The sequence below is a fragment of the Coregonus lavaretus genome (assembly GCF_964263955.1).
Source record: "Coregonus lavaretus genome assembly, chromosome: 3".
Classification (NCBI taxonomy): domain Eukaryota; kingdom Metazoa; phylum Chordata; class Actinopteri; order Salmoniformes; family Salmonidae; genus Coregonus; species Coregonus lavaretus.
The window spans coordinates 72,921,361-72,993,449 of record NC_139990.1 but is presented as its reverse complement, the minus strand read 5'-3'; the positions used below and the strand labels follow the sequence as shown (position 1 = coordinate 72,993,449).

The 72,089-nt window shown below is 42.7% G+C and overlaps 2 protein-coding genes and 1 pseudogene across 5 annotated transcripts; 2 read left to right on the top strand and 1 right to left on the bottom strand.

Annotated features, from left to right (window-relative positions):
- Positions 1 to 21,008: 21,008 nt before the first annotated feature.
- Positions 21,009 to 22,231, top strand: LOC311114567 (POU domain, class 3, transcription factor 2; the record flags this gene model as incomplete). The annotated part of the gene is made up of 1 exon (XM_084157208.1): positions 21,009 to 22,231. Exon 1 carries the CDS (start codon positions 21,101 to 21,103, stop codon positions 22,229 to 22,231), a length of 1,131 nt encoding a protein of 376 aa, XP_084013334.1. The 5' UTR covers positions 21,009 to 21,100.
- Positions 22,232 to 40,083: 17,852 nt separating this feature from the next.
- On the top strand, positions 40,084 to 42,073 carry LOC311108619 (serpin B6-like; annotated as a pseudogene). Its single transcript has 2 exons — positions 40,084 to 41,307; positions 41,438 to 42,073. The product of its transcript is annotated as a serpin B6-like (transcript).
- A 2,632-nt stretch (positions 42,074 to 44,705) lies between these two features.
- On the bottom strand, positions 44,706 to 63,249 carry LOC311109824 (F-box/LRR-repeat protein 4-like). 3 transcript variants are annotated; one of them, XM_084152822.1, is made up of 9 exons: positions 63,100 to 63,249; positions 58,898 to 59,161; positions 56,379 to 56,721; positions 54,644 to 54,980; positions 53,332 to 53,576; positions 52,705 to 52,918; positions 47,401 to 47,472; positions 46,901 to 47,213; positions 44,706 to 46,658 (listed from the first exon to the last, which is right to left on the bottom strand). In XM_084152822.1, the coding sequence occupies exons 2-9, from the start codon at positions 59,049 to 59,051 to the stop codon at positions 46,495 to 46,497; spliced, it is 1,842 nt and encodes a 613-aa protein (XP_084008948.1). In that variant the 5' UTR covers positions 59,052 to 59,161; positions 63,100 to 63,249; the 3' UTR covers positions 44,706 to 46,494. The 3 variants fall into 3 exon arrangements, with proteins under 3 accessions (XP_084008948.1, XP_084008947.1, XP_084008949.1); XM_084152821.1 differs by having other exon boundaries at positions 54,644 to 55,010; positions 63,100 to 63,226; XM_084152823.1 differs by lacking the exon at positions 63,100 to 63,249 and having other exon boundaries at positions 54,644 to 55,008; positions 58,898 to 58,986.
- Positions 63,250 to 72,089: the final 8,840 nt, after the last annotated feature.

Genomic DNA, 72,089 nt, shown 5'->3' with positions numbered 1-72,089 from the left:
GCCCCCAGGTGACAGACACCAAGGGGACAGTGGGCCACTGTGTGAGGGTTAGCTCAGTGGAGGCAGCGGGAACCCTCCTCAGTGTCACACTGCTCCTCTACGGCACCTACAACCCACAAAGGAGACTGCACGGTACGAGGCATCTGTGTGTGTTTGTATCTGTGTCATTCTGTCTGTCTTTCTGTCTTTCTGTTCGTTCTTCCATCCATCCGTCTGTCTGTCCACTCTCTATATCGCCCATCAGGAAAGTCTCCCTCTCCTCGTACCCACTGTGAGTCCACTACCGTTTCACCACTGCTGCACAGTAACTGTAGTGAAGTCAGTTCTACAGTATGTTTCTCTCTCTCTTATCCGTCTCTCCAACTTCTCTCCCCTCCTCTCCTCTCCTCCCCTCTGTGATAACTGCAGTCATTTCTCTTGGCCGCGGTGGCAGGTGGTGACCAGGGGAAGTCTGATGTGTAATTATGGAGTGACCCCGGCAGACCCCTGGCGCCCCCCTCCTCAGTGTATGTCAGCTCCCCGGTGCCCTCACACACGCACACACACACACACACATACTCACACACACTCACACACGTACAGACACACACATACACACACATGCACACACACACACACACACACACACTCACACACACACACACACACACTCACTCCCGCGCCAGGCCGGGGCAGGCCAGGGGCCGTGTTTAAGAGGTAGGAGATGGTGCTGTGACAGAGACACGCAAGCCGTTTCATAGCCCACCTCCTCTTTCGTTCCCCCTCTCTCTCTTCCTCTCCCTCCTCACTCTCTCTATCCATCTCTTCATCCCTGGATCTAGCTGTAGTCCATCTGCTGTCCGTGTGAAGACACACTTTGAACTGGGAACGCAAACACAGCAAGCTCTCGCAGTTTCACTGCAGAATTAGACATTTATCCACGTTTCTCAAAACGTCAAATTTCGAAGTTGCTCCAAACGTCTAATTTAGAAGGTTAAGGGTTAAGGTTTTCGATAGGGTTAAAACATTAAGTTTAGGCAGTAATTCCGAATGGTTAAGGTAGGGGTTAAGGTTTGGGACAAGGTTAAAACAAAACAATTAAAAATGAGTGTCCACCACTGGGATCAAACACGCCACCTTCCAATCCAGTCACACGCCCATCCGCTACCCTCGTTCACAATACCCAAGAAAAACCAAAGCCTACTTGATGATAATAGCGCTCACTGTTGCCCCTAGTGGGTGATTTTGAAGGCTTTTCCTGATGTCCCCAGGACGTGAATAGACCTCCAATTTCGAAGTCGCTCTTGAGCAATCTGCCTGCGCAAACCCGTGCAGATTGAACAGACACTTTTATGAACACACACACACACAAACACACACGTACAAAAACACATACACACACACACAAACACACAAAGGCACAGATACTCACAAAACAACACACACACACACACACACACATCTCTATCCAATCTCCGATGAACAAGTGTGTTAGAAGGGTGTTAAACAGATACTGTGAGATAGAGATAAAGTGTCAGATAACATGGAGACACCAAAAGAACATGAAGTGGTCAATTCCATCACAAAGGATCTCATAGCAATTTGTGGGGTTTCCAAGTGTGACTGCAACCCTGTGCCTGTCTGTCCAACACCTAAGCCAAAACCTGATGAGGTTGCTGGTGTTAAGACGCTACAGTAAGCCATCATTACAGCCATAATTATGTATAGTTAACTATTAGTCAGTGCCACTCAATATAGCCGTACTGTGTGTGTGTGTGTGTGTGTGTGTGTGTGTGTGTGTGTGTGCGTGCGTGCATGTTTTTTCCCTCTGTACAGTATGCTGCTGCATTAAGGCAACAGGTATGTTGCTGCATACTTCCATGTGTAGGATGAAAGCTAGATATTGTCTTTGTGAGTGTGCTGTCTGGGTGATTCTGCGTGTGTTTCTCTCTCTCTCGCTGCTTGTTGGTGGCTGTGTGTGTGTTGTAAGTGAAAGTAAATTGCTGTGATTATGTGGCAGTAATTGAACAGGGACGGTGTGTTTAATTGAGATGTTTGTTCCTGATGTTCCTCTAGAGTAGCAGCTCTGCGCTGGTGACAAGTGTGCTGTGTGTGTGTGTGTGTGTGTGTGTGTGTGTAGGAAATGCTTTACTGTGTGTTGTTCTTTACCTGTTTGTATAATAGGCTACTCTATGTGTTTATTTGTATCTGTAAGGCTTTAGGCCATTATGTTTTTCTTGGTTGGGTGTGTGAGTGTTTGTGTACGTGTGTGCGTGCGAGTGTTTGTATAGGCACTGGCTCTCTATCTGATATGCCTCCTGGGCTCTCTCACCCAAATCAAATGGTAGGAAACATCAATTTCACCACTCTCTTCTTATCTACTCCTTCCCTGTCTCTCAAGCCTCGTCTATCCTTCTCCCCCTCCTCCTCTTCCAGTCTGCCTTCCTCTTCTCCTCCCCTTCTGTCTCCGTCTCTTCTCCTCCTCCCCCTCTCCTCTCCCTGCTCGCTCTGTCTCTGTGGAGGTGTGATTACCCTCCTCCCCTGAACAGTGGTGATCTGAGCATCTGTGTGTGTGTCTGTGTGTGTGCACTGCGTCAGGTGTGTCTGTCTGTCTGCCTGCGTGCATGCTTGTGTGTGCGCGTTTGTGTGAATGTGTGTATGTGTGTGTGTGAGAGCAATGGTGATCTGAGCATCCTGGCGCTGGGCATTGTGCAGAGCGATTCATGGGCCACGTCTCCAAATGAATGCCTCCATTCACAATTACACCCCTCCATTAGACGCAGCCTCCACTGTGTCGGAACGCCTTGTTGTCTTCTTTTTCCCCATAAAAAAAGCAATTAAATCTGGACAAAACAAGCCAGGATGGAACGGTGTACCTGAGAAGAGCAAGGGCCAAATCTTTAACTGAGTTCACACAATCTCTACCGTCTGTCGCATTCAAATGCATACAGACAGTCAGTCTCATACCGTGTACCCTTCAGTCATATACATGTATGCATAATATACATTATTTTACATATGTACAGTATGTTTGTGTGTCTATTTTATAGGCATGCACACAAACATACTCTCTCTCTCTCACTCGCTCACGCACAAAGCACGCATGCATGCACTCACGCACACAAATATAAACACACATACAATATTATAATGATGTTCTGTGTCTCCCCCCTCTCTTTTCCCTCTCTTAGAAGAGCCCCTGCATAGTTTTTGGTCCATGGGTGCGTACCACCCTGTCCCTCAGGCGGGGCTGTATGTTCGGGACAGTCACCCACCTCAGGACCTGATCCAGTGGGCCTTTGAGCTAGAGAGAGACAGGAAGGTGGGCACTGATGACATCCCCGTCCCGCGCCAACGCAAGGTATACTGCACCACGGGCACACACACACACACAAGTTTGCACACTGTTCTAGAAGTGTGTTAACTACACACACACATACACATCACACACAGTGATTTACTATTACAATAAATCACTGGCGCCGCCTAATTTCCTATGGATTTCAATTTCCCCCTGGACAAATCTACATTGATCAACTTCAGGTGTAAGGAAGTGCCAGACGTTGACAGAGTGAAGAATGGCTTTCAGACAAGCGTGTGTGCGTGTGTGTGTGTGTGTGTGTGCGGAGTAGTGTTACCTCACTGGGAATGTTGTTTTGTATGTTGGTGGTTCATGATTACCATCATTTACAAAATATACATTATAGTATGAGGCCACTGATTGCACTGTTTATTATTCAATGAAAATTAAAAGGCAACTGAATGCATTCAACCCAACGCCTCTGAATCAGAGAGGTGCAGGGGGCTGCTTTAATTGACGTCATCAGCGCCCAGGGAGCAGTTGTTGGGGGTTAACTGCCTTGCTCAAGGGCAGAATGGTAGATTTTTTTCCACCTTGCCCGCTCGGGGATTCAAACCAGAGACTTTTCAGTTACTTGCCCAACGCTTTACCGGGTGTCTTTCATGCCTCTCTATAGGTAACCAGTCACAGAGGGAGACAACCTAAGGTTTCCGTTAGTGAAGTACAGTGCATTCGGACAGTATTCAGACCCCTTGACTTTTTCCACATTTTGTTACGTTACAGCCTTATTCTAAAAAGGATAAAATGAATGTTTTTCATCTTCAATCTACACACAATACCCCATAATGACAAAGCGAAATTAGGTTTTTAGAAATTTTAGCAGATAAAATAAACACAGAAATACCTTATTTACATAAGTATTAAGACCCTTTGCTATGAGACTCGAAATTGAGCTCCGGTGCATCCTGTTTCCTTGATCATCCTTGAGATGTTTCTACAACTTGATTGGAGTCTACCTGTGTTAAATTCAATTGATTGGACATGATTTGGAAAGGCACACACCTGTCTATATACAGTAAGGTCCCACAGTTGACAGTGCATGTCAGAGCAAAACTCAAGATCGAAGGAATTGTCCGTAGAACTCAGAGACAGGATTGTGTCGAGGCACAGGTCTGGGGAAGGGTACCAATACATTTCTGCAGAATTGAAGGTCTCCAAGAACACAGTGGTTTGGAACCACCAAGACTCTTCCTAGAGCTGGCCAATCGGGGGAGAAGGGCCTTGGTCAGGGAGGTGACCAAGAACTCTATATTCACTCTGACAGAGCTCCAGAGTTCCTCTGTTGAGATGGGAGAACCTTCCAGAAGGATACCATCTCTGCAGCACTCCACCAATCAGGCCTTTATGGTAGAGTGGCCAGACAGAAGCCACTCCTAAGTAAAAGGCACATGAAAGCCAGCTTGGAGTTTGCCAAAAGGCACCTAAAGGACTCTCAGACCATGAGAAACAAGATTCTCTGGTCTGATGAAACCACGATTGAACTCTTTGGCCTGAATGCAAAGCATCACGTCTTGAGGAAACCAGGCACTGCTCATCACCTGGCCAATACCATCCCTACGGTGAAGCATGGTGTTGGCAGCATCATGCTGTGGGGATGTTTTTCAACGGCAGGGACTGGGAACACACAGCCAAGACAACGCAGGTGTGGCTTCTGAATGTCCTTGAGTGGCCCAGCCAGAGCCCGGACTTGAACCAGATCGAACATCTCTAGAAAGACCTTAAAATAGCTGTGCAGCGATGCTCCCCATCCAACCTGACAGAGTTTGAGAGGATCTGCAGAGAAGGATGGGAGAAACTCCCCAAATACAGGTGTGCCAAGTTTATAGCGTCATGCCCAAGAAGAATCAAGGCCGTAATCGCTGCCAAAATGTGCTTCAACAAATAACTGAGTAAAGGGTCTGAATACTTATATAAATGTGATATTTCCATTTTTCTAAAAACCTGTTTTTGCTTTGTCATTATGGGGTATTGGGTGTAGATTGAAAAAAATTTGATTGACAATTTAATCAATTTTAGAATAAGGCTGTAACGTAACAAAATTTGGAAAAAGTGAAGGGGTCTGAAGACTTTCCCAATACACTGTATGTTTCAGTCTAAGCTGATATACAGTACCAGTCAAAGGTTTGGACACACCTACTCATTCAAGGGTTTTTCTTTATTTTTACTATTTTAATGACTGTCGTTTCTCTTTGCTTATTTGAGCTGTTCTTGCCATAATATTGACTTGGTCTTTTACCAAATAGGGCTATCTTCTGTATACCCTCCTACATTGTCACAACACAACTGATTGGCTCAAACACATTAAGAAGGAAAGAAATTCCACAAATTAACTTTTAAGAAGGCACACCTGTTATTTGAAATGCATTCCAGATGACTACCTCATGAAGCTGGTTGAGAGAATGCCAAGAGTGTGCAAAGCAGTCATCAAGCCAAAGGGTGACTATTTGAAGAATCTCAAATATAAAATATATATTGATTTGTTTAACACTTTTTTTGGTTACTACATGATTCCATATGTGTTATTTCATAGTTTTGATGTCTTCACTATTATTCTACAATGTAAAAAATGAATGAGTGAGTAGGTGTGTCCAAACTTTTGACTGGTAGTGTATGTTTTATGTATGTCATAGATAGTCAGTCAGTGTAGATGGCCCGTGTTGTCTATCTGTGTTCTTGATGAGTTGTGTCAGTGTTAGGCTATGTTGTGGGCCTGTTCACTTGGGAAGACAATGTCTTTCCCGGGGCTGTTCCCCCCAGAGGCAGAACTGAATGGATCGCAGAGGCGTGGAGGGGAAATAAATTGGAGAAAAGGATAAATCGATGCTTGACGGAGAGGCAAACAGACCTTCTAACCCCCGGCCCAGACGCTAGCGCAGAGGTTTTCTCCTTGGGCTGTATTGGATTGGTATGCGGAGCTGAGGAGAGGGGGCTCAGAAAAAGACTTGGCCTACAAATGATGTCCTTTGTTTGATCCATTAGGGAGGGGACCTCTTCTGTCCCAGGGTGACAGTGGGGGAAGGACGGTTCTAAGAAACAAACATCTCTGTCAGCTTCCTCTAAGGGCTCTTCTTCTTTGGACAGAGAGAGAGAGAGAGAGAGAGAGAGAGAGAGAGAGAGAGAGAGAGAGAGAGAGAGAGAGAGAGAGAGAGAGAGAGATAGAGAGAGAGAGAGAGAGAGAGAGAGAGAGAGAGAGAGAGAGAGAGAGAGAGAGAGAGAGAGAGAGAGAGAGAGAGAGAGAGAGAGATAGAGAGAGAGAGAGAGAGAGAGAGACAGAGAGACAGAGAGAGAGAGAGAGACAGAGAGAGAGACAGAGAGAGAGAGAGAGAGAGAGAGAGAGAGAGAGAGAGAGAGAGAGAGAGAGAGAGAGAGATAGAGAGAGAGAGAGAGAGAGAGAGAGAGAGAGAGAGAGAGAGAGAGAGAGAGAGAGAGAGAGAGACAGAGAGAGAGAGAGAGACAGAGAGAGAGACAGAGACAGAGAGAGAGAGAGAGAGAGAGAGAGAGAGAGAGAGAGAGAGAGAGAGAGAGAGAGAGATACCAAGCTAACACTGCTGTAGGTTTCATCCACTGGGGAAATTAGTGTGAAGAGGGTATATAGCATTAGCGAATGTGGTGATATGTTGCTGGTGTGTGTGTGTGTGGGGGGGGGGGATTTGAAGGGAGAGTGAAAGAGAGTTTGTAGAGAGAGAGGTTGTTTTGGCATTACTGGCATCTTGAAACTATTCTTGGAAACCCAGTCAAAAGAAAATCTGCTTCCAAGTCTTTTTTTTTCTTACCCAACTTTTCAGTCAAAGTGATACCTGAATTTAAGTGAGCATTAACTTTTGGTTGGCCCAAACTTAGCTCCAACATGTAAACACGTAGGCAAAAATTCAGTAAACATAAAACTATGTGTTTGCTCAATTTGTCTCATATTTTCATTCAACTAGATGTTTTTTTTTGTCATTTTACCAAATAAATGCCTGTGGAAATAAACTGAACAAAAATATAAACGCAACATGCAACAATTTCAAAGATTTTACTGACTTACAGTTCATATAAGGAAATCAGTCAATTGAAATTGTCACAACGATTTGCCTCCCCTCCTTGTTTGGGCAGGCTTCGGCATTCGTCGTCACCGGCTTACTAACCACTGCCACCCCAATTATCATCATCACATTTGTCTTGTCTTGTCAATCACACACACCTGGTTCTAATCCCCTCATTAGTCCGTGTATAAGTGTTCCCTCTGCCCCCTTGTCCTTGTGAGTGATTGTTTAATTGTGAGAGTAGTGGAGCTCGGTGGAGCTACTCGTACCATTTTGTTGCCAGGGTAGATATTTCCCCTGTGCCTATGTATTGTATGGAGATACCATTACAGTGTATTGCCAGGGTAGATAGTTTCCCCTGTGCCTGTTTCGTTTGTCGCTATTCCAGCGTATTTTGTGTAATGAAGGAATAAACTCTGTATTCGGTGATTACCCTCCTGCGCCTGCCTCCTTCCATCACATTCATCACAGAAATGAATTAATTAGGCCCTAATCTATGGATTTCACATGACTGGGAATACAGATATGCATCTGTTGGTCACAGATACCTTTAAAAAAAAAAAAGTAGGGGCGTGGATCAGAAAACCAGTCGGTATCTGGTGTGACCACCATTTACCTAATGTAGTGCAACACATATCCTTCGCATAAAGTTGATCAGGCTGTTGATTGTGGCCTGTGGAATGTTGTCACACTCCTCTTCAATGGCTGTGCAAAGTTGCTGGATATTTTTATTTTACCTTTATTTAACTAGGCATGTCAGTTAAGAACAAATTCTTACTTACAATGACGGCCTACACCGGCCAAACCCGGACGACACTGGGCCAATTGTGCACCGCTCTATGGGACTCCCAATCACGGCCAGTTGTGATACAGCCTGGAATTGAACCAGGGGGTCTGTAGTGACGCCTCAAGCACTGAGATGCAGTGCCTTAGACCGCTGCGCCACTCGGGAGCCTAATATTGGTGGGAACTGGAACACGCTGTCATACACGTCGATCCAGAACATTCCAAACATTCTCAATGGGGGACATGTCTGGTGAGTATGCAGTCCATGGAAGAACTGGGACATTTTCAGCTTCCAGGAATTGTGTACAGATCCTTGTGACATGGGGCCGTGCATTATCATGCTGAAACATGACGTGATGGCAGCGGATGAATGGCACGACAATGGGCCTCAGGATCTCGTCACGGTATCTCTGTGCAATCAAATTGCCATCGATAAAATGCAATTGTGTTCGTTGTCCGTAGCTTATGCCAGCCCATACCATAACCCCACCGCCACCATGGGGCACTCTGTTCACAACGTTAACATCAGCAAACTACTCACCGACACGACTCCATACACGCTCGCTGTCTGCCATCTGCCCAGACAGTTGAAACTGGGATTAATCTGTGAAGACCAGCGTGCCAGTGGCCATTGAAGGTGAGCATTTCCCCACTGAAATCGGTTACGACGCCGAACTGCAGTCAGGTCAAGACCCTGGTGAGGACGACAAGTTTGTGCAGAAATTCGTTGGTTGTGCAAACCCACAGTTTCATCAGCTATCCGGGTGGCTGGTCTCAGACTATCCTGCAGGTGAAGAAGCCGGATGTGGAAGTCCTGGGCTGGAGTGGTTGCACGTGGTCTGCGGTTGTGAGGCCGGCTGGACGTACTGCCAAATTCTCTAAAACGATGTTGGAGGCGGCTTATGGTAGAGAAATGAACATTCAATTATCTGGCAACAGCGCTGGTGGACATTCCTGTAGTCAGCATGCCAATTTCACGCTCCCTCAAAACTTGAGTCATCTGTGGCATTGTGTTTGTGTGACAAAACTGCACATTTTAGAATGGCCTTTTATTGTCCCCAGCACAAGGTGCACCTGTGTAATGATCATGCTGTTTAATCAGCTTCTTGATATGCCACACCTGTCAGGTGGATGGATTATCTTGGCAAAGGAGAAATGCTCCCTAACAGGGATGTAAACAAATTTGTGCACAACATTTTAGAGAAATAAGCTTTTTGTGCATATGGAACATTTTAGTTCAGCTCATGAAACATGGGACCAACACTTTACATGTTGCGTTTATATTTTTGTTCAGTATAGTTAGTTACACACACAGTGCTTTTAACATACAATGTTTTCAACTTACATACACAATTACATTGTGCATGTTCATTTATACAGTAATTAGTGGGGGAACTCACAACCTCTTGGTCACAGCATTCCAATCAACCTGCTCCACCATGTCTGTGTCGATAACTGATTTAACCTGTGTTGCTACACTTTGCACTTCAAAGTAAATCTCAGCTCTGATAAAAGTACACTCAAGAAAAACAATTGTATTTATCATAGTGATTAAGGAGTAACATTAAAACAGAGTAATATGCCCCACCAATATTAGACAACTATACAGAAATACCTAAAATTGCTTAAATAAGTAAATCAAATCAATGATGATTGACACAGACATGGTGGCGTAGCAGGAAGATCAGAATGCCATGAACCAAGAGGTTGTGAGTTCAAATCCCTTGTGAAGACATGTTGAATAATAATTACTGTATAAATGAACATGCACAATGTAATCATGTACAGTATGTCAATGTGTTTAAAATATGTACATTGAGGGAAAAAAGTATTTGATCCCCTGCTGATTTTGTACGTTTGCCCACTGACAAAGAAATTATCAGTCTATAATTTTAATGGTAGGTTTATTTGAACAGTGAGAGACAGAATAACAACAAAAAAATACAGAGAAACGCATGTCAAAAATGTTATAAATTGATTTGCATTTTAATAATAATAAATAATATGCCATTTAGCAGACGCTTTTATCCAAAGCGACTTACAGTCATGTGTGCATACATTTTTACGTATGGGTGGTCCCGGGGATCGAACCCACTACCCTGGCGTTACAAGCGCCATGCTCTACCAATTGAGCTACAGAGTGAGGGAAATAAGTATTTGACCCCTCTGCAAAACATGACTTAGCACTTGGTGGCAAAACCCTTGTTGGCAATCACAGAGGTCAGACGTTTCTTGTAGTTGGCCACCAGGTTTGCACACATCTCAGGAGGGATTTTGTCCCACTCCTCTTTGCAGATCTTCTCCAAGTCATTAAGGTTTCGAGCCTGACGTTTGGCAACTCAAACCTTCAGCTCCCTCCATTAAGGTCTGGGATTAAGGTCTGGCCCTTAACGTGCTTCTTCTTGAGCCACTCCTTTGTTGCCTTGGCCGTGTGTTTTGGGTCATTGTCATGCTGGAATACCCATCCACGACCCATTTTCAATGCCCTGGCTGAGGGAAGGAGGTACTCACCCAAGATTTGACGGTACATGGCCCCGTCCATCGTCCCTTTGATGCGGTGAAGTTGTCCTGTCCCCTTAGCAGAAAAACACCCCCAAAGCATAATGTTTCCACCTCCATGTTTGACAGTGGGGATGGTGTTCTTGGGGTCATAGGCAGCATTCCTCCTCCTCCAAACACGGCGAGTTGAGTTGATGCCAAAGAGCTCAATTTTGGTCTCATCTGACCACAACACTTTCACCCAGTTCTCCTCTGAATCATTCAGATGTTCATTGGCAAACTTCAGACGGGCATGTATATGTGCTTTCTTGAGCAGGGGGACCTTGCGGGCACTGCAGGATTTCAGTCCTTCACGGCGTAGTGTGTTACCAATTGTTTTCTTGGTGACTATGGTCCCAGCTGCCTTGAGATCATTGACAAGATCATCCCGTGTAGTTCTGGGCTGATTCCTCACCGTTCTCATGATCATTGCAACTCCACGAGGTGAGATCTTGCATGGAGCCCCAGGCCGAGGGAGATTGACAGTCCTTTTGTGTTTCTTCCATTTGCGAATAATCGCACCAACTGTTGTCACCTTCTCACCAAGCTGCTTGGCGATGGTCTTTGTAGCCCATTCCAGCCTTGTGTAGGTCTACAATCTTGTCCCTGACATCTTTGGAGAGCTCTTTGGTCTTGGCCATGGTGGAGAGTTTGGAATCTGATTGATTGATTGCTTCTGTGGACAGGTGTCTTTTATACAGGTAACAAGCTGAGATCAGGAGCACTCCCTTTAAGAGTGTGCTCCTAATCTCAGCTCGTTACCTGTATAAAAGACACCTGGGAGCCAGAAATCTATCTGATTGAGAGGGGGTCAAATACTTATTCCCCTCATTAAAATGCAAATCAATTTATAACATTTTTGAAATGTGTTTTTCTGGATTTTTTTGTTGTTATTCTGTCTCTCACTGTTCAAATAAACCTACCATTAAAATTATAGACTGATCATTTCTTTGTCAGTGGGCAAACGTACAAAATCAGCAGGGGATCAAATACTTTTTTCCCTCACTGTATGTTGAAAACATATGTTTAAAGCACTGTGTGTAACTAGCTCCACAGTGGGGTTTTTAGGTAAGATGCCAAAAATAACAATTTCTAGTTGAATTAACATATGTGGCTGAATGTGAACTAGTGGAATCAGCAGATTCAGCCCCTCCCCACTACAGACCCACTATGAACTTTCCGGTTCAAATCCTCCACCTCACCAACATATTTGTTTTACCCAAATATCACATTCATCAACCATTGCCGACAGATTTTCATTTTTAAATCACGAGATTATCTTCAAGCTAATATTTCAGGTGGGAGTGATGCTCTTGACTTTAAAGTTCAAACATTCCTACGATTTTATGTTCAGTTTTATTTCCCCCCTGTGCTCACTCAAAGTCTATTTAGACTATTTTGGACTCACAGATTTTCTACTGTGTTCCAAAAACAAGGTATGATGGCATTTACTGTAGGTCTCTAGGTTTTCTTTTTATAGTTGTGCAGTTGTTCATATCCCCTGCTGGGGTTTTATTTTCACTAATTCTGTTAGAAGGAACTGTAATGCTTCTGTGCACTTGTAGTTTATGGGAGCGTGTGAAGAACCATTATCTCTGTTATAATGAATTAATAAAGATCCATTCTATTCTATTCTAATCACTTTTATTATATTCGATTCGATTCTATTCTACTGAAACATACCAGTAAGATCGCCCTGAATTCTGAATTTCTTTCATTTATTTACCACCATGTCTCATGTTTGAGATGTTTCTATTTTTTCTCTTTTAGAATTCCAAACTGGTTTACCATCCGGTGCAGTCCTTCAATTCTCTGGATCTGGATGATACTGACGGAGCAGACCTCCACTCCCACCAGAAGCTCATGTGGAACACTCTCAGGGATAAAGTGGAGACCAACTGGTTTCTCTATAAGTCCATTACAGTGAATCAGTCTCCACAGGTGACTGACTACTGACTACCAGAGATAATACAGTATTTATTGTGTGTGTGCTGTCTTCAGTCTATTTGTAGTTGTCTGCGTGTGCTGGGTTAACTATCTACAATATACAGTATTCAAAATACTAATTGTGTGTGTTATTTCTGCCATCATGTTTGAGTTTGCTGTTTGCTTGTCTCTTCCAGTTACGATGGGCAGACATTGCCCTGCGGAACTTCCTGGGGGCGGGACCAGTGGTGGGGGTGGAGCCTCCTGGGTTGATGCGTAAACTCCGTGGCAGTGTGGGCGGAGTCACCAGGTCCTCACCACCTCAGAAAAGGACACAGCTATTGCATGATGTCGCTGTGGATGTCCGACAGATGCAACACTTTAAGGATCTCCTCCGAACCAGCAGAGCACCGGCACCTAGGGCAGACGATGGGCAGGGGCAGGGGCAGAGGAGGGGCACCGGGCAGTGAGGGCAGGGGCACAGTTGAAACAGCATCTCTCAGCCCTGGTCCAACAGAGACTGTAAAGAGAACTATGGGATATGTGTGTTTACATTTACCTCAGAGTGAGAGCGAGAGAGAGACATTTTCTCAATAGCCTTAAAGGGAGGGATGAGAGGATGAGGTTGGTGCTTAAAATACATTCTTACACACAAACGTTTTTGTAAATAAATAAAAAAGCTAAATTCTCAATAACCACCACCTATTTTGACTCTTGCTGCCAAAGTTGTAAAGGTTTTTATGAAAGTTACATTTGTGTTTTTGTTTTTACTTCATCAAAGTGTGAATTCAGGAAATGAATTACATTCTCATTAACTGACTGTGTCATTCCTCATTGGGTTGGACAAACAACAAATTACATTTCAGCTGCCTAATTTCTCTCTGTCCTCGACTGATCTCAAATAACCACATGATAATCCAGATAATAGCAATTTGAGCGCTCTCAACCTTTTAATCAATTAATAAAAAATGCACCCTGACAGAGAAACAAATAATTGGTTGGCTCATTTCCTCAATGTCTTCCGGACCCCAATTTACGCTTGTAATGGAGGGACACTTTTTTTAGGTACTCATATAAGACAATATAATCACACATTGGGCATAGAGGAGTGAGATACATTGTTTTATTAAGATGAGGTCTAAGACAACCAACTTCACACCTTTGACAACAGTATCAAAACATAAAACTACTATCAAAACTTTTCTTTCCCAAGATGTGGTGTGTGATCATAAGATATTTCTCCCAGTTTAACATGGCACTGCTGTGAAGTACCTCTACCGTATTGACACGGCAATATTGATGTTTCAATTAGAATAGCGTTACATAGCACAGCAGCATGGTAACGCAGCGGCATGGTAACACAGCATCGCCAACCATCTGCTCTGACTCCACGTCTGACGAACGAGGCACGTGGGGCTAATCGAGCCGCACATGAGCGATGGGACTGCGAGATCTCACACACACACAAAAGATGCACACTAACTCTCTCACACATACAGACACACACACATAGACACATATACACACTCTGTCTGTCTCACACACACGTTTCTATGCAGAGAAAGAAGGGAGGGAACAGAAGGGAGGCTCCTCAACCTCTAGTTTAGACACCCTATTAACTATAGGGACAACCTCTGATTCCATCTCTCCCTTTCGTTTTGATAGGATCACCTAACAGGGTAATAATGCATTGACAGGGAAGAGAGAACCATACCAGATGTGTGGAGAATTCTTCAAAAGCGCACCCGACAAAAGATTTGAAAAGGAAATGCTTTGTGCCAGGTTGGCGTGCTGGGAGGGTATGAAATAATACAGGGCATTATGCTTGGCATTACTGTCTGCCAACCCTAGAATCAAAGACATGGTTGTGTGGATTACCTCCCTAATCTGTTGATGCTTTTGAAGAGCGATGCAGGTGTTTATGTGCCAGCTTTTTTTTTGTCTTTTCGGAAGGGAGTTGTGTTAGGTTGGTAATCTGCATTAAATGCTTTCTGGGGAATAAGACATGATGAAATGGGTCCAAGAGATCTCACTGGAAGCATGGCACGCTTTATTTTAAAACAGCATGCTGTCGAGATAGTTGTAATACCCATGCCGATGTGGAGGAGGTAGGCCTAGACATCACTTGTTGACTTATTTGATTGTTGTGGTAGGAGGAAACTACTACTTCTGAACTACTAGGGTACCGACTAACAAATACCTACTAACAATTTTTTTACAACCAATGCTAAAAATACCTCAGTTTCAAAAGTTCAATGAACAAAATCGCCAATGGCACTAACCAAAAACTACATCCACAGCTCTAGGACCAACCCATCTTATTATCAGGGGTAGTTAGTCTAAAGATCAGCTCATCAGTGGACTTCCAGAGCAGTATACATTGGGTAATCCTCCCTTTTTCTCCTCACTGGGGTGGTCTCATCCAGGTTCAAAGAGGGACAGAATACACCTCCCACCACAATAGAGTAGAACCACTGGGGCTCTGCTTGCTGAGGGGTGCAGCTTTAAGCAGGCCTTTGAGGGCCCTAATTGCATTGGAATACAGGAGCCTGAGAGCTTGGCTCTGATCACACCGACATGTGGAGGGTTCGCTCCCCAGCACCTCGAGAGCCATACTTTGCCAAGCCCTTTACAATACACACAATTAATACTCTCCATGCTCTCGCTCTCCCTACTCTACCTCCCTTTCTCTTTCCGTCACTCCTTTCTTTCTGTCTTTCTTTCGTTCTCTCTTGCTCTCTCTCTCACTTGCATGCACACGCACACACTATTAATTATCACACAACCTGTCAATCCTGCTTCCTTTGATACATACACCAATTACAGCAGGGACTATAAGTAAGAACAATAGGAAAACATGGGTAAAACTTAATAGACACCAATCATTACACAAGTAGCCTATACTACCAGTTGAATAATGTACTGGTATGTAATTACCTTGCAAAAGCTAGTAAGTATATGCAGTTAATTAATCTCTATATGGTGACATAACCTGACCACTGAAAGGTAGCAACGGTTCAATGCAGTGTGATATTGGTCTGGATTTAGCTAAGGTTTTCAAGGACATGTTTCAGTGGTTTTACATATCAGACTACCTGTAGGCCTACATGTTAAATTATGACTGTCTAGTCTAAATCCTTTCTATTAATTTCTAACCTATTGCATGAGAATTATAAGCATCATATTTCCTCCAGTTCAGTACAATTGGAGGAGGGGACAGGAAGTGGTCACAGGCATGTCATGAATGTTAATATGGTAACATCACATCAACATAATGCAAAGTGAGGGATTCTTCTATGAGGCCTACAGGTCTGTCTTCATCCTACTTACTATAAATTAGGTTGTTCCAAAGTGACAAGAAAAAAAAGACTGCCTACCTACACGTTTTTTATTTCCCGATGACCATTTGTAAGATTGCTTACTGAAATAGTGAGATGGTAGGCTAGATCAAGTGAGGTTACGGGTCTTCCTGGTTTAAAGAGTGGTTGTGTACATTAAGAAGCCTACTATCTGAACGTGAATCAATGGAGTGTGTATGGAACAATTGAAGATTTTAAAAACATCTTTAACTAACTCATCATTAGATTTTTCATTACATGAACCATTTATGAAATGTAATTATTTTCCCCACAGCATTTGAACACAAACGAGTTCTTGTGAAAAAATCGCAGAGGGATACGAGTTGATGTATGGGGAGACAGTTACCTAATTAGACCGTTAAAAATTGAAACTTTACAGCATGCGGGTCATATAATTACTGTTAATTTAACGCTCAGATTCTCCGTCGTTAATTTTTATTCCCTTAAATGTTTGGCAGCAGCTCTTAGAGCACAGGAATATATTCTACTGTATGGGAAAGCACACTACACGCTCCGAATGAATTACCACGGACCCCGCAGTCCAAATAACAAGACTCGCATCATTTATGCGTTGTTAAGCCATGTAATTGAACGACCCATAGTTTGCATATTACACCATTAAAATAAATGTGCTTTGCATTTCTCCCAACACGACTATTTAAGCCTGTGTGGTGATGTGGTAATTCCTTGAATTACAGCCCTAATTACCACAAATGTTCTTTTGATTTGGGTGATTTCAGTGTTACGCCACAATGATGATATTACAAAAATGAATTAGTGAACCATGCCTTGAAACTTTTCTGCTTGTACTTTAATCCTTTCATATTTGCACTGTGTCATATGCACAGTCTATTGGATTATGTTCATATTATATTATATATATATATATATATATATATATATATATATTAATCAGGATTATTTGCTGTGACATGTCAAGAGAATACTCAGGTCAAACTATTGGTATAATGGATGGATGCACACATCTGTGCATAATGCCATACAGTCACTCTCAATTTAAACCCCGATTGTTAATCTACACTCTTAGAAAAAAAGGTTCTGGATAAAACCGAAAAGGGTTCTATGCTTGCTTCATATATGGCACCCCTTAAGGTTCTATATAGAACCGAAATTGTTTCCATATAGAACCCTATTTGGAGTCCAAGGGTTCTATATGGAACCAATTTTGGTTAAGTGAAGAAGAACCCCTGGGGTTCTGATCAAAGAACCCTACAAAGGGGTTCTATATAGAACCTTTAGGGGTGCCATACATGAAGCAAGCAATATAAATAACGCTTTTTGGTTATATCCAGAACCTTTGTGTATTGAACTAATCAGGCAATTGGTTAACAATAAACTGTTCCACGCTAAATGAAATATTGTTTATGTTATCCAATAATGGTACCTATATTAATAGACCTATATGCCTTTATTATGTAAATTGAAGGTTTGTTGAGCTTTTATAGGCTACATTTTGATCGTTAGCTGTTTTAATATTCGATTAAATTGAATTCATTTCGATTTCATAATATTTTAGTTTTCCCCAAAAAAATATTCATACGGTTTTTCCATACTTATGGTTGCATACGTTGTAGGCCTGTTTGTTCTGGTGGTCAATTCCAAGCTCCAAAATATTCATATATTTATTGGGGATATTTCAGAGGGCTATTGTATTTGGCCTGCACCCTAGGCTGATAGTAGCCTAGCCGATTAAAGAGGATTCAAGCGAGTAGTTTGGCCTTATTTGTGACTGAAAATTTGCTTCGATAATGCACAAAAGTTTGAGAATGGAGAAGTGGGGCCAGTTTTAATCCCTTATGTCGTTTGTAGGCCTATCATAACTACTCTCTCAGGCACACACAGAAACTCTCTCACTCCTCTCTCCCCATCTCCCTCCCTCCCTCTCGTCCCTTCTCCTTCAACGTTCCCTATAACATCCACTCCCTCCTTTTCTCCCTCCAGCCTTTGTCCCACCAGAGGGCCCCTTTAAATAGGCCTTTAGATATTCAAGAAGAGGGGGCGAAAGTAGCTGTGACGTGAGCTCTGTTGTTTCATTTACTCTTCTCTATGGCAACCAGCAGTGTTGCGACAAGAATGTCTCTCTTTGGACAATGTCCTATCCTATCCCTGAGCGGCACAGAGAGGAGGAGAGAGAGAACGGCAGCTGTGGCGGGTTTGACACCTGCGCACCACGCCACGGACCGAGGCGTGATCTCACTAAGCCGCTTGTATGCACTTCTGTCCTTGATGCTTCACTGACTAAACATCAGCCAGTCGACTCCCACTCTAAGAAACATTTTAGGCTTATATTATATTGGCCTAAGTGAGAGAAAAAAAGACTTATTTTTTTATGATTGTAGACAAGGGCTCTCCAACCCTGTTCCTGGAGAGCTACCGTCCTGTAGGTTTTCGCTCCAAACCTAACCTAGCACACCTGATTCTAGTAATTAGCTGGTTGATAAACTGAATCAGGTTATTTACAACTGGAGTTGGATTGAAAACCTAAAGGATGGTAGCTCTCCAGGAACAGGTTTGGAGAGCCCTGTTGTAGACTATTAGGCCTACTACGCCATATTGTAGGCCTATAGGCCTACAATCTCAAATCATAAATGTAGGCTATGACTAGGCCTACAACATGGCGTAGTAGAAAGTGACCTACCCAGCTGTTGGGTAGGTTACTTTCTAAATGTAATCCGTTACAGTTACCTGTCCAAAATTGTAATCAGTAACAATTTTTGGATTACCCAAACTCAGTAAGAATCTGATTACTTTCAGTTACTTTCCCTTTAAGAGGCATAAGAAGAAGACAAAAATGATCCATCAAACGCATTTGGTGTGTCATAGTGGTCTCTGACTTGAGGTCAGACTCGTGCAGGTGGAGCAAACTTAAACTTGCGCCATTTTCTAAGATGAATTGAATGTCATTGAGAAAACAGAAAGGTGTCATAATGTATTTTTTCCCAAACATCCCTTCTACATTTAAAAGTAGCACAATAAGTAATCATTTCATTTTTTTAAAGTATCTGTAATCTGATTTCAGTATTTTTGCTGGTAACATAACCGATTACAATTCGTTTTTTGTATTCAGATTACATGATTAGGCTACATGTAATCAGATACTCCCCAACCCTGTATAGACACAATATGTGTATAGGCTTACTTCAGACATAAAATATTGATTTCATTGTACTATTATTTAATGTTTGTATTACTTATTTTCCCTATATTTGAATCGATTAAGTACCATATTGAAAGCTAATTGTCCAAAGATCATACTTTTCAAATGGGTTTCGATTTGAAAAGTATACTTAGGCAACACAACACTAGTCTTGCCTATATAACCGAATTCAGCACTGTCCTTAATGCATTACGCATGAGGTTCACTTCTTAGCCACTGTGGAACGTGTGTTGAGTAGGCCCAATTTAATCATCGTATGCAAACTTTGGCGAGAGTTAGTTAGTTAGTTAGGCCTACAGCTGAAAACACCTAAGCAGATGCAATGCTTATTCAAATATTTGAAATATTGGCGCAAAAAATGTTTCTGTCTCTGTTCCATAGGCCTTTTATGCATCTGCTTTGTGACGCACAACTTTTATAATCTCTTACCGTCATTGTTTGACATTGTTATGGTGGTCCAACTTTTTGTTTTATCGTAGACGTTTTATATTAGTGTAGTTCTCCATAATCCAAACATGTTCAACTTGGTATTTCCAAATTACATCAACGAATTTTTCTACTAAACCAAATAAAATAGTGCCCAAACGAATATAAAAACTCCTACCATTTCAGACCTGATTTTCATAGGTCTGAGGTGGAAGCGTTTCACACGCACACACACACAAAACAACAATGACATCATAGCCAATGAACCGCGTGCCCATAGTTGACGGACATTATGCAAACCTGATTTGAATGCATACTACTAAACAGTCTATTATCACAAATTGTGTTTTTAATACAAGACTGCTATGTCTAGCTTCTGATGTAAACAATTTGAGTCATAAGTAGCCTATTATTGAAAGTTATTATTTGAAGGTTTCCACCTTCATATGTTCATGGCGCCAAGACTAGTTTGATTCAGTTAAATCTTTATTGTACTTAGCCTTATATATTTGTATTGTCATACAATACATCCCAGTATTGTAGAGCATATGCAATGCAGAGGGAAATGGCGTTACATCACCGACATTCTATACAAACAGATCACGTAACACATACACAAGCAAAGTACTGTCAGTGGTACAAAGCATGTATCTATAGAGGTTCACAGTAAAACATGTTTTCATTCCATGCATTTTTGGCCAGAAAAAAGGATTAAGCCCTGCAATAATTTAAACAATGCAACCAGCACTAATCCTCGCAATAAGTCTCAGTTACTCTCATTAGGCTATTCAATATCAAGGAATCCATATCATATCTCATAGTATATGCCTAATAACATAATGAATACACAACAAATGTAACTGCAACTATAGGCCTACTACCTCAAACAAAACTTTATCCTTGAAGAAAAAAAGTTTTCGCCACAAACTGAACACCCAAAATATGAGAACGCCCACACAATTATTGTAAATCTGAATAACATTCAATGTCTGAAAAAGCAATGGAAATACATTAAATACAAAAACAATTTACTCCAAATAAATAGACGAAGATATATAACCGTATTCAACTGGATATTTCACAAAAGCATTTGAATCATGCATCACTCGTATGATCTGCAGTCATGATATTCATATATTGGTTTAAAACATTATCGTATTAATTTGAGAAAATCTATATATGCCTTACAGTTCCATTGAAAATCTCGGCCAGTGCCTATTCCCTCTCCGTTTTCCATGCTGCACTCGGGCTCTCACGTTTCAGAGGTGCAGCAGCAGAACTCGCAGTTCTCTAGAAAGAGGTAGTGTTTGTTGAGCCTCTCCAACGTCCAATGAAAGGGCTGTTGCCAGTAGCAACCACGTCCATCAGCCGTTTCTGTCCAATGAACGGCAGGACGAGGCGGAGTGCAGGTGCGCGCCGCTGTGTCCACTTGGCAGAGTGCCTGGGAGACGCCTGTGGCAAAACAGTAACTGTCAAATGCAAGGTTCCTTTAATAAGAGCGATCAGTCCGGCTCCGAGAGTCATGGCGACCACAGCGTCTAATCATTATAATATCCTCACCTCCAGCGCATCCATTGTGCACTCGGAGCCCGGGAGCATGCAGCAAGCATCGGCGTACAGGGACGCGCAGACCCTGTTGCAGAGTGACTACTCATTGCAGAGCAACAGTCACCCGCTCAGCCACGCGCACCAGTGGATAACGGCACTGTCGCACGGAGAGGGAGCTCCGTGGTCAACCAGTCCTCTCGGCGAGCAGGATATCAAACCTGCGGTGCAGGGCACCAGAGACGAGATGCACAGCTCCAATAACCTGCAGCACCAGCACCAGCCGCGACCGCCCCACCTGGTGCACCAGTCGCATGGGAACCACCACGACGCCCGAGCGTGGAGAACTACCGCAGCCCACATACCCAGCATGGCAACATCCAATGGCCAGAGCCTTATTTATTCACAGCCCGGATTCAGCGTCAACGGCCTGATTCCAGGCAGCGGGCAGGGAATGCACCACCACAACCTAAGAGACGCACACGAAGACCACCACAGCCCGCATCTCAGCGACCACGGCCACCAGGCGTCCCAGCACCAGCAACAGAGTCACCACGACCATTCGGACGAGGATACACCGACCTCGGACGACTTGGAGCAGTTCGCCAAGCAGTTTAAGCAGCGGAGGATCAAGCTGGGCTTCACTCAGGCTGACGTCGGACTCGCCTTGGGAACGCTGTATGGAAATGTGTTTTCCCAAACCACTATTTGCAGGTTCGAGGCCCTGCAGCTCAGCTTCAAAAACATGTGTAAGCTCAAGCCTTTGTTGAACAAGTGGTTGGAAGAAGCGGATTCCACCTCGGGCAGCCCAACCAGCTTGGACAAAATCGCTGCACAAGGGAGGAAAAGGAAAAAACGGACCTCTATCGAGGTAAGCGTAAAAGGGGCTTTGGAGACCCATTTCTTGAAGTGTCCTAAACCCGCAGCTGCGGAAATTACTTCCCTGGCGGACGGTCTACAGCTGGAGAAAGAGGTGGTGAGGGTTTGGTTTTGTAACAGGAGACAAAAAGAGAAACGGATGACTCCTCCCGGTGGACCGCTTCCTGGAACCGAGGATGTGTACGGGGACACACCGCCACATCATGGAGTCCAAACACCGGTTCAATGAACAATAACGGACCACTCTTTCGCTATTTGACTTTTCCTGATTTTATTTATCCTGAAAAGTATATATAATTCACTGGACTATGAGCGATAGTGGGTGTTTTATGTATAATAGCCTGGCCTATGGCAGTGAGTAGGCTACTTACACAATATCTACATTGAATACCATTGAAAACCCGAATATCATTAGCGATGGAGTGGAAAATGTTTTCTTCAAGAGCTAAGAGAACATATGTTCGAGGATATGCCTAGCACTGTGACTCGACGCAGTTTCAAGGTGTAGGCCTATTGTGAAAAATACTTGGCGTAAAGGGAATTATCGTTTAAAACTAGCCTCGAGATTCTTAGCTAAAATGGTTTACATTCTCGACTTTTCTAGTCTATTCAACACATGGCGCTGCGTATACATCATTGTTTTGTACTGGACGTGTGCGTCCGACAAGAAAAGTCATGAGAGCTGCATTCTATAAATATAGCCTAAACGCCATTTCTCTGTCCCAGACAAGCAGCTGGGGTTGAGCATCGCCTGAGCAATGTGTGAGGGTTGATCATCTGTCAGTCATCTTTTTCTAGTTAGTTTTGACGTTCAACATTGCTTTGAGGCGTTTAGGCAAATTATTATGGGCGAAAGCTTTATTATTTTGCCTGTTACCTGTTATATCCCTATTATTATTATCATTATTATTATTATTATTATTATTATTATTATTATTATTGTCCAGTGCAGTTCGAATAATTGAATAATTGATACCACATATGTCGTATGGTTTTGATATTTCGTTTGGACGCACACAAGAACACATCATCCTCCTTGTTCTCTCAATGATATCAGCACGTGCGGTTCTAAACACAAAAGGCTGCCAACACTGAGCTCCGCTCCACGCCACGCGGCCAGCAGCTAGCAGTCAGGTCACGGAAGGGCTACGTGGCGATGGAAACCTGGCACTTTTCTAGAGCAAGATATATCACCAAGTTTCACAGAACATTGTGATCAATTTTGTAAATATTGTATAACTTAACAGTCATGGCTTAGTTCCTTCTCACTGGGGCACTTTTTTTCTTTCGGTGTTTTCAAAACAAAAACAGGTTTTAGCTGTTTATTTTTTTATTCGAAAATGGTTTTGACACAATTTTAGGTTTCAATAGCCTACCTTGTATTTTTATTTAAAGTTATTTGTAGCTGAAATTATGCTTGTTGTTTGCAGTGTAATGTGTTTGAGACGCATTTTATGTTAAAATCAGAGGCATTTCATTGATGTGAATTCAATTGGATTGACAGAATTGACTTCACATGTCCTGTCATTGGCTTTCAGTAATGTCCACCTGACATTATATTTTTTAGTCAAATATATGCTTTAAGTAATTATGTTCTAATTGATTGGCAACTAAATAATGAATCAGCCCACAGATTGACAAAGGAAGGCGATATGCTCGCTGAAATATATTTTATTTAAAAGATGTATAATTCCTTTACAAAAGGAAATAGATATTTAAGTAGCCTACATTTTATATCAACTTTAAAAACAACGTAGGCGTTTTGTCAAAAACAAGTCACCTGGCATCACATAATAATAATAATAATAATAATAATAATACATATTTTATTATTTATCATAGGTGAGGATTTTATTTGATCCTTGCCGTCTTTCAGACATGTTGATTTTCTTTTGTTTTGGTATCATTGCGATTTGGGAAGAATTATCAAATATTTTAATTTTATTATTTTGTTATTGAGATTGTAATTTATTCTATAATGACTTTTATAGATGACACAAAGTACAATAGATATATAAATGGCATCGAAAAGGCTTATGGAATATAGGCTAGTCATAAGGGGGGAGAGATAGTATTTTTTATTTCAGCGGGATTGCCATAGCCTGTACATGTTTTCTGATAACCATATGGCTTGTTCTCCGTAGCTTTGTTTTATTTTATGCAAATTATATCCAGGGACTTGTGTTCTTCTCATTTGGAAGCAGCTTGCCTAATCTTACTTTATCGCTAAAAGAAAAAGGGTCATGGCATTGATCATATTTCTTCTGTAGCTTGAATTAATCGACCAATCTTACAATTCTCTGAAAATCAAACTGTGGGATGTACAAATTCGATTTTTGGTTTTTGTTTTGTTCGTTTTTTTGTTTTTCCACGTTTGTCACATTCACTTTTAATTGATCTGGATAAACCTGGGGGTTAAACACGCAGAGGTGGTGATATACATATGTTTAGGTCATATTTCATCACTTGATATGACATGAACAAAGACTTGCACATTTTTAAATAATGGGGTTGATATTAAAAAGCTTTTTTCAATGTCGAGATCTAATGTATATTTATTCAAAGCTGCATGGAACACGGTCTTTCTGGCTATTTCCCACCATCTTTTTTAAAATTGTATTCTCATCAATGGTCTTTTTGTGGTCATCAGGTCATGATGGCGAATTTGGTTAATTTTGGGTTTTGCAAGAAGAGAGGCATTGAGTTGGTTTGTTTATTATTGTATTATGCCAACCAAATGCTAAGACCTAATTAATGCAAGTTACAGTTTCACGAGAGCTATGACATTTCTGTGCATTCGTTCATATTTACTGACAAGACAAAAATATGTAATATGAGCAAATGGATGGTGAGCCTCGGCTATAGGGAAAATATAGGCTATAGGCCTATTTCGTTTCCTAGGTTTCTGCACCCTCAACAGCATGCAGTCTTTTGTAGGCTAAATGTAGGTCTATGTCCTGTGTCCATTCCACAGGTAAAATGGACCACAACACCATTGAGCTCTGTGTACATATAGATTAGGATCAATGAATCCATTCGGACATGGTTTCAAAATAATACAACTATCGATCACAACCATAGACCGATATACATGGCATCATTGTATCGGTCCTATTATGGCGTCTGTTAGCGCATGGGCAGCGCTATTGGCAGCCCATTGAGGACGCTTCCATTTTGAAGTAGTCCATTTTCTTCTTCTACTACTTTTATGACTTGGCAAACAAACTGAAAGGGTGCATACTGCCACCTGTAGTGTGTTGTTTGAACAGGTATGAAGCCAAGGTTGGCGATTTACTGCCAATGTTTGCTCATGACTATAATTAATTGGTTTATCCCTCCTGATGACCCGGATGGAATCATGTTGACTACTTCAAAATGGTGAAAGTCCCGCTCATGCTAAAACAAGCTTTTATTCCACAATACTGATGATGGATCAGCTCCTAGAGGGATATTACCACCTAAATGGCATATTATGGCTGCAAATATTGAGAGGGCTTATTTGAAATGCTTAGGCCTACCCTATAATAATGCACTAAATCAAGATTTGGCAAATCATTCCGCACATGTTGTTAGATGTCATGAAATATATTGAGGCAAAAAGTACAGACAGTAGCCTAGAATTAACTAAATATAATCAAGATTTGAGAGTCCTCTTTCTAACTCCATGGTCAAAACCCAGACCAGGGCCTCGCTTCTCAGAGCCTTCGTAGCGTTAAGATCATCTTTAGAATCATCTTATGATGTATGGTAGCCGAGCTGTTTCCCAAAACCATCATTACTAAAGTTGCACAAAATAACGCTCGTTATTTACCGACGGCCTCAAACCACTCGTAGAACATCTAAGTGCGTCGTTAGATGCTTTTTTGCCGTTCCGCGTCACTTTATACACAGAAGATCTCCGCTAAACACATAATCAAGAGGTTCATCTGTCGCTCTGTGACTGCGAATAAGTTCAGAACGCAGTCGACTACAAATAGGCTAGCCTATGTTGCTCATGTCTTGCATTTGTTACAAACAAGTGAATAATAAAAACGATGCATGCTTCAAATGAAAACCGAGATGACTGCAAAAGATAGGCTACATTATAGGCTACGTAGGCCTATATATTTAAATCACATTGAAATCAATTTGATGTTCATTCAATTGAATTATATTTGGCTAATTCTAGGCTATTGTCTTCTAGGCTATTGTTTTGCCTAAAAAAAATTCATGTGTAACAACATGTGCGGAATGATGTGCCAAATCTTTGATTTAGTGCATTATTATAGGGTAAGTCGCTTCAATATTTGCAGCCAAAGGTGGTAATATCTCTAGGAGCTGATCCATCGTCAGTATTGTAGAATAATTACAATATTAAATTAATTAAAAGTCTATTCCACCTTGGTTCAACGTAATTTCATTGAAATGATATGGAAACAACGTTTATTCAACCATTATGCCCAGTGGGGCGCTGCTTCTCTTTCGACACAAATGGTCTAACGACGCACTTCGCGAACGTTCTATCTACGTGCTTGTTTGAGAAAAAGTAAAAAGTTGGCTCATAAATAACGATGCATCTGGTACGATCATCGTAATGCTTACGTTAAATCGCAACTGGGAAACGAGACCCTGGCCTCGCCGCTCAGTGGCCAAATTACTCATGATGCTTCTTTTCGATGTAGGCTCTACATTTCTCGTACCATCAATTCTCACCTTTTGTCTTCACCTTATTCATAACGATACAGACGTAGACTAATCGATTGAAACCTTAGGCATACTCACCATAACTTTGTCATCAAGTTTACATTTTTGGTTCCACGCTATTTGCTGTTTAGGCTACTGATTTTCATGTAGGCCACCATGTCCTCCACGGTGATTAGTTATGTAGACTAACTAATAGGCCTAATATTTTCATAATGTTTTTCTTGACCGATGAAACATTTTGGGGGATAATTTAATCCAATAATTCTAAGCAAAATGCCATATCATATTGCATAATTTAGAAACCTTGAAAACACGTGGATGTCCCTTATTTTTTCCATTTTGTTTACATGCGATCATATGATGATAATCTGAGCCAATCATACTTATCAATCTTTCTATAGACACATAGCAACACTCGATGCTTCACAAGTTCAATACCGTTTTGATGTGAAAGGGTGGTTTGAAAGTGTTAATGTAACCTGATCTAATGGAACTTCAATAGTCTTGATATTGATAGGTAGGCCTAGGCTACGAACTGTCATCAAATGGTAGAGCAAATATCTGCGTTCAACAGCAAAGAGGATTGGCCTTCGTTACGAAATGCTCTGTCAGTCTCCATGTACGGCGATGCTGTATAGCCTAATACCATATGGTTAGATGACTCCTTAGTGCCAATCCACCATTAACACTTGATTGTTACATTTGGATGGATTTGGCTGCAGGCTGCCTCAAAGACTCCCTACGAATGAAGAAATGCATGCCTTTCTTTTAGGAACTTGTGGAAATGGTTTATCCTAGCCTACTTGACAGATTTGTAGGCCTATGTACATTTATTATTATTGCAAGTGTCATTTTTATTATTATTATTATTATTATTTGTTTACATAGCCTTTGTTTGTTTAATGAGCATCTTTGCATATACCAGTAACATGTTTTATTCGAATAAGACCAAATATTCCAAAGGAAAGTGTGCAGGAGACCACAATGCCATTTCAATGTTTTGCATGAAATCCACCGGCCTCTGATCTATCTCGACCCTTACAGAAGAAACGCCTAATTATACAAAATAAATAAACGATGGTCTTGTGCACTTCATTCGTTCAGTTGCAATTAATACTGCGACATGTTAATTACACCTTCCTCTTTATTTAGGTTGCTTGAAATTTCCCATTAAGCTCGCGCACTGCACGGTTCTGCTTGGCGCTTATCCGCCGCACGCAGCTCAAGTCGCGCAACGTCAATCCTCTGGTGCCATCTAGCGAGTCCTTGGCTGAATAATAGCCTAAAAGGCGGGGCAGTTTAGTATAGCCTAGTTCTACACATGGAACACATTCTTTCTTAGAACCTCTTAAATGGATAGGGACATGGGTTTACATCTTGCCTATTGCTCATTTCATTTTTAAGACATGCTTTCATAATTTCCAATCATTGGTCAATTAACAAACTAAACAATTTAAGGCACCTTCTCATCAGGCAACATAGCTGGTCTTTCATGGTGGGATCCTGTTCAGTATGCCACTTAACATTGATTATGTAGCCTAGGCCTATTTATAATGTATTACAGGCCTCATAATAATAATAATCAAATTAAGCAATCTTAGGGCTCTATTCAATCATATCTGCTTTAGCTGACATCTGCATAGAGGTTGTTTTGGTGGTGTTTGAGGTGGAACTGTGTTAGAGCTGTCAAATCCACAAGCGGCTCCTGGCATTATACCTAAAGCAGACATTGCCATTGGCTGCACTGAGTCACTTTAAGGGAAATCCCAAATCCCATGCAGCCTTGTTTACAAGTTCAAACACTGGAATGAGAGATGTAATATACACTACCAGTGAAAAGTTTGGACACACCTACTCATTCAAGGTTTTTTCTTTATTTTTACTATTTTTTACATTGTAGAATAATAGTGAAGACATCAAAACTATGAAATAACACATATGGAATCATGTAGTGACCAAAAAAGTGTTAAACAAATCAAAATACTTTTTATATTTGAGATTCTTCAAATAGCCACCCTTCACCTTAATGACAGCTTTGCATTTGAGAGAAATAAGCTTTTTGTGCATATGGAAAATGTATTTTATTTCAACTCATGAAACATGGGACCAACACTTTTCATGTTGTGTTTATATTTTTGGTCAGTATACAGTGTATATACGTAATATATATATATATATATATATATATATATATATATATATATAATAAATGAATTAGGTAAAGATTTGAATACATTATTATGTATAAGTATTAGGCCTATAGCCTAGTATTTACAAGGAGGCCTAAGTTAAGTACAAGTCAAAATATTAGGCCAATTGGGACGTGCATAAAAGCCTAACTAACTTTTACCGATATTTCACCCTCCCAAGAAAGCTGCATGGTTATGTTTTGTGAGATCTTGGCAATGTACTTGGAAGATGTCCTTGAAAAATCCACTGTTGAAACTGAAGGTTAATCAGGGGAAAATAAAGAGAAGCATCAGTCAGCCTGTGTTGGGGGCACAGCGCCAGCAACAAGGAGCCTTGTGTTAGGAGCCTTTTGAAGTGTCTTATACACAGGGTCGGGTTAATGCAGGGGCTTACGGGGGCTGAAGCCCCTGGGCCCAGGCCCGTGGGGGCCCGAGAGGCAAAAGAAAGATAACATAAAAAAAATAAAAAATAAATAAAGGAAACGTATACAGTATATTATGTACTATATACAGTGAGGGAAAAAAGTATTTGATCCCCTGCTGATTTTGTAAGTTTGCCCACTGACAAAGAAATGATCAGTCTATAATTTTAATGGTAGGTTTATTTGAACAGTGAGAGACAGAATAACAACAACAAAATCCAGAAAAACGCATGTCAAAAATTTTATAAATTGATTTGCATTTTAATTAGGGAAATAAGTATTTGACCCCACTGCAAAACATGACTTTGTACTTGGTGGCAAAACCCTTGTTGGCAATCAAAGAGGTCAGACGTTTCTTGTAGTTGGCCACCAGGTTTGCACACATCTCATGAGGGATTCTGTCCCACTCCTCTTTGCAGATCTTCTCCAAGTCATTAAGGTTTCGAGCCTGACGTTTGGCAACTCGAACCTTCAGCTCCCTCCAAAGATTTTCTATGGGATTAAGGTCTGGAGACTGGCTAGGCCACTCCAGGACCTTAATGTGCTTCTTCTTGAGCCACTCCTTTGTTGCCTCGGCCGTGTGTTTTGGGTCATTGTCATGCTGGAATACCCATCCACGACCCATTTTCAATGCCCTGGCTGAGGGAAGGAGGTTCTCACTCAAGATTTGACGGTACATGGCCCCGTCCATCGTCCCTTTGATGCGGTGAAGTTGTCCTGTCCCCTTAGCAGAAAAACACCCCAAAAGCATAATGTTTCCACCTCCATGTTTGACAGTGGGGATGGTGTTCTTGGGGTCATAGACACAAGTAATTTGTCCAACAATTGTTTACAGACAGATTATTTCACTTATAATTCAATGTTTCACAATTCCAGTGGGGTCAGAAGTTTACATACACTAAGTTGACTGTGCCTTTAAACAGCTTGGAAAATTCCAGAAAATGATGTCATGGCTTTAGAAGCTTCTGATAGGCTAATTGACATAATTTGAGTCAATTGGAGGTGTACCTGTGGATGTATTTCAAGGCCTAACTCAGTGCCTCTTTGCTTGACATCATGAGAAAAATCAAAAGAAATCAGCCAAGACCTCAGAAAAAAAATTGTAGACCTCCACAAGTCTGGTTCATCCTTGGGAGCAATTTCCAAACGCCTGAAGGTACCACGTTCATCTGGACAAACAATAGTACACAAGTATAAACACCATGGGACCACGCAGCCGTCATACCGCTCAGGAAGGAGACGCGTTCTGTCTCCTAGAGATGAACGTACTTTGGTGCGAAAAGTGCAAATCAATCCCAGAACAACAGCAAAGGACCTTGTGAAGATGCTGGAGGAAACAGGTACAAAAGTATCTATATCCACAGTAAAACGAGTCCAATATCGACATCACCTGAAAGGCCGCTCAGTAAGGAAGAAGCCACTGCTCCAAAACCGCCATAAAAAAGCCAGACTACGGTTTGCAACTGCACATGGGGATAAAGATCATACTTTTTGGAGAAATGTCCTCTGGTCTGATGAAACGAAAATAGAACTGTTTGGCCATAATGACCATCGTTATGTTTGGAGGAAAAAGGGGGTGGCTTGCAAGCCGAAGAACACCATCCCAACCGTGAAGCACGGGGGTGGTAGCATCATGCTGTGGGGGTGCTTTGCTGCAGGAGGGACTGGTGCACTTCACAAAATAGATGGCATCATGAGGAAGGAAAATTATGTGGATATATTGAAGCAACATCTCAAGACATCAGTCAGGAAGTTAAAGCTTGGTCGCAAATGGGTCTTCCAAATGGACAATGACCCCAAGCATACTTCCAAAGTTGTGGCAAAATGGCTTAAGGACAACAAAGTCAAGGTATTGGAGTGGCCATCACAAAGCCCTGACCTCAATCCTATAGAACATTTGTGGGCAGAACTGAAAAAGCATGTGCGAGCAAGGAGGCCTACAAACCTGACTCAGTTACACCAGCTCTGTCAGGAGGAATGGGCCAAAATTCTCCCAACTTATTGTGGGAAGCTTGTGGAAGGCTACCTGAAACGTTTGACTCAAGTTAAACAATTTAAAGACAATGCTACCAAATACTAATTGAGTGTATGTAAACTTCTGACCCACTGAGAATGTGATGAAATAAATAAAAGCTTAAATAAATAATTCTCGCTACTACTATTCTGACATTTCACATTCTTAAAATAAAGTGGTGATCCTAACTGACCTAAAACAGGGAATCTTTTCTAGGATTAAATGTCAGGAATTGTGAAAAACTGAGTTGAAATGTATTTGGCTAAGGTGTATGTAAACTTCTGACTTCAACTGTAGGCCTACCAATTATTATTGAGATATGGCCATGTGAATTCTGTTCATTATGGCCCTATGGAGCTGGTTTGGTGGTCATTTTGGAAACCTGAGTATAATCAAGGGTGTAGTGTTGCCGGAGCGCACCGGAGCAATGAATTAATGTCTCACAACATCACTTAATGAATTATTAATGAGTATTCTGCATAACAGCCTGTATATAATAGCATACTATAACGTTACTGTAGGACCAAAAACACCACGTAATTTCTTATGAGATTTAAGGATGATTGTGCTGAATGGTTGCATTTTTTCTCATGCGGCCAAAACTAAACAGCGCGCGGCAAACGATAAATGTGCTCTGATGGAAACAATACAGGTAGGCTAGTCTGGAGCTTGTTCAGGTGCGCAACTTCCACTGGGGACAGGGGGATGCAATTCTGAAATTGCATTTTTGTTCCCCCCCCCCCCAGTTATATCATTGCAATGTGATAGAAAAAGCGGCAACGGTGTGCTTTAGGACACTCCAAACAGGTAGGCTGTTTGGAGTGTTCAGCCGGCTGGATTTATGACCACTTGTGGACACCACAGAGCGGGCTGACAGGCTGTGTGAAGGCAAAGCTTCTGGAAGGCTGGCTGGACCAGCACTGGAGAGTTGAGAATAGCTCAGTGTGTATGTGTTGCGCTCTTTCACCGAGTTGTAAAAGCAAGCAGAGCAGAAATTGGCTACCCTTTAGTTGACTGATGTAGCTGGCAAGGTAACTAATGTTTAACTTAACAGAAAAAAATGAGTGTTTATTCGCAGTGCTGAGCTAGTATTGTAACCTGACATGTAATGTTAGCTAATGTGTCATCCCCTCTCGACTGAGGTTAATGAATAAGCTACGCTAGGTAGTAGCTACCTCAGCCAGGTCAGCTCTAGCCTCTAGTTATCTGACAAATAGTAATAATAGCCAGCTATCTTAACAGCTGTTGTTTGTACGGAAATGTTTTGTAGCCTTTGTTTTGTCAAGTTTCAGAAGTAAATGAACTTGGTGCCAGTTGATGTTAGAGAGAGAGATGGCTAAAAGTTGGCTAACGTTAGCTATTCTTTTTGACTCAATCACACTAGACCTGAATCAAACGACGAAACCATCAGCATCGCCCCCACTTCTAAAACCAAAGTGGCGCCCCTGAACTCATTAATATCACCTGCTCTGAAATCCGCTCAAAGAGTATTTACTCACATCACTCAAGAAGAGATCTAAATACATATTCTCATGAAACCGATTGAGATCAAATGGTTATGGTTGGCATTCAGATGCAGCTTGGACGTTTCACCTGTAAAACAAGAAGAATTATCATACACAATTGACAGTGATGATGGCCTATTTTGAAATTAGGTAGGCCTAATTTGATGTTTGAGGGTGTTAAAATACAAAAATTTATTCAAGTCAATGTGTGTAAGCATAGGCAGACGTGGCATTTGGATGATGCGTTCTATGCGCATAAAATGATATTATTCAACAGGCTACGGTGCAAACTTTGATTGAGAAATTATGACGTAATTTTATTTTTCTTAAAATTGACACAAAACCGAATATCATATTATATATCATTGCAATCAGTAGACTTCAGGGAATACCATATGACTTTGTTTACATGTAAACTATTGGAATTAGCCATGAAAACATTTATGAAAACAGTAATTTGGCACACTTTTCTACTAAAAGATTAAAGGATATGTATGTATATATGGCATTTTTGGGCCATTTTATTGTGTTTTTCAGACCCCTCAAACATTTTGAGCTATCATTGGTCTGTATGTGCCAATTATTTATGGAGAAATTCCCAAGTGAATTTAGTCCAATATGGCTCCATGTAGCTGGTTGGTGGCCATTTTGGAAATGGCAGCCAGTGGGGTAATTAACAAAATATGCAATGACACTATAGCCCAAAATACTTATTTAGACATGTCCCAGCAGTGTGTGAAATTTGGTGGCTCTATCACAAAGTCCAATTATTTTTTTCCCGTAGCCGGTCAAAATGACCTCAATATTACATTTACATTTTTACACAATATCACCCCCATGAAGGTCTTGGGAGAATTTGATGATCAGAATGATTGTCTATATTATCTGTGGGATTTTTTTAGTGCGTAGATAACATTACAAAGTCATTTTGATATTGTTTGGAATGATTTTACCCTATTTTCTTCTAACAGGAAATCCCAATCTAGTTGACTGACATGCTCCCCAGACTGCCTCCCAGAGTGAACACAACCAGTCATGATGCTTTCATCTGATTGTCAAACAAATCACTTCAAAAAATATGCTACCTGTGCATGTTCGTCCACTCCAAAATAATCCAAACAGTGCAATGCATGTACACTCGCGCCATTTGAGGAATGGATATAGATATCTGTTTACAAAACACAACAAGTGTTAGGGTGACCATCCCGTTTTTCCAGTGACAGTTTCAGCCTAATTTCAGGTGTCCCTAACTTTTCAGGCTACAAAAAAGGTCAATTTGTCAGCACGACGCATCAATTAATGTAGGCCTAATCAATGGCAATCGTTGAATGTCATTAGGCACACTTTTTGTGTTTATGGTCAATTTATACTACCAGTAGCCAGTGATGTAGTGGTAAAATTGGTGGGTAAACTCTGATTGGTGGTCGGGGTGAAAATAGTAACGCTCCCTATACTTTCAATGCATTTTTTCTGAAAAAGGTGTATAATCTGTGTTTAGTTGCATTTACCCTCCACTAGGCCTACACCACTAACGGTAGCCTACCTTCTCAGCCGAGGCAATTTTACACACATGAACACACGCAGAGCAGGTAGCCTACATTTAACATAGTACACAAGTTGAATCAAAACATATTTACACCCTAGTTCATTAATTGTCCATCATTTATGAGTTGAATGATTGGAGTCGTCACAGATCGTGTGACATAAAACACTACCTTTCTTTCCTTACATTAATGGCATTTCTGACAGTGTTCTTTGTCACTTCTAAGCATTTAACAATTTAATTAGAATATTGATCTTAAACCCTGTACAATTCCTGGATCTTGGAGATCTCGGAAAATGCAAGTGTAACTATGCCGACGTAGCATTTCATTATGTTTCACCGTGAAAACAGTTCTTATGGGCACACAAATCCAATATAATGTAGGCCTATGCCATTGGAAAATCGAATGCTTCTAACTGAAAGAGTCAACTATAGGCCTACTGTTATTAATGTTGGATGGATTGGATGTGCATTGGTGTCTAGCTGTAGGCTAGTTGTCTAGTGATATTGGCAACCATCATCAGCTGATCCAGGAAAGAAAACAAATATTGTGTGATAGAAAATAATGAAGCTAAATAAATGGTCTACTTCTTCTGGCCACGGATGGCACAGAGAACATCTGAAAAACAAAGCAATGAGCGCTCTAAACAGCTGACTGACAAAAGTAAACAATGATAAATCAACGGATAAATCTAATGCATTAGAATAAAGGCTATTTTTATAAATACTGAGTGGACAGGCAGTGGACAGGGAGACGTTTGTGCAGCCACCTAGAAATAAATGGTTTAAACCATGACAGAGAAGTGGGGGTTAGTTTCATTTGGAAGCATTTATTTTCATATTTACCACAGTAAAACATATTTACCACTGTATTTTAAACAAATAGGAGAATGGTTAAATTAGCATTACATCTTATCGGCTGGACTGTATCAGGTGAGCAGAGATTACTGAGGATTACCGAGTTCTCGCTCTCTCAACTCTGTGTTCTTTTTTCACTTTCTGCGCCAAAAGATACTTTAGAATAAGGTTACATTTAGAAGTTGAAATACAGTACAAAACTGACACAGGCCAGCTCAAAGCATGGGCATTATGTATATGCAATGATGTATATAAACCCTGGATTGCTGATGATATGTATTGGCCATTGAGAGGCTTTGAAGCCACCAGTCAGCCATATTGGCACTCCCCAGTAGGAGCAGTCCTCCATTGGTATGAATGGAATTCTACAGTATTTCAAGGACAAAATTACATGTATTTAAGTATTTTTGTTGTTGTAGTGGGGACAGTAACATTAGTTATCTCAAAAAATTATACTTTAAGGAAAATATCTGTCACGTCTGTCACATGTGCTCAGTGTGAACCTGCTTTCATCTGTGAAGAGCACAGGGCGTCAGTGGCGAATTTGCCAATCTTGGTGTTCTCTGGCAAATGCCAAACGTCCTGCACGGTGTTGGGCTGTAAGCACAACCCCCACCTGTGGACGTCGGGCCCTCATACCACCCTCATGGAGTCTGTTTCTGACCGTTTGAGCAGACACATGCACATTTGTGGTCTGCTGGAGGTCATTTTGCAGGGCTCTGGCAGTGCTCCTCCTGCTCCTCCTTGCACAAAGGCGGAGGTAGCAGTCCTGCTGCTGGGTTGTTGCCCTCCTACGGCGTCCTCCACGTCTCCTGATGTACTGGCCTGTCTCCTGGTAGCGCCTCCATGCTCTGGACACTACGCTGACAGACACAGCAAACCTTCTTGCCACAGCTCGCATTGATGTGCCATCCTGGATGAGCTGCACTACCTGAGCCACTTGTGTGGGTTGTAGACTCTGTCTCACGCTACCACTAGACTGAAAGCACCGCCAGCATTCAAAAGTGACCAAAACATCAGCCAGGAAGCATAGGAACTGAGAAGTGGTCTGTGTTCACCACCTGCAATACCAGTCCTTTATTGGGGGTGTCTTGCTAATTGCCTATAATTTCCACCTGTTGTCTATTCCATTAGCACAACAGCATGTGAAATGTATTGTCAATCAATGTTGCTTCCTAAGTGGACAGTTTGATTTCACAGAAGTGTGATTGACTTGGAGTTACATTGTGTTGTTTAAGTGTTCCCTTTATTTTTTTAAGCAGTGTATATACACACACTACCGGTCCAAAGTTTTAGAGTGCCAAGAGTGTGCAAAGCTGTCATCAAGGCAAAGGGTGTCTATTTGAAGAATCTCAAATATGAAATATATTTTGATTTGTTTAACACTTTTTTGGTTACTACATGATTCCATATGTGTTATTTAATAGTTGTGATGTCTTCACTATTATTCTACAATGTAGAAAATAGTAAAAATAAAGAAAAACCCTTGAAAGAGTAGGTGTTTTAAAAACAATTGAACGGTAGTGTGTATAATTTAAAAGTATCTGTAATAGAATAACATAGAAAAAACAAATGTAATCATTAATAAATGCATTTCTATACCTTCCAAAATATTTTTTACAATGATAGGGGAGTGCCAAGATGGAGGAATGGTGGCTTCAACACAGCAGCCTCTATTAGTCAGTTAGTGTATATTAGTCAGTTAGTGTGCCCAAGGTACATAGCCTACAGCAGGGTTCCCCAACGTACATTTTATTACATTTTTATTTTATTTTCATTGTTGGACATAAAAGACTGTAAAAACACCAGGAAATCAGCTCCAAGTGATTTTCATTTTTTAGAAATGTGTAATAGAGATACATGATCGTAGACAAATGTAAGCAAAGGTTTCAATTGATTATGTTTCAGTCTACAAACTATTTGTAATTATGTTCCGGCCCCCCGACAATCCGCTCAAGGAAAAAATCAGCCCACGCCTAAGTCTAGTTGATGATCCCTGGCCTACAGTATATATGTGACATACAGATACAGTTGGATCTCAGTGAAACACATTTTTTAGTCATTGAAATGCTGTGGCATGTATTCATGGATGCCAAGGGAAGCCAGGCTTAATTGATCCTTTGTCTCTCTGTTTCATAATTTTCCTTCAATTCGCAAGAGGCTAAATGTATCTCACTGGAGAAAGCATCCGAGTGAGCGAAACAGCTCCCCTCTGTCTCTGTTTATTGTCTATGCTGTCTGGTCCAAAAGAGTATCATATTGTCGCCGCCCGTAGCATTGATTGCAAGGTAAGCCAGCGAGCATTTGGCCTCCCTTTATCAAAAAAAATAAAAAATAATAGCCAATCAGCTTTGAGCTAAACTGAGTGAGCTCATCTGTGAATGGTCCTGGCATACATACAAGTGTCAAGAGAATCGAGAGCATACTTCATTAACAGAAACTCATTGTGCATCTTGTTGTGTTGGTGTCCTCTGGTGGCTAGCTAGCTAGCTAAAATTGTCCCTTTCCTAAATTAGCAATGGATGGAGATAGGGATTTGGATTTGTGGTTTTACTTAATTCTCTGTACTGGCCAATGAATATAATGGCGATTCTGATACAACCATAAATTCATACATTTTGCCCCTTGCCTGAGAGGATGGAAGTTCAATATGTAGCTAGATATAGAAGGCTAATGTTAACTAGCTAACGCTGGTCATGAAAGGAAGTTAGGCTAGGACAACAACAAATAAAAGTGTGTACTGTATGATAGAGTGATAGACAGTTTCGTCAACATGAATGATAGGAGGATGGCATTGCCATTTCTCTACAAGTAGGGTGAGTCAACATGTTTTTCCTACTTGCACGCACGCACACAGAACCATGGAAAGCCACATCATATTTAGCTTACATTGATTGGACTAAATTGTTTTGATATATTTTAGTTGTCACTGTATTAGACTAAGCATAGGTGATTTGATGATGTTGACATGTTGAAGTTGAAATAATGCTGTAATAGTGGAGGCAGCACCTGTTTTCTTTGTGACTTGCGGTAACTCTATTGTTCTAAATCAACAGTTGTTTAGTGGGCCGAAAATGTCGGAAACATTAGCTTGCTTGACCAACTGTTCGGTACATGCAATATGCTTTGTAGACTTCACCGGACAGAGGTTGCTCTCCGGTTTTGTGATGAAACAAATGTGTGGTTGAATTTATTCTGCCACTGTGTCTTCTTATTGTCTCGGCCTTTAGGCCTATATATCACAGTCACAAGGCATATGAAGTAACAGGTTATAGAGCAAACAATGCAATTATCACAACAGGGTTGTAATATGGCTTTTTTTCTGGCTTGGCTTCCTCAGGTGATTTTACCCACGCACCGCTACTGTTGAAATGATGGATAGATTGATTCCAATCGCATATTAGGAAATGAAGAGGTGGGCTGGAAAGAACAGATGTTAGTGTCATATGCATATCACATAAAGTATGAGTAACCTTTTGAACCCTAACACACTAAAGTTGCCCATGGTCTATGTAGCTATTCCTTTGATAACAAGCATCCCACTGGGCAAAAACTGGTTGAATCAACGTTGTTTCCACGTCATTGTGATGACGTGGGAATCAAAGTGGAAAACTGATTGGATTTGAAAAAAGTCATAAACCTAAGGGAATTTAGTATTTAAATCCAATGACATGGTGAAATGTTTTGTTGATTTCACGTTAAATTCACCTTTGTTGACAACGCAACCAAATGTAAATCAAAACTAGATGTTTGTGCCCAGTGGGATGATTATCTCTCTCCCTCTCCCCTTCTCCCTTAGATAGATAACTGTGACAAAGACTCACCAGCTCCCATAATTCCACCATTTTACATTGTTGTTTTTCAACCTTACTCAGACGCATCTGAGCTAACTACACTGTGCGCCCTTAAGTACACAAATGTTTGTGTGCGTTCATTTGTAAACAAGTTATTGTTTAATTATAACTTTGCGTGAACTTTGCTGATCAGTGGGGCGAAGCATGTCTCCCCTTCAGCGCGTAATTATTCAGGCTAATTGCTGGCCCTGTTCACGGAGCATAAAGCACTGCTCATCCCTCAGCATGGCCATCTCACATGCCTTCATTTCACTGCCTATGTCCCAAATGGCACCCTATCCCCTATATAGTGCACCACTTTTGATCAAGTGCCACTTTTGACCAGAGCCCTATGGGCCCTGATCAAAAGTAGTGCACTATATAGCGAATAGAGTGCAATTTGGGAAGCACTCACTGGCTGTCTCCTCAACAGAAACAGTAGCAGCCTTTTAATGGTTCAATGTCTCTTATGATCCTAGTTGTCAAGATAAAAGCATATGGTGGTGAAAAGAAGGAGGGGGTGGTTATATATTTTATTCTCACGTCTAAAAATGGATATAATAATAATAATAAAGACATGATGTTAGCAATTTGTCTGTCTTTACACCGTAAACATGCGTTGTTGTCCCACCCAGTCTGTTCTCCTTCCAAATCAAAGCGGGTAAACGAGATGGGATGAGTGACAGATGTCTACATTATTACACCACAGTCCCTAGGACACAAAGCCACATAATGACGACTGTCATAGTGATGCCTCCCTCAGGCGGGTTAGGTTGAATCTCTCTCTCTAAAGATGAGCAAAAAAAGACTATATAAAATAAATAATACAAATGCTGAGCTATATTGTATGCTCAATTTTTTTTTAAACAATGATATTATTTTATCCCCTTGCTAGAATAACGACACTTAGCATTTTTCTAAAATGCTTTATGAGATTGGAGAACACATTGAGAGGGATCTTAGACCATTTCTCCATTCTCCATTAACAGAAACTCGTTGTGCATCTTATTGTTAGCCATGGATGAAGATAGGGATTTGGACTTGTGGTTTTACTTAATTCTCTGTACTGGCCAATGATTATAATGGCGATTCTGATACAACCATAAATTCATACATTTTGCCCCTTGCCTGAGAGGATGGAAGTTCAATATGTAGCTAGATATAGAAGGCTAATGTTAACTAGCTAACACTGTTCATGAAAGGAAGTTAGGCTAGGACTCTTCAATTCAAACCACAGGTTTTCAATGGGGTTCCAGTCCGGAGACTAAGATGGCCATTGCAACATTTTATGGTCAATTAACCATTTCTTTGTGGATTTTGATGTGTGCTTGGGTTTATGGTCTTGCTGGAAGAGCAACTTGCGGCCAACATTCAGCCTCCTGGCAGAGGCAACAAGGTTTTTGGTTAAAATGTCTTTTAAAGTAGGTATGGGGTTATTTTCTTATTATGCTTCCTTATTTCAACACTAAACCCACCACTGGTGTGTGTGGCCAAAGAGCTCTATTTTCATGTCACCTGACCATAGCACCGGTTCTAATCCAAGTGCAAATGCTGTTTAGCAAACTCCAGGCGTTTACATTTGTTCGATGACATGAAAATGGTGGGCTTTGCTTCGAAAGAAAGATTGCCACCCTTGTACTTTAGACCTGCATGCATTTCCTCTTCACCTTTGAGACCACATCCTGCTCTATACATCTCTATAAATTTCACATCAGTTCGCTTTCAGGTCCTCCCTATCTCTCACAACAGTTACGATGGCATCTCTGTCTGTGTCAAACAACAACTTCTCCCTGAATCTTTTCAAGAAGATCAGCGAAGGAAACATCATCTCTACTCTGAGCATCTCCTCTGCTTTGGCTATGGTATTCCTTGAGGCCAAGGGCAATCCTGCTGCACAGATGTCAGAGACTCTGCACCTCCACAAAGCTGAGGGTGACATCCATGATGGGTTGAAAAAACTCCTGTCTGAGCTGAACAAAGGCAAAGCCCCATATGCACGGAGCCTGGCCAACCACCTGTATGGAGGGGCCAGGGGCAATAGTGGGGCCAGGGGCCATACTGCCGCACGGATGTTAGAGGCCCTGCCCCTCCACAAAGCTGAGGTGTTCAGAAAACTCCTGTCTGGGCCACCTACGGACTACTCCCTATGCACTGAACCTGGCAAAGCCTTTTCAAAAGCTTTCCTCTGTGAAACTAGGAAGTACTACGGTGCCAGGTTAGAGTCTGTCGACTCCGAGTGCAATGCGGAGGTGGCTAGGGTTAACATTAACAACTGGGTGGATAAAAAGACAGAGGGAAAAATCCAGCACCTGTTGCAAAAGGGAGCTGTCGACAACCTCACATGACTTGTTGGTGAATGCCATTTATTTCAAGGGCAAGTGAGGAAAGGAGTTCAAGGAGAGATCCACCAGAGAAGCTCAGTTCAAGGTGAGAAAAAATGAAAGTAAGCCAGTGAAAATTATGTATCAGGAGAGCATGTTCTGCTTGACCTTCATCCCTGAGGTCAACTGCCAGATTCTGGAGCAATCTGAGCATGCTCATCATGCTCTCGGAAGAGATCGAGGACAAACTGGGATGGAGAAACTAGAGAGGGAGCTCGCGTATGATAACTTTGTTGCATGGACCAGGCCCACGTGGGACATGTGCACTTGCCCAGATTGAAGATGGAGAAGATCTGCGACCTGAAAGCCGTTCTGGTCAGCATGGGCATGATGGACTCATTTGAAGGGTTCAGGAGCAATTTCTCAGGTATGTCACCCAACAACAACCTGGAGTTGTCTGAGGTGGTGCACAAGGCCTTTGTAGAGGTGAATGAGGAACGCACTGAGCTGCGGCTTGTTGAGAGCATAATGTTGAGAGCATAATATTGAGAGCATAATTGAGAGCATAATGTTGAGAGCATAATATACGTACCTTCAAAGCCGCCATCCCTTTCTGTTCTTCATCCACCACAACAGTACCCAGAACATCCCCTTCTGTGGCAGGTAGTGCTCCCCTTCAAGTGATGCTAGAGGTTTTGTATAAACGAGTCCCCGAAGACATTGCACAATGATGTGCAACGTCATCCATTTCATATGATATGTTACGTCCTGTAAAAAAAAAAGAGATATGTTACGAATTCCAATTCGTACAATTGGACTTTGACATGCTTAAGTGTGATCGTCCTTGTAAACAACGTTGTCATTTGTAATAATTGTTCCTTTATGTAATCTCGATTAACCCAGAAGTAAAATCTTGTGTAATTTGGTCAGCTGCATGATTAACTTCTGGGCCTATACGTGTTAGAAGTTGAGAGTTCCAGCAAAGATGAAGGCCTAGATTTAATCAGATCAAGCGCTTACCGGCAATAGCCAACACCTGCATAGCTGATGTTTTGGCGATGTAAGAGGTGGAACTGTGTTGGAGCTGTCAAATCGATGAGCAGCTGCTCTTGTGATCATTGTCACGAAGCCACACCCGTTCCACTTGCGTTAGAAGTTCAGAACGAGAAAGTGTAGGCTATATAGAAATAATGACTCTCAAATTGAAAATCATTAAACATGATAGAGGATTTCTATCAGGCTAATCAAGGTGTAGATAAAATGTCACATTCCAGTGTTCGAACTTGGCTGTATGGGTTCTCTCTTAAAGCGACTCGTTGCAGCCAATGGCAATGTCTGCTTTAGGTATAATGCTGGGAGACGCTTGTGGATTTGACAGCTCTAACACAGTCCCACCTCCGACACTGTCAAAACATCAGCTATGGGGATTTTGTCTAAAGAGGATCTGATTGAATCGAGCCCAAAGTCTCCAACCTCGCAAAGCCAAAGCCCCCTCATGCGCAAAGCACTTGAATCAAAGCAGTTTAAGCACTGCCTTCGCCCAATCCTGAAACATCCAAATAACAAAAAAACAGAACTACTGCTGCTTGATATCTCATCCCATTTAGTTCCAACTGATTCTTTGGTCTACACACAGAAACTGCCTACAAGAGATTATACTGTTATTTTATGTTTGTGTAATTAAGTTTTAAAATTGCATAATGTTTGCATAATCTTCATTTGAATATTTCGTTTGTAATTTGTGTCAGAAAAAAACTAAACATAACAAGGTTTGGCAACCTACAGAAACATGCATTATAAATCATAAATCATCCATACGATCAGATATAGCCCATTTTGACTTTGTGGCAACCATAAAATCACCATCGAAGGAATAAACTATAGCTTGGACAGGGGGACATTTCCAACAGTGACATCACTGATCCAAGCACTGCTTTTTCACGCAAGCGTGCCAACAAGAGCTGACCTGTGCTGGCTCAGATATTTTATTTTCACATGATCCTTTTCCGCCTAGTTCCAGCAACTATGATGGATCTGTAACCAGGCCATGCTTGGTTTGGTTCGGCTCAGTAGTGTGAAAGTTCTCATTATGCCATGCTTAGAAGAAAACATGATATTTGCTTGCTAGACCAGCAGTAACCACAATAGTTCAACATCATCTGTTGGAACAGTTCACATCTGCTCCTCCCTTGTTTAGGGTTCAAACATTTGACTTAAGAACTTTTAATTTAATAAAGGCAATAATTTCATCCAGACCTTTTCCTTCTAGATTCATCTGGCCTGGCTCTTGCAAAACAAATAAAAGCTAAACTAATTGCTGAAGATCCCCCTACGGATGCATCAGGATTATAGTTGAGCATGACAGCGAAAAATCATGCCGCTGCATTGAGCGGAAAGTCTCCATGAATCACGTTTTGTGTGGGGGGACAGGCAGCGGCGGTGGTAGAGGAGCGGTAATCATCCAAATTAATACTTCACCGGCGGCCGCCTCGTTCTCCGTCATTAGGGCACATTACAAAGCCACAATATACATCATTAAACCGGGCATAAACAATTCATTAAAAGGCAGTTAGGGAGACAAGCGAATGTCACTTCTCCCTGTAGTATTAATAGGCAGTAAAATGGCAGAGGGTTAAGGCTAATGCTGCACTCCCAGTCAACCTGACTAATGGCCTCTAGTTGTTCCAGAAACACAAGATGACCCTTTGCCTGGCTTCCTAAACTCCTTGCTCCGGCCAAATGCTATGCTACGCCCCACGGACGTTAGTTTCTTCTCTGCAATGAGTCTGGATCGGAGTACCTCCATGACAATTTCTAGAACGGAAAAAACATTCTAACCGTTCTGATTGGTCCCAGAAACCGATGGGCTGGCAAGAGCCAGAACACACGCGTGTAAAGCCTATGGGTAAAGCGGAGGTTTGAAAATGTGTCATTGGCTTTGTTACTCTGATTGGTTAGAGATGATCCAAATCACCGATTACTTTGTTTGGTACAACACCCCTCATTTTGACGTCACCACAAACGACTTCAACGATGGCAATCTGAGACTGAGGTTTGTAGCGAACGAGCAGTGGAAAAAGTCAGTTTGAGTCGTCAGGCAAAGATGACCCTACCCTTCAATGTAGTTATTTCTGTTGAGTCACCACTCTTAGGAGATATGCATGATAAGGCAACTCAGAAAAAAGGGTTCTACGTGGAAGCCAGAGAACACTGTATTGCACCTTTCTATTTAAAGAGTGGTGATGTAATGTCAGCACAACGTACACTATGAGCCATAAACACAAGGCAGTCGAATCTGGCATTTCAATGGATATACAGTTGGGGATAAAGATGTATTCTCAGTCATCAACCTTCAGTTTATTTAAAATCTGGTGATATTTAAGCACCCAGTTTTGTCATAGTAGAGGTGCAACCTTTTTAAATCCTTTAGAGTGTTTATCTGCCAGCGAATCTTGAGGACACCACACCTGACATTCACACTTAGCTGAGGGTACATTACTATAGGTTCTACAAATGGCACAAAGTTTGACCACACACACACACATCCAAAACTGACTGGGAAAGGTCAATCAATGCAAAAATTGCCTCTAAATAAAAGTAGCATTACAATGTGGTGAAAATGGTGGTGACTTTGGTCAGCTAGTGACCGGACCAAAGGAGGGACACTAGATTGGTGTAGCAGGATGACAGATTGTGTGTGTTCGTTGTACGAGTGTTAACATTAATATGTGTTTTTCAATAGTTTGCCTGTGCAGGTTACTTTAGTGAGTTTAGTGTGACCAGACCACGTTCCCACAGATAAAAGACAATGTAATCTAAAAAGCAGACATTCACATAACTGCCACTTAATAAAAAGGGAATTGAAAGATGGAGATAAGATTCCGCTTAAAATAAATATGGCTTTGCATATGTCAATCAAGATGACAGATCTGCATGGGTTTCTTCACTGGTCAAATAAAACTATAGTGAAGGACCTGGGATTTGCTAGTAACTTTGGTAGAGGGCAGGAAGCAAAGCACTACAGTCACTGACACACATGGACACCACATTCAGCCATGAATATAAGGCACAAAAATACTTCACATACCAGCTAGCATGTGCTCAAAATGAAACTTCAAGTTTTGCTTAAAGGTAGACTCAGCTATACAAATTTCAGTAGCAGCATGTCAGGCCGATATCCACAACAACAAAGAGAGTGAAGCGAGAGGTTCATCTCCTCCGCAGGAGTTGTCCCTCAGCTATCACATTTGCAGGAGAGTGAAGCGACCTCCCGTGCACATGCGAAGATGCTCAGTATGGGACTGTGGGTGCTCACAAGTACAGCTTTTTGTATAGCGTTTATTCCTCAATATCTTTGTTTCACACTGCTGCTCGTATCGCTGAGTCTCAGTTTAAAGGAAATGCTTTCATAGCATTGGAGATGTGCAATAATATATCACAAGATCAATAAATAATTAAGGATAGTGATATGATTTTACAATCATACAATTTGCACAATGTTCAACATCAAATACGCAAACTTTTTTGTTGTTGTCTCAGCATCAGTGCCAAATGTTAATTTTTCTGAACTCCCATAAATGTTGTTGTCTCAGAACAAGCTGTGGCAGTGGAAATCAAACAGGACTCAAATCTTCCTCTCAGAATAAAGGAGGCTCTTCAGCTGGTTTCTGAAAAAAATTAAAAAATAAAAACAATATGAACAAAATAAAAACCCTGAGATTTCAGATTCAGATGCAACATTGAGGTCAAACATTTTACAAATGCGTCACAGGAGGGGTGGACAGATGACACGCAGCCGCCACCAGATGTGTCAGTTACTAGGCTGACCAATGATGAAATCTAGCGGCTTTGGCAGCCATGACCCTGATTTCAACCAGTTTTCCTCTCACATTCAGCGGCTCGACACGAGGAGACTGTGTTGAGGTGTTCAGCTGATGCTCAGGGCACCACAACACTCCTGACCATTCAGTCCACATCATAATAGGCCTCAGTGCTCTCAGCCATCAGGCCCATTCATTCTACCCACAGGGCATCCAGTGCTACTCCACCCCGCTAGTCTAAAGTAGCGCCTCCCCCTGGTGTCCCTGTGTCGGTGTCCCTGTGTGAGGGTGAGGCTGGGTGAGGTCACTGGGTAAAGCTCTTCTTGATGGCCACGTTGGGGAAGAGTCCGCAAAGCTCTTGGACGATGCGGGCGTCCACCTGCGAGCAGAAGGACACATCCAGGAGGAGGAGCTTAGGACACGCCTGCAGCAGCTTCCTGAGGGAGGAGGAGCTTACCATCCGGGTGCCTGTCAATCAACAACACAAACATAGCTCGAGTGAGCAACATTTATGTGACCACTCAGAAATACATAGATTAAATCAGATAGTCAATTACAGACAAATAATAGTGAACACTGTTTTAAATGCTCCAAGTAAAACACTATATTCAAATATCTGGTCTGAACATAAGATTACTTTATTTAAACTTGTGTGAGACACCGAGAGAAAGAGAGATAGATTAAGAAAGAAAGGGGGAGGTAGTACCCACCCAGTATGTCGAGGTGCTGCAGTGCGGGGCAGTTGGCAGCCAGCTCCTCCATGTCGGAGTCGCACACGGTGCGGTTGGCGGTGAGGAAGAGCTTCCTCAGGCACGGCAGGTTGCGGGCCAGGTGCTGGAAGCAGCCCGAGCTGCTCTGCAGTGTGGAGCACCAACCCAGGTCCAGCTCCTCCAGTAGTCTGCATCCTGCAGCCAGCTCGGCCAGGCCACGCTCCGTCAGGTTTCTGCAGCGCCACAGGTCCAGGGAGCGCAGTGAGCGGCAGCGGACAGCCAGCATGCTGGCCACCACGTCATAGTCCTCTATCTGCAGGGAGGGAGAACACAGGGGTGGTGACCTCGGTTAGGGCTGTTAGCTAACACCGAATGACTGAATCAAATGTCATGATTCTTGGTTGTGGTTAGGAGTTGAGTGCTTAGGCTGATCCTAGAATGTCTATCTGGCGCAAGAGAAGAGTGTATGATAGTGAGTGCGTTTGTGGGGGGCATCTTACCATCACACAGCTCCCCAGGTTGAGGTGTCTCAGCTCAATGCAGAAGGTTAGGATGCTCAACATGACTGTTTGCTGCAGCAACAAACAAAGCAAGAGAGAGAGAAAATGTCACAAAGTTGAGTTAAGTTCCTATCAACCGACCCAAAATATGATTGCACCCCTTTTTGTACACACACAGTAAAATGAGACTGAGGAATGTATATCAAAGGTGTCACGTCAAAAATTACAATAACAGGTCTACCCATGTTATTCAATATCTCTCCAAGATGACTTGGTCTGGCACACACAACTCAACAGTATTAGGGTAGTATAACATTTCAAAACGTTAAAAAAAAAACACAACAAAAAAAATACTTCACTTGCTTATCCACCATCGCTAGACAGGGATAGAGGTGAGATTTCAATGCCGAACTGTCAACATGCCACCCAATGGCAATTGAGTGTGGGTGACGTGTCCTTTAGCAAGCATGGCTAAATGTGTATGCTGTGTGTGTTTCGAGAGTGTGTGTTTGGTGGTCTCTTTTTAGACAGTCAGAGAACTATTTAATTATACCAGTGACAGCTTAATGACAGACAACAGGGCTGGATGACACGTAGCACTGCAGACACACACAGCCTGCTCAGTCTGCCTGCAGTAAACAACTTGTAAGCCTAGACCTCATCCTCACTCTATGGTGTCTGCCTTAGAAAAGGCTGAAACATGACAACACTCAGAAATGCTCTGTAAGGTTTTGTAGCAGGCCTGGGCAAAAACAGCTATGCACCGCAAGGACCCCAGCTCTGAGTTCATTACAAATGATGACAGTAGAGAATTAGTCCTACGTAAACCACAATGGTGCCATCCACAGGTCATGTAATCGAACAGGACACTCAACTACCATACACCACCAATATACCCATATGCATTAGGCTAAAAATAAGGCGTGTTACAACATCGTCTCAATATATGTTACTTAGCAAACGTTTTTTTAACCAAATTGACACTCAATGCAGTGAGTGCATACATTTTTAGTATGTGTATGTGATCCATGGGAATTGAACCCACAACCTTGGCGTCGGCATCATGCTTGAGTTACATAAATGGGTGCCGAAACGTTTGATACTCAGCCCACTACTGTTTACAATCTATATAAATAACATTGGTAATGCTGTAAAAAATTTATAATTCATTTGTATGCAGATGATACAGTGTTGTATTCCATTGCTCCATTGGTTGGCCAAGCCTTTTCACATTTGAAGTCTGATTTTCAAGCACAGCGGAGGTCACTATTGGATCTAAAGTTGGTACTAAATGCAAACGAAACATGCTTTTTTTTCTAGGTCTCCTAACCCAGATTTAAATTAATTAGTAATTAATAGTTTGAATGGTACAAAAATTAAGCGAGTTCCTTCATACAAATATCTTGGTATCTGGCTTGATGACAAACTGTCATTTAAAAAACATGTCACTGAGCTGGTGAATAAGTTGAAGTTCAAGGATGGTTTCTTTAACAGAAACAAAGCATGTCTGACTTTTGTTAATAGGAAGGAAATTGTCCAGGCCACTTTTATGTCTATTTTAGATTATAGGGATATTATCAATATGCATGCAGCAGCATTTACACTTAAACCACTAGATGCTGTTTTCCATTGTGCCCTTAGGTTTATTACTGGGGATGGTTATAGAACTCACCATTGTGTTTTGTATCAAAACGTGGGTTGGGCCTCTTTTGTATGTAAGGAGAGAGCAGCATTTTCTTGTGTTTATCTACAAAGCACTCATACAGAAACTTCCTATGTATCCATCATCATTAATTCAATTTAGACTTACAAATGACCAAACCCGGTCTAAGGCTTGGATAACACTGGACGCCCCTTCGGTCTCCACACAGTTGGGTAAAGCTGCTTTTAGTTTTTTTGCACCCTTTATGTGGAACAACTTACAGAGCTCTCTGAAATGAGATGTTCTGGTCCCCATTGGTCAGTTCAGAGTATTGATCGGAGACCCCTATGTTGATAAATGTGTCTGTTTTTCTTAATATGTTTTGTATATTGTGTGTTTGATGTATTTATGAAGGGCTCATCTGTAAAAGAGACCCTAGTGTCAGTATGACTTCCCTGTAATAAATAAATAAATAAATAAATAAATAAATAAATAATGCTCTTACCACATTCTTACCAACTGAGCCACACTGGACCGAAGTAGCAATAGCATCACTGTTCTAAACAGCGTACCTAATGCAAGCGGTTCTATATGTGACAGAGATTAAAATCTCTGTTAGAAATTTAGAAAGAGGGGAGAATCTAATAGCACCAACTAGGATGGGTTGATAATATGACTAGGATTGTTCCTTTGGCTTCTGGACTATGAAAGAAAGTTTATATGAAAACCAATAGAACAGGAGAGAAATGCTGGTTAATGGCATGAGGAAGTCTTGATAAAATAATTGCCTCCACATTTCTATGGTTGGATTTTGGCTAGGCTACTTTGAAGCAAGGTAAGACTTTCCTCATTATTGGAAGTAAAGCAAAACGTTTAGGTTTCAAACAATCATACTGCCTCAAGCTAACATTGTAAAGTGGTGGGTGACGCGCTGATAGTCTGCCTACCGTTGACTATAGCCTATGCACTTAAATGGTGAAAGGGAGGCGCGCTTTAATTACCAGTTGAGATTGAGAAATACAAATTGTAGATCTTTTTAAAATCGTGGCCATCAAAACAGTTAACATGCAATTGCATTTAGAATTGCTATTTGTTACGCAATAACTGGGCTTATAAAAGCACGTTTCACTCCAGTAGGCTACCAGCTTTTTGTAGGTAACCTCTCTCAAGATTTAGTACAGACTGACACAAAATGTAGAAATAGTAGCCTACTTTGACAAAAATTCAGTGAATGCAATTAGATTAGATAGAGACAGATCGAGAGAGAAGATACACAACAACTGTTCAGAGACAAAAGATTTGTAGGACAAATTCATATTTCACACTGTCACTTTAATGTTTACATTTAGCCTACAACATGGAACATCTGGAAGCACGGCCCCATCCTACAAAGTGGCACAGAATACGTAGAGCACCCAAAAGGAGGTTTCTACACATCTCCCACTCTTTGCCCTGCGTCCACTCCGGATGCACACCACACACCCTCTCTTGTGCCCTTCAAACTTCACCTGCTTTCAAATGAGTTACAACTCGGTCCACACGCCCTGGTTCCACACTCTTGGCTCCCCTCTTCCTGCCACCGTAGCCATATCAAAGTGAATTCACAAGCTGCATTTTTAATGCCTTCAGGGACCAGCGCCTGTGGTTTCTGGGAAGGGGCCTTTGCAGGGTCCCCCACACAATGTACGCTCCCACAAAAAAACACATACTTCCACCATTTTCTGCCTGTGTGTCCAACATTGTAATAGCTCCTCAGTTGGTCAAGATGGTCAACCCCGCCCATTTTATTGTTGTAATCCATTACAAGCTCTATAACAGATTTAAGTTCCTACCACTTTTTTAAAAAACGGCTCCAAAACCCCTGCCACTGTCACTTTAGGCCCAGGCTGTATGGTACAAGGGTGAATTGTGGAACTTAAGGCAGACACACGCCATGGAAATGTAGGCTCTCCTCTCGGGTGTGCTCTCCCTCTTCCTCCTCCACTCTTTTCTCCCTCCTCTTCAGTCTCCTCTTCCCCTCCACTCTCCCTCCTCTTCACTCTCCTCTTCCTCTCTCCCCTCCACATCTCTATCCCTCCAATCATCTCTAACTCCTCTTCCTCCCTGCCTTTTACTGCCGAGCCCCGACTCTCCACATCACTCCCTTCGCTCCCACCCAGAGGATCAGAGTAACAGAGGGAGAGGAGAGGAGCAACAAATCGGATACAATTGTAGTCGGGAACATAATCTCTCTCTCACACTGTCTCGCTCTTCCTTCCTCTCTTTCTTTATCTCAACATTCACATACTCTCTTCCTAATAAGGGGTTTCCATAATACATTGTGTGATACAGTTAGCAACACGCTCTCTCGCTCTCCTCCAATCAACTCTTGCTTTCTTGCCTGACAGACTAACTACAGAGTTCACCCTGCAACTATTTCCATGAGACAGAGCGCAATCATTCGAGCTCCACCGCTGGCGCTGATGTGCTCGCCTGTGCCAACCAAGTTATCATGACATGACAGGACTTGCTAATCTGTGAGCTATTCCCCAAGTTTCACAGCATCAAACATCAACAACACCAAACATTTATCTGATGCTTACTTATTTCACTCACCTCGACATCATCACTTTTCAAAGTGCAAGGATGTGTGCAAATCCGTATCACCAACCAACATAGATAAAGCCTCTTTCACAATTAAAAATGTGAATGACTACCTCATCTCTGTACCCCAAACATACAAGGTCCCTCAGTCGAGCAGTGAATTTCAAACACAGATTCAACCACAAAGACCAGGGAGGTTTTCACCAAGAAGGGCACCGCTATTGGTAGATCGATAAATTAAAAAAGCAGACACTGAATATCCCTTTGAGCATGGTGAAATTACTCATTACACTGTGATAGGAGAAAAATGAGGATGGATCAACAACATTGTAGTTACGCCACAATACTAACCTAATTGACAGAGTGAAAATAAGGAAGCCTGTACAGAATTTTATTTTCTAAAACATGCATCCTGTTTGCAACAAGGTACTAACGTAATACTGCAAAAAATGTGGCAAAGCAATTCACTTTTTGTCCTGAATACAAAGTGTTGTGTTTAGGGCAAATTCAATACAACACATTACTGAGTACCACTCTCCATATTTTCATGTTATGGGTATGCTTGTAATCATTAAGGACTGTGGAGTTTTTCAGGATAAAAAAGAAATGGAATGGAGCTAAGCACAGGCAAAATCAGTGAAGACAGTGAATGTTCCTGAGTGGCCGAGTTACAGTTTTGACTTAAATCTACTTGAAAAACTATGGCAAGACCTAAAAATGGTTGTCTAGCAATGACCAACAACCAATTTGACAGAGCTTGAAGAATTTTGAAAAGAATAATGGGCAAATGTTGCACAATCCAGGTGTGGAAAGCTCTTAGAGACTTACCCAAGAAGACTCACAACTGTAATCGTTGCTAAAGGTGCTTCTACAAAGTATTGACTCAGGGGTGTGAATACTTATGTAAATTAGATATTTGTGATTTCATTTTCAATAATTTTGCAAAAATTTATAGAAACATGTTTTCACTGTCATTATGGGGTATTGTGTGTAGATGGGTGATTTTTTTATTTTTATTTCAGGCTGTAACTCAACAAAATATGGAATAAGTCAAGGGGTACTTTCTGAAGGCACTGTACCTCTATCTTTGTGCGGTAGAGCACTAGCCGGCGCAGGTGGGTGAGCTTGGAGATGTGTGTGAAGGCCTGGGGGTGGAGGCGGTCGCACGAGGACAAGTTGAGCTCCTGCAGGCCGGGACACGTCTGGGAGATGACCTCCAGACACGGTTCACTCAGGAAGTGACAACACGACAGCTCCAGACACACCAGGCTCCCACCACACGCCTTCATGAAGCTGAGGGGGAAGAGGGGGAGGAAGTCAGACCTGTGTTGTGGCGTGGTAACACAACATTAACAGGGAAGTTCAGGATTTTACAACTTGATGTTAGTTTCAGTTTCAAGTTTTATTAGTTGTATGTACGGGATACACATGGTTTACACCGTCCAACAAAAAAATGCTTACTTGTAGGTTCCTTGTCGACAATGCAACAACGAGAAATAATAAAAGGTAAGTATACGAACATAAAGTAAATGGCTCAGTAGAACAAAGATTTAAGCATAATTATAATACAGAAATGCACAATTTATTGTCCAATATTTCCAAAGATGGTTCCTCACCCTGAAATCAACGGAAGTGAGAGACCAATGAACCACAAATGTCCAGACTCTCTAGCCCCCTCCCAGCCAGCCCCATCCCCAATAACTCACCTGCTGAAGCCAGTGAGCGTGAGGGCTCCGCGGTTGCCAGTCCAGGAGAGGTTGAGCCTCTGGAGCAGGGTGCAGCGACCCTGCAGCTGCCCCAGGGAGGTGTCACTGAGGCGGGCCCAGTATGGCTGCAGGCTCAGCTGGATGTACTGGAGGGGGTCACAGCAGTGCTGGTGGAGTAGCTTACAGGTCTGGGCCAGGCGACACAGGTCGGGCAAGGTCAGGTGGCTGACTATCAGCTGGATCAACTGCATGGGGAGAGGGAGGGAGAATTACAGAAAGAGAATAAGAGAGAATGGAGGATGGTGGGAGAGGACGTAGAGAGAGAGAGAGAAAGAAATAAAGCAAAATGGAGAAAAAGAGAGACAAGGAAAGCAAGAAAGAAAAAAGTAACCAGAAGGGATGATGTCAGGCAGAGGAGAATCACATAAAAATTTGTAAATGTAGAACACGCACAAAGCAGCGAGTTTCAGTGTGGCAATGAATCTGCTTGGTTGTGCAATATGGACGTGTGCTTCTCTCAGTAAGACAGAGGTAGAGAGAATAGGTGTGTATGTGTGCAGTGAACAAACAATACGCTGTGTGTTCAACAGGGTATCAGCTAGCAGATAATAGCTATATTGTATTTCAAACACACACACACACACACGTGGGTTGTGAGGTGGGATGTGAATGGCAGCGGTTTGAGAGTAGTACATCAAACCAAGAGAACAGCTGGTGTTTTTAAGCTCGTCTTGGAAAATATGACGTCTTTATGACATGAAAATTACTTTTTTGTAAGCTTCGTATCAAATATCTCCATGGGTCCAAGCCAGTATGTGTAGGTCTATGGGAAACCGCTTTTGTCCAATTAAGTCCTCGCAAAGTGCAAAAACTGCCCAAGATACCCTAAGCATAAACATTTTCAGTAGATGAGACTACACTTAAAGCTGCAATATGTAACTTTTTGGGCGACCCGACCAAATTCACATAGAACTTCTATATCATGTGTTATAGATCTGTCATTTTTATTTGAAAGCAAGTCTAAGAAGCATTATTTCTGTTCTTTGTGCGCTATTTCTATGCTTCCCATTCTTAAGTGTTCGTTTCTGCGTCTTTTACTTTCAGTTTTGTACACTAGCTTCAAACTGCTGAAAATACTGTTTTTGGTTATGGAAAATATATCTCACAGCGGTTTAGATAGTACAATGATTCTCTACACTATACTTGCTTGTTTTAGTCACATAAACTGAAATTTAGTGGACAGAAAATGCAGCCAGCAGCCATATACGAGTGTTGTAATATATATGAGTGTCTAATAGCGTATTCTCCCCACCTCGTAGGGCAGTTTGTCGAAGTATCCATTCCCCAGGTTAATGTGCTTGCCATCCCCGGCCTGTCTGAAGGAAGCTCCCGGGTCAGACAGCTCCTCATCGCTATCACTCAGGTCACAGATGTCGATCCTGGGCATCTTATAAAGGGAGAGAATGGGCCTCTCCCTCTGGCCGCGCAGGACAACGGCGTCCAGTTCCGTGTAGTACTTTAGCAGGGAGCTGTTGACCTCCACGCGGATTAAGTTGGTGGGGAAGCTCAGCTGCTTGATGCTGGGGGAGAACTGCCTGGCCTGGGGGGTCGGCACCTTGGTGGGCTCCCCAGCCCACAACACCTCCCACCTGGGGACAGACAGAGACAGAGGTACACCTCTCAGAGGTACCCACACACACACCACTCTTTAATCTGAGACAATCACTTAGGGACGTTTTCCCATTCACAAACTAAGCCTAGTCCTGGACAAATAAAACTTGCTCAATGGAGAATCTAAGTGAAAGTGCTTCTTAGTCCAAGACTAGGCTTAATCTGTGTCCGGGAAACCAGGCCATAGAGTACAAACATTAATTTCGTTGTGATCCTCTGTAGCTCAGTTGCTAGAGCATGGCGCTTGCATCGCACACATTACTTTAAATGCAGCCGTTTTACAATGCAGACGTTTTTAATCACAATATCAAATCATTTCTGGGTAACAATTAAGTAACTTACCGTGATTGTTATCAATTAAAATTGTCAACAACAAAAAAAAGCTTCTTAGCAAAGATCAATTTCTCAAGCAATAATTTTGCTAGGACTATCTGGGAGTGGTCTGAGTGGGGAGGGGAAAACTGAAAACTAGCTGTTATTGGCAGAGACGTTTGGAACTCTCTTTCTTATTGGTCTATTAACTAATTAATAGTAAAACTCCACTCAACAATTGAGAGCATCTTGACTGGCTGCATCATTGCTTGGTATGACAACTGCACCACCCTCGATCGCATAGCACTACAGAGGGTGGTGCGGACAGCCCGTACAGCACATTTTGAAATAATTCAGACCACTTGTACAGCCTTAATTTGCTCACACATTCATACGGACTCTACACACGCACACACGCTGCTGCTGCTCTGTTCATCATATATCCTGATGCCTAAAACTTCAATTAAAACGCCAAGTCTCAAATAGCCGCCTGTCCCTTTTAATAGTTGATCACTGAAGTCGTAATTTCAAAACATAAACACCGGTTTCAAATAAACGCTGGGTCTAAATGAATTGCTTGAGGTTACCATGGATACAGCTTTGATATTCCTATGGTCATGTACATTAAAAACATTTGTAAAAAATGCTAGCCATGGAGCCACCAAAAAGAAAACACGACTTCAGTGATTACCGGTACCACTCTCCATGGTGCTGATGGCCGAAATTGGGGTGTATGATAGGCAGCCTAGTCTTTGCAAGTCTGACCTGCAATGGACTTGTAATTATAATGTTTATGCTGGTCACAATAAACAGTGCGGTAGTCTTTCCTAAATGTTATTGAGGAAATAGACGCCTGACTCAAATAGAAGCCTGACTCATTATAATACGCGCCGGATGTGTTCATTGATTGAAGCAAATAAACACCCAGGCTATTAATTTAAGTTTTACGGTTTATAGGGAAGGTGTGAAAGTGGCTATGCATGGAAAGCAGAGATTTCATGCTAGAAGATTTGGCAAACTACATTTCTACAACCCGAGTCCCACACCACCACTATGGTCCTTACCTGATGTCTGTGGGAGGGTTCTGGGAGAAGGGGTTGAGGGAGCAGGCCATGATCTGGACGATAGCCCCCGGGTGGTAGGTCTCCAGCACCTCCACGGCTGTGGGGTAGACGGGCTCCTCGAAGGCCAGCTCGATGTAGTCCTGGCTGTGGAAGGCCTTGGGCGTGCGGCGGAAGGGCAGCGGCGCGCTGGCACACTGCTCCCACCACGTCCCGTAGGCCCTGAACACGGCCGTCTGGGTGAAGTCCCCAGAGCTGGGGTAGACGTTGGGCACGCCGGCCAGGTTCCACATGGTGTACGACATGCTGTTCTCACTGCCGTAGTGGGAGCTGAAGTCCAGCACCTCTATAGGATAGGATAAGGTTAGTCCATCTGCTTCCAAACCCCCTCAGACAATAGCACACAAACACACAGCACACATTTTGGGAGGAGCACACCGTTTCAGCTCCAGTGCAGCACAGACTGGAATATGTTCTGGGATTCATCCAATGGCATTGAGAAGTATACCACCTCAGTCACCGGCTTCATCAATAAGTGCATCGACGACGTCGTCCCCACAGTGACCGTGCGTACATATCCCAACCAGAAGCCATGGATTACAGGCAACATCCGCACCGAGCTAGAGGCTAGAGCTGCCGCTTTCAAGGAGCAGGACACTAATCCGGACGCTTATAAGAAATCCTGCTATGCCCTCCGACGAACCATCAAACAGGCAAAGCGTCAATACAGGACTAAGATTGAATCCTACTAAACCGGCTCTAACGCTCGTCGGATGTGGCAGGGCTTGCAAACTATTACGGACTACAAAGGGAAACCCAGCCGCGAGCTGCCCAGTGACGCGAGCCTACCAGACGAACTAAATGCCTTTTATGCTCACTTCGAGGCAAGCAACACTGAAGCATGCATGAGCGCATCAGCTGTTCCGGACGACTGTGTGATCACGCTCTCCGTAGCCGATGTGAGCAAGACCTTTAAACAGGTCAACATTCACAAGGCCGCGGGACCAGATGGATTACCAGGACGTGTACTCAGAGCATGCGCGGACCAACTGGCAAGTGTCTTCACTGACATTTTCAACCTCTCCCTGACCGAGTCTGTAATACCTACATGCGTCAAACAGACCACCATAGTCCCTGTGCCCAAGAAAGCAAAGATAACCTGCCTAAATGACTACCGCCCCGTAGCACTCACGTCGGTAGCCATGAAGTGCTTTGAAAGGCTGGTCATGGCTCACATCAACACCATCCTCCCGGAAACCCTAGACCCACTCTAATTCCCATACTGCCCCAACAGATCCACAGATGACGCAATCTCAATCGCACTCCACACTGCCCTTTCCCACCTGGACAAAAGGAACACCTATGTGAGAATGCTGTTCATTGACTACAGCTCAGCATTCAACACTATAGTGCCCACAAAGCTCATCACTAAGCTAAGGACCCTGGGACTAAACACCTCCCTCTGCAACTGGATCCTGGTCTTCCTGACGGGCTGCCCCCAGGTGGTAAGGGTAGGCAACAACACATCTGCCACGCTGATCCTCAACACGGGGGCCCCTCAGGGGTGCGTGCTTAGTCCCCTCCTGTACTGTACGACTGCGTGGCCAAGCATGACTCCAACACCATCATTAGGTTTGCTGACGACACAACAGTGGTAGGCCTGATCACCGACAACGATGAGACAGCCTATAGGGAGGAGGTCAGAGACCTGGCAGTGTGGTGCCAGGACAACAGCCTCTCCCTCAATGTGAGCAAGACAAAGGAGATGATTGTGGACTACAGGAAAAGGAGGGCCGAACACACCCGCATTCACATCGACGGGGCTGTAGTGGAGCGGGTCGAGAGTTTAATGTTCCTTGGTGTCCACATCACCAACAAACTATCATGGTCCAAACACACTAAGACAGTCGTGAAGAGGGCACGACAACACCTTTTCCCCCTCAGGAGACTGAAAAGATTTGGCATGTGTCCCCAGATCCTCAAAATGTTCTACAGCTACGTCACCGCCTGATATGGCAACCGCTCGGCATCCGACCGTAAGGCGCTACAGAGGGTAGTGCCCAGTACATCACTAGGGCCAAGTTTCCTGCCATCCAGGACCTATATACTAGGCAGTGTCAGAGGGAGGCCCATAAAATGGTCAAAGACTCCAGTCACCCAAGTACCGGAACGCCAAGTCTAGGTCCATGCATAGTCACTTTACCCCTACCTACAAATATGTACAAATTACCTCGACTAACCTGTACCCCTGCACATTGACTCGGTACCGGTACCCCCTGTATACAGCCTCGTTATTGTTATTTTATTGTGTAACTTTTTATTTTATTTTTTACTAAATATTTTCTTCAACTCTATTTCTTGAACTGCATTGTTGGTTAAGGGCTTGTAAGTAAGCATTTCACGGCAAGGTCTACACCTGTTGTATTCGGCGCATGTGACAAATACAATTTGATTTGGAGCTATTTTAAGGGGTTAGACTAAGTGCCTTGCTCAAGGGCACAATAGCAGGTGAATGATCATACCTTTGGCATACTGTTCCACCTCCACGCTGATGGGCAGGGTGGCCCGCTGGCCTGACTCCACGGCCCGCCTGCTGGTCAGCGCCTCACCCCGAGTTCCGCTCCTGGACCGGCGCCGCAGACAGATATAGTAAAACATGCTCAGAAGGGTTAGCATAGGGAACAGTGGGTCTGGGGAGCAGTGGGCTGGGTGTGGCTTGTGGGAAGCGGCCCCAGAAGCCTGCCTGGCTCGGGGGGTCGTGGTCAACACACAGCCACATGCAGGACCTGTGGGTTAGGGAGAGAGACAAAAAGAGAGGAGTTAGAAAAGCAAGGCAGAAACAGTTTCCCCATTGATCTTCAAGAGTGATAGTAGTAAAACTTTGTGCCAATCCTTTTTTTCTTTCACAAATTGCTAACAAATAAGCAAATGTATCTGTCTAAGGGAGGATTAGAAATTTACAGAATGGTTACCTGGAGGAAAATGGGGGAGGGTCAAGGGGAGGGTTTAGTATTTATATTTGTATTATAGTCCAGTGGAGGGTCATGTAATTTGTAATTTATGGAATGTCAATACTTCTGTGTTTTAGAAGGAGTTGCTTATTAGGCTATGTATCGATGCCACCCCTCATCTCTGATTCTCCGCTTGGCGGGAAATAACAAGTGCGCCTATAGGCTATTTAATGTGGTCTCAATTAAGTTATCCATAGCCTATGAAGTGCAGAGCAAAGTTATACTTCTAAGATCGCTACTCGGATGGTGAAATAAAACTAGGCTGCATTACACACGGCAATGGATATTCTAACCCTGAGCCCCGGCCTGCTCTGCTCTTGCTGATCCAAAACTTTTTTTGTGCTGTCTAACCAATGGCTGTGCCTAAGGTAGCAGTTCAGGAGGAGTCACCGGCTTCTTCCCCCAAAAAATGTGGATCTTGCGTGCGGACTAGCCTATAGCATATGTTCTGTTCAGTTTGAGAAGGAGAGCGCGAAGATGAGGAGGACCGGAGATCAACTTTGTAGCTTGCTGCTATTACTATAATTGATAATATGAAAAACAATGTTTCTTACCCATGATGTATTTATCAGAGTTATTGACCTCACAATAAGCCAGATTCGAGTAACTTACATTGTGGTGCTGAAACTTGAAGAAGCATCGCGGCACAATCAATAACTGCATAATTCATTTGAACCATCTTCATTTTAATTTACTTTACTAAGAAAATTGTACATTACATTTTAGTCATTTAGCAGACGCTCTTATCCAGAGCGACTTACAGGAGCAATTAGGGTTAATTGCCTTGCTCAAGGGCACATCGACAGATTTTTCACCTTGTCGGCTCGGGGATTAGAACCAGCGACCTTTCGGTTACTGGCACAACGCTATTAACCACTAAGCTACCTGCCGCCCCAAGAACAAGAGGGCTTTGTGTTGGAGCCTATTTCTTCCTATTTAAGAAAGAAGAGGTAGGCCTACCTGTTTCACAGACGAAATTAGGCTATAGGCTGCTATATCCATAGATTCGTCAGTCAATTCCTGCACCCACCATGCACTATTTAAAAAGCCTACCTCTGTGTCAGTGAAGGGCTGTGAAGTTAAATCCAAGACTAAAATTGAGGGGGTATGAGAGGGTATGCCAAAAGCAGAGGCCTACCCCTTGTTATCTTAAGATTTTGAAGAAAATAAAACGGATCTGATTATATAAAGTGATCTATAAAACCGCTTTGGTCTGCAATGCTGTATGCTAGAAACAAGCCGTAAAATACCCGGGAAAGACGTGCCTCCGATGCATATGGGAATATCCTTGTTTCGTTTCTTTGACATTCAGAGGCTGAGCTACAACCTTCTATAGCCGAGGAAACAAAAACTAGACTTTGCTTGGAAAGTAATCTAATTCTGTCACTAGCAATTGATTAAGATATTCACTTTCTGTACATTACAAGATGTTTAAACCCAGACAGCTTTTAGGGAAACACTTGTAACCTTATCTCGTTGGGTTAAACCACGGAAGAAGAGTAGCCAGCAGTTAAAGCTTAAATTTTTCTGCGTCAGTAGGCCTACTCTGTCTGGGGTGGAAAGGTAGGGCTAACTTTTGAATGTACCAAGCTCAGACTCCTATTGACGTCTCAGATTTAATTATTAACAGGGACAGTTTCGATGCAAACAAGACACACTGATTTGTCATTGGAGAAATATGATAAGATGAACACATAGGCCTATCTCTCTGTCCATTCTTAGCCTGTCATTTCGGTAATTTGTGTGGTATTTTAGAACAAATCTGTTAAAATTAAGTAGAATTTCATGACATTTTTATAAAAAGCTATTTTTTTCTCAAGCCTGCAAATAAGATGATAAGATTCATACAATGTTTTTACTATAAAGGAGATCTTTAACTTTTATATTTGAGTCATTTAGCAGACGCTCTTATCCAGAGCGACTTACAGTTAGTGAGTGCATACATTATTTTTATTTTTTTCATACCCCCCGTGGGAATCGAACCTACAACCCTGGCGTTGCAAACTCCATGCTCTACCAACTGAGCTACATCCCTGCCAGCCATTCTCTCCCCTACCATGGACGACGCTGGGCCAATTGTGCACCGCCCCATGGGTCTCCCGGTCGCGGCCGGCTACGACAAAGCCTGGATTCAAACCAGGATCTCTAGTGGCACAGCTAGCACTGCAATGCAGTGCCTTAGACCACTGCGCCTACTCTTGTCCACGGTGAACCCACAACCTTCTGGCCCGCAGCCCTTGTTGCACTACAAATGTCTGCATTGCCATGTAACGCTAACAGGACAAAGAATTTCTAAAACTGCATATCTAAAGGGAGGGTTTAGGTAAAATATATTTTGCTTAAGGGAGGGCCATCCATTTCTATTACAGAGGTCCGATTTTCTCCATGTATCCCCCATTATAACATTCACTCCCTAAACTGACATCGTATTTTTTTGTCTAGAACAGTTTGAGTATTATTCTCTACCTTAGCAGTATGTATGTTTTTTGGTTTGCTGTCTGTTTCTTCACACCAAACAGATGTTTGCTACAGTACTGCTCTGCCACACAGTGGAGAAAATGGGCTAACTCTTCTTGAGAACCAGTCCTGATGATGTCACTTTGGTTGGAGGTGAGTAGCAAATGGCTCAAGCAGAGGGGTATACATTTACATTTACATTTTAGTCATTTAGCAGACGCTCTTATCCAGAGCGACTTACAGGTATACTACAAAGCAAGATCAATGAGTTAGCCAGCTAACTTGTCTAAATACTCTGAAATAACGTTTTCTTTTTTAGAAAGATTAGCTTGAAATAACCAACAACCAAAAACACATATCTTAGTTTAGCTTTTCTAATGAACCAGCTAGCTGGCTTACTGATTGATTATGTGGTCCTGTGTCGCTCAGTTGGTAGAGCATGGTGCTTGAAACGCCAGGGTTGTCGGTTCTATTCCCACAGGGGACCAGTATGAAAGCAAGTTTCCTTGCAAATAGGATAAAAACACTTCAGCACCAGATAATACCTCCAAAAAGTTTAATTTTCGTTCCATTATTCTTGATAAATAATACTTCATGTTGAGTTGAAACACCAAAGCTTTAGATGTTCCTTCACAGATGTGTGTCAAATTATCTTTCCTCTACTTCCCTCTCCGTGGGCCTACCCCAACCCTAGCCATGTTTGACTTCAAATCATTTTTGTAGCTAAAATCAATTTACACAAATTCTTGACATAGCTAGATAAGCTAACCCTACCCCAAACATCTGTCAACTAGCGACAGAACATGCCATTGCAGCAATGCCAGATATAACGTTAGCTTGTTACGTCGTCGTTGTTGTTGTAACGTTAGTTGTTGTTGTTGTGATGTAGCTAGCTAATGATTAACCAACTTGTCGCTTTGATGGAACCCACATCAACATCAATCACCCAGGAATGTGGCTAGGTTAGCTGTGTGATTATCTTGACATATGGTGGACCAAAAATCTACCAGTAAAAATAAATATCAGTTCAGCTAAAATTGACGCAAATGCTCACTATATGAATCTAATATTTAGAAAACATGACATGATAATATGACGTTTGTAACTAAATAACATTTAAGTGGATATTGTAGCCAGATAGCTAGCTAGCTAACGTTAGCGTTGGCTAGCATGATTTGACTAGCTTCCAAACGACCAACTACTGTGGCAGACTCAATAATAAGAACAAATATAAAAATGTTTACATATGTACTTACGTTAACAGTAGATCAAATTAAGCATTCATATAACAAGACTGTCTTTGTTCCATATCTGAGATTATTTTAGCAGAAACCATGAAACCGCAGACTTTTGTTCTCACTTCTGTTTACATCGAGTATTAATGCCTTTGAAGCAGAGCATTATGGGAATTATAGTATTTTGTACTGGAAATAAAAATATTCTGGGAACCACTGAATGTGTGTGTGATTATAATCAGGGCTGGAAAAAAAGTGTGAATAAAACATTTGTCCGTCAGAATTGACTGAGAATGTAGTGGTGTGACATTTATCCTCTCCTAACAGAGCACTCTCCTGCCACAACCTGCCTCTGACCTCTCGAGGTAGAGGTTGGCTGTCCATCACACACAAAATCCCTGGTATGGGAGAGAGAGAGAGAGAGAGAGAGAGAGAGAGAGAGAGAGAGAGAGAGAGAGAGAGAGAGAGAGAGAGAGAGAGAGAGAGAGAGAGAGAGAGAGAGAGAGAGAGAGAGAGAGAGAGAGAGAGAGAGAGAGAGAGAGAGAGAGAGAGAGAGAGAGAGAGAGAGAGAGAGAGAGAGAGAGAGAGAGAGAGAGACAGAGAGACAGAGAGAGAGAGAGAGAGAGAGAGAGAGAGAGAGAGAGAGAGAGAGAGAGAGAGAGAGAGAGAGAGAGAGAGAGAGAGAGAGAGAGAGAGAGAGAGAGAGAGAGAGAGAGAGAGAGAGAGAGAGAGAGAGAGAGAGAGAGAGAGAGAGAGAGAGAGAGAGAGAGCGAGAGAGAGAGAGACAGAGAGAGAGACAGAGAGAGAGACAGAGAGAGAGACAGAGAGAGAGAGAGAGAGAGAGAGAGAGAGAGAGAGAGAGAGAGAGAGAGAGAGAGATAGATTAGATAGATAGATAGAGAGATTTAAATAATCTTTATTGGGTCTGGGAGCCCACCACACAATAAATACTCATACAAAACCGTATTTACACATCAATTAAAAACACAACTCCAATTCCTCCTCCACAGTAACTGAACACAACAGCCTCTGAATACCCCATATACTCATAAACAGATCAATATTGTTGACAAGTTTATAATAGGCAAACTCAACCCTTAGTCTCGCTGCCAACATTCCCTCCAGCATTCCCACCACATCCACAGACCCCTGTCCCCGAATACTGTTCTTTCGGGTCTTCCGTATCGCTAATTTTGCTGCCCCTAACACAAAATTAAGCAACACAACTACACCTTTCTGACTAAACCTGTACTTTGGCCCAAATATATACAGTTGGGAAGAGAAAACCTCTCCCAGAGCTGAGAACCAATTAGTGATCAGGTCAATCATCCCGACCAACCTGGGACACTGTAAAAACAGATGTGCCAGAGTTTCAGACTCAGCACATAATGGACATCCCTCCCCAACAGTAGGATCCAGGTGTACCAGATACATGTTGGTGGCTATGGCTCCATGTATTATCCTCCATTGGAGGTCAGCTGTCCTCTTATCAATAGGCAGTTTGTATAATGATCGCCAACAGCCTTTTGGGGAGGCACCTGGACCAAGCACACCCGCCCACCTCGTCGATTTTACCCCTTCCAGGGAAGAGGCATGGGACACCTTTACACATATTCTGTACATGGCCTTCTTTCCCACCTCCTTGAACTCCCCCAGCTCCGGGGTATCGAAGGAAAGCAGCATCCCCACGTCCTCCTCGAATGCCCCCGCCGCAGCACTAACAATCAGTGCAGGGAACACATAATCCAGACCCTCCTTCCACCGATCAGAATTGGAAGTGTCAGTCACATACTGCAGATGAAGTACTGGCAAGGAGTCACAGACCTCAGCGAAGACCTTCCTCAGTAGGCGAGACGATTGGATCCCGCTCTTTCTCCCAGCTCCTCCAACGACCTATTCCTGTTCCGCATCAGATGACCCAGCTTAGTACACCCCACGCCTAACAGGCATGAACGTAGGCTAGCTGAACCCAGAACACGGGACTGGATGGCAGTGTTGTGAAAAAGAGGCTCTTCAAAAAGCCAAATCCCTGGTGGCGTGTAGGCCTTACGGGACTTGACCAGAACTCTCCAAGCCTGCATAACAGACTCATAAAATGGAGTCAGGCTAGGCAACTCACCCCCCTCCAGCTTTAAGAGGAAAAGGTGCTTGTCTAAGCCCAAACAGCCCGCTCTCCTCATCAATGTGTAGGCTGTGTCAACCCAGCTAGAACCATCACTGTACAACAGTCTCTGGGCTGCTTGAAGCCGGAAAGCCATGATCCTGGAAGAAATGTCCACCAGGCCTTGCCCACCCTTGTGCAGTGGCAGGTACAGGGCTGAAGCTTTAATCCAATGTCCAGACCAGAAGAAATTAACAAGGGTCCTCTGAAGCTCTTGTATCAGACCCTTTGGTGGCTGTAAAATCATTAGTCTGTGCCACAGGGTAGAGGCAGCAAGATTATTAGCTACCAGTACCCTTCCCCTATAAGACAGCTGGGGCAGCACCCATTTCCAACTTGACAGTCTGGCACACACTTTCTCCACTACACCCTCCCAGTTCTTTTTCTGAAAGACATCGGAGCCTAGAAAACCCCCCAAAGTCTTCATCCCATCTCTGCCCCACTGAAGCCCCCCTGGTAACCGTGGAGTGGACCCCATCTGAAGCTGGCCTGCCCACAGCGCTTCACTCTTTCCCCAATTGACTCTAGCTGAGGAGGCCCCCTCATACACCTTTAAAGCGTTTGAGAGAACCTTAACATTCTCACCCCTGTAATAAAAACTGTCACGTCATCTGCATTTATTTTTTGAATGTTTATGCTCCTAATGAGGGTACAGAGCGTCGTGTGGGACCCTTCATTACACCTGGCACAGAGAAACCAATAAGCTTCGCTCTTAAAAAACAAAGCATTGGTTCAATCGCTGCCTGATGCCCATTTGGACAGGAATGGGACAACTCAAACCACCCCCCACCTTCACCATACACGAGGCCCCAGCATACAGTAAATTCATCCAAGACAAAAAAACATCCCCAAACCCAAAGGCTTTCATTGTTTTAAACAAGTACTGGTGGTCCACACGATCAAAAGCCTTCTCCTGATCCAAAGAAAGTACACCCACATTTATATCAGACAGTTTACAAATGTCTAAAACATCTCTTATTAGAAACAAGTTGTCAACAATAGAGCGATCAGGTACACAGTAGGACTGGTCCTTGTGGACCAACAATCCCAGATACTCTTTCAACCTGTTTGAGAGACATTTAGAAACAATTTTATATTCTGCACACAGCAAAGCAACAGGTCTCCAATTTTTTATGAGAGCCACATTTTTGGCAACAGTGAAAGTACCGCACGTTGACAAGATACAGGAAGAGAGCCCTCATGAAAAGATTCACACACCACTTCATAAAAATCCTCCCCAATAGACCCCCAAAAGTGCTTATAAAACTCAGATGGTAAACCATCAATGCCAGGGGCTCGGCCTGTTGAGAGCTGCATAACTGCTGTGGACAGCTCTTGCAGTGTAATGTCAGAGTCCAATGCGACTCTTTGCTCAGGTCCCAATTGAGGAAGACCGTGTAACAACTGTTCAGTACACAGAGAGTCACAATCATCCGCCTGATAGAGGGCAGAATAGAAATCCACGGCATGTTGACGCATTTCACTGTCATCCGTGGTCACCTTCCCATCAGGGAGACGAAGGCAGACCATCTGTTTACGTTGCAATGTCGACTGTCCTAGGTTTTTTTTGAAAGCACTAGGAGCATCCATATCCTTGAGGGAAGCGAAACGAGACCTAATCAAGGCACCCTTCACTCTTTCATGCAGAAACGACCTCAGTTCATGTTTCTTGTCCTGTAAGTTCTTGACTAGTCCGGGGTCATTCTGAGTGAGCAACTTCAATTCAATAGATTTGATGTCCTGTTCAAGGGCCCTGATAGTCTCTTTAACTTCAATTCGAGACAGAGCAGTATACTGTTGACAGAATAATCGTATTTGGGCCTTCCCAACCTCCCACCATTGTCTCAAGGACTCAAAATTCCCTTTTGTAACCCTCCATTTTTCCCAAAACAACAAAAACCTTTCACAAAACATGACATCATGTAACAATTTAACATTAAAATACCAATAAGATGATGACCTTCGTGGACAGGGGAAGTGAATATCAACAGTGACAATATGGTGATCAGAGAAACCCACAGGAGTAATGTCACACCTTCCAACCCTACTACAGTATTGCTCAGATACATACAACCTGTCTAACCTTGCTGCACTGACATGACCTTCATTAACTTTTAGCCATGTGTACTGCCTAACTTTTGCATTCCTTACTCTCCACACATCAGAAAGCTCAAACTCAGTTAATAGACCAGACAGACAAATTGCTGACCGCAGGTGAGGTTCTTCAGCGGTGCGATCAACAGTAAAATCCACTGTACAGTTCCAGTCCCCCCCTAAAACCATACACCCCTCTTGGTCACACTGTCTTAAGGTTTCCTTTATTTTATCAAAACCAACAATACGCTCTGTACCCTCATTAGGACCATAAACATAAAAAAAAAATAAAAAAAAATTACCATAACATCCACCTTGACCAATAAAACCTGACCCTTGACAATCTCTGTTGTAGATACCACAGTCACCCCTAAGCCTGAAGAAAACAAGATTGCCACCCCAGCACTGAAATTAGTACCATGACTGAGTATATGCTGCCCCTCCCACCACATACCCCAGTCAACCTCATTTTCCTCATCACTATGCATCTCCTGTAGGAAAACTACATTAAGCCTTTTCTGTTTTATTACTTCTAATACCCAAGCCTTCTTATTCCTGTCCCTCCATTAATATTGAAAGAACCTACCCTTAGTACCTCCATTTAGAAAAGAAAAAGGAAAAGCAGAAGAAACCACAGAGAAACCAGACAACGAGAATAGAACACCCTATGAGGCATAATCATCATCATTATTTAAATTTTCTCTTAACCTGACCACGTTTCCCACCACCTTTTGCTGCTGCAACAGCAGTAACAAATTTCCTCAAGCGAAACCACTTCTTCTCACTCAACTGGTCTAACCCCACCGTCTTCTGTAACATCACAGCTGACCTCACAAACTTATCAACATCAAAATAATCTGCCAATTTGACAGATTTCCCAAAAGTCTGATCAAGAAACCCATTTACCTCCTCTAGATCGTAAATTGAGTCCTCACCAGCTGATATCGTATCAAGAGAGATATCAATATCCTTCTCCTGATCCTCCTCAACTGAGGCCACAGACCACTGACTCCCCTCTACCACATCCCTTTCAACACTCCCCACTTGCACCCCATCACTCGTACCAGGCATCTCCTCCACTACCTGGGAGACTAGCCCCACCTGAACCCCATTACTCGTAGTGGGCATCTCCTCCACTACCTGGGAGACTAGCCCCACCTGAACCCCATTACTTGTAGTGGGCATCTCCTCCACTACCTGGGAGATTAGCTCCACATGAACCCTCTCCCGTAACCCATTACTTGTAGTGGGCATCTCCTCCACTACCTGGGAGATTAGCTCCACATGTACCCTCTCCTGTACCGCAGCACTCATACTGGGCACCTCCTCACCAGTCTGAGGAAATGGCCCTTTAGATCCATCCTTACCTTCTACAACAATCTTTTTCTGCTGCATAACATTTCCCTCTGGTACAAGTTGCAACTCTGTGCCCTCAACACGGACAACTTGTTCCTCAGCAACAGACGCTTGTGGCTGCTCTACCGCTGTCAGCTCACCTCTCCCTACATCAGTGGGCCCAGGCGTTATGAGGACCACCTAGCCTATAAGTCTATTGTCATACTTGACTTTAAACGATAACTCCAAAGTCTGCTCCGGTGAGTCCAAAAACATAAACACCTGTCGCCGAAACGACATAACCTGTTTCAACGCCGGGTGTTTGCAACCCAATGGGACAACCTTAATTGAACTTGCAAACTTCCCAAAGCGCAATAACTCGCGCTCCAATAGCTCATTTGGAATAAACGGCGGTACATTTGAAATCGTTACCCTTGTTGACTGAGAAAAAAGCGGCGTAACTTGAATAAACGTTCCTTTAAGAAGTACGCCATGCTCAACCATACGATCAACAAGGCGCTCTTCTTTAAGAAATACCACCACCGCTTTATTCATCCGTGACGCATAAGCAACATTCTCATATCCTACCTTCTCTCCTACGGCGACCAGAAACTCCTCCACTGTGACAGTAGCTTCAGTAACACACCTAAAGCCATGCCGAAGTGACAGGGACGGCGTCCCCATTCGGGCCGCCATCCCCACCAAAATCTGGGTAATTTCGACACGAAAAACAATATACTTAATTCTACCACAACAAGAAAATAGAAATAATAACCTTAATCATGCATAGAAGAAAAAAGGATATCACCAAGAAAAGGAAAACCGAAAGAAAACCCACGATATCTAACTCTACACAACACTCGCACTTAGCACTCACTCAAACAATTCCCAGTATAGAGAGAGAGATATTAATGGATGCTTATGGTCATGTCTTGGCTGGCATTTGCATTGATGAATGACTTGTCCAGTCACTTTGTCTCTCTGGTGCATTGAGGCCATATTGTCACCACAAAAGAGCAATGGGTCCCTACGGAACCCTCAGCAGCCAATCACAAGCCAAGCTCTCATTAGCAGGCGTCCTTTGTGGGTGACGAGAGCAGATTAATTACCTTTGACTAACAGAGCTCCATTTCTCTCTTTCTCTCAATTTTAACAATACATAACCCTTTGTTTTTTGTGTGTGATAAACACATCATTTTCATAAACATCAAATCATTTTTTTCCTCTTTGAAAATGTGATTTAAATTCAATGACCAAATAGCCAAATATATTTGGCATCATAAATTAATTGACACGATTAGCATATTTTTCTTGTCTGACAAAAATGATAAAGGAGAACAATTCAATGCGTTCAATTGTATTTTATGTTAAAAAATCGAAAAATGTCCTTATATTTCCTTAGAATATCCCTAGAATAGGCTTTGAGGCTACTGCCGTCACTGGCCACTGGCCACTGGCTAAGGTACATTACCAAGACACTGGAACAGAGGAGGGTATCAGAGGAGAAGCTGGTGTCCATCCAGCTGCAGAGTTAACGAGTGAGGAGGGGGGTGATTTGGAGCCAGCGGGCACCGGGGCTGCCAGTTCTGTGATTGACAGTCCGGGCTGCTGTCAGCTCCTCTAGGCATCACCGCCGCCCAGCCTCCTGTCTACTGTCAGCCTTTGTTCCGGCCCACTGTGCCACACATGCATTTACACATGGGTGAGCACACACAAATGCAAATGACCACACACACGTAGACACACACACAAAAAAAGTGAATTTCTGTCCCTGTGCTTTGCCCCAGCTGTCAGAAACTTAGTTAAATAATGAATCTTCCCCTCTCTTGCCTCTGTGGAGAGGCTGAAGAGGGGGTCAGACTAACCTAATGTAAAAGACGTCACGCTGCATGCTTAGCGAGTACCACTTCCTCCCGATTCGGCCCATACCTGGTGTAAACCCGAGACCTCTGCCTTGCTAGCACACGTGATCACCCTCCTGAAGTGTCTTACCGGTCGGCGCCACACGAAAAGCTGGCTGTTCGCTGGCGCAAGTGGGGACACTTCAAGCTGAGGAGTAAGTTTCACACATCCACGTGCTACATTCACCCCTCAAACGTACTCAACAGCGACCCCAGCGTTGAGCTGAGCGCAACTGTAGATCTGGGTCACGGCACCACTGTAAAGGAACGTCACGCTGCTTGCTTAGTGAGTACCACTTCCTCCCAATTCGGGCCCATACTGGCGCGAACTCAGGACCTCTGCCTTAATAGCACACGTGACCGCCCTCCTCAAGCGTCTTAGCCGATCGCGCCACCTCAAAAGCCAGCTAATGAGGCGACGCAGGCGGGACACTTAAGTTTCACTCATCCACATGTGCTACACTAACATAGCAGGTGTAAAAGAAACGCCTGAATGGGATGCCCCACATTCTGGTCCTGTGGGGGGGGGGGGGGGGGGGGGGGGGGGGGACTGTCGGGGGTGGTTCTCTTCTGCACTGTTTAACCAATCCAGTAAATGTGGAGGAGGAGTTCAGATGGAGTGTCGCCTTGTTAATGTCCAAAAGTGGAAGTCGCATCACAGGCTTTCTTCCATTTCCCCTGAAAAACGGATGCAAGGTGGGGTCAAACTGACAGTAGAGAGAGAAGCCGCTCTGCATAGAGTTATAGCTATGGTCACCTTCACAGGCAGCCTCAGTCAAGCCACATGGGGTAACATCTCATGGGGTGCATAGAACATCCAGCCATGCCTAGTGCCCATCCCCCTCAATATTAGCATAGAATCTGACCAATGCCATGCCTTACCATAGAAATAGATAGGGTGCTCTCAATATGGCCACCAGTCCACCCATCATAAAACATTGATTTGATTTGATTTGAATGGAATGTCCAGTCTAGTAATTATATTTCTATGTTAACCAACCCTCATTGAAGTCGAATACAGAAAACAGACAATGGTAGACAATGTTGCAATAGTTCTGATGTATTATTTCCACGTATGTCATTATTTTTTTCTCACGTCAAATAAGTCAGCGATCAAATGTCCCAGCTATTAGAAACATGACCTCCAGGTGCCAGTATGTTTATTATTCACGTACATTTAAATGCATTTGATATCCCAACGGGTGTTAACAAACGTATGCTGCACATCACCCCAGCATGATGCTCGACTGAAGTCACATCACAGGCTGCTACACAAGGTCTCCTCTACAAACACAGAGGGTGAAGAAAGACTGAGGTTGAAAAAGAGAGGAGGTGATGTGTAAGTGGGGAAATAAGCAGTGAATGCAGTACATAATAGAGGAGGGTAGGTGTATCAATATGAAGAATAGAAGAGAAGATGGAGGAAAGGACAAGAAAGTGAGGCACGGAAACACAGCAAAAGACACTCACTTGAAATCATACACATTTTGCATTACAACCAAGGGAACAGGAGGCTTTTA

Excerpts from the sequence above, each read along its gene's own strand:
- LOC311109824 (XM_084152821.1), bottom strand. The coding sequence starts at position 59,051 with ATGCTAACCCTTCTGAGCATGTTTTACTATATCTGTCTGCGGCGCCGG. Across the intron at positions 47,473-52,704 it reads TCTACCGCACAAAGATAGAG|CAAACAGTCATGTTGAGCAT; the intron begins GTACAGTGCCTT and ends TTGTTGCTGCAG. Across the intron at positions 46,659-46,900 it reads GCAGCACCTCGACATACTGG|GCACCCGGATGGTAAGCTCC; the intron begins GTGGGTACTACC and ends GTTGATTGACAG.